This window comes from Mytilus trossulus, chromosome 1 (genome assembly GCF_036588685.1).
Source record: "Mytilus trossulus isolate FHL-02 chromosome 1, PNRI_Mtr1.1.1.hap1, whole genome shotgun sequence".
In the NCBI taxonomy this organism is placed as follows: Eukaryota; Metazoa; Mollusca; class Bivalvia; order Mytilida; family Mytilidae; genus Mytilus; species Mytilus trossulus.
Genome location: NC_086373.1, coordinates 73,334,775 through 73,396,609, shown reverse-complemented (window position 1 = coordinate 73,396,609; position 61,835 = coordinate 73,334,775). Strand labels below are relative to the sequence as shown.

The 61,835-nt window shown below is 32.1% G+C and overlaps 1 protein-coding gene across 1 annotated transcript; it reads right to left on the bottom strand.

The window, feature by feature from the left end:
* Nucleotides 1-13,637: 13,637 nt before the first annotated feature.
* Nucleotides 13,638-46,815, bottom strand: LOC134684438 (guanylate cyclase soluble subunit beta-2-like). The gene is made up of 12 exons (XM_063543725.1): nt 46,325-46,815; nt 40,969-41,042; nt 30,179-30,279; nt 29,495-29,678; nt 27,223-27,299; nt 19,356-19,811; nt 17,583-17,757; nt 16,873-17,018; nt 16,361-16,509; nt 15,372-15,518; nt 14,870-15,024; nt 13,638-14,055 (listed from the first exon to the last, which is right to left on the bottom strand). Exons 1-12 carry the CDS (start codon nt 46,325-46,327, stop codon nt 13,707-13,709), a joined length of 2,016 nt encoding a protein of 671 aa, XP_063399795.1. The 5' UTR covers nt 46,328-46,815; the 3' UTR covers nt 13,638-13,706.
* Between the last annotated feature and the right edge of the window lie 15,020 nt (nt 46,816-61,835).

The following is a 61,835-nucleotide window of genomic DNA, read 5'->3' as shown; positions in this document are numbered from 1 at the left end:
AATGTAACGAAAAATTCCCGCACCCGGAGGCGTCCTTCAGCTGGCCCCTAAACAAATATAATTTTTTATACTAGTTCAGTGATAATGAACGCCATACTAATTTCCAAATTGTACACAAAAAACTAAAATTAAAATAATACAAGACTAACAAAGATCAGAGGCTCCTGACTTGGGACGGGCGCAAACATGCGGCAGTGTTAAACATGTTTATGATATGTCAACTCTCCCCCTATACCTGTAGCCAATGTAGAAAAGTAAACGCATAACAATATGTACATTTAAAATTCAATTTAAGAGAAGTCCGAGTCTTATGTCAGAAGATGTAACCAAAGAAATTAAACAAAATTTACCGTCAGGTTATCGGAATTCCAATTGGGACTTACTGTGCACCACTTATTGCGGGCCTGTTTTTGTATTGCTATGAGTTACAATTTATGACAAAAATCAGCAAAGACCAATCGAAACAACATCTGATAAACAAATTTAATAATACTTTTAGATATTTGGATGACACGTTGGCTCTCAATAATGACGACTTCAGTATGTATACTAAAGAAATTTATCATGTTGAACTTACTTTAAATAAAGATAACACTAACAATGACCACTGCCCTGGTCTTTGCTGATTTTTGTCATAAATTGTAACTCATAGCAATACAAATATTTGTAAGGTTTTTTTTGGAGCTTCGGAAGCCAATACATAGTTGGGACTTTCATTGTATTTGGTTCTGCTTGTAAAGCGGAAGCTAAAATTTTATGTTTGTTACAGATGTCGTTTTCTGAAAATGGAGTCAGTTGGAATGTTGGTGAATTGTTAATTTCTTTTTTCAGAACCTCAATGTAAAATTTACGTCAAACCATAATAATATTATTAGCAGCTTTATCGGCCGGGATAAAAACAAATTACTTGGCTAGTTCTTTTAGTTTATGTTTGATACGAGAAATAGGTTTATTGTGGTTATGTTAATAATAAAATGCTCTTAAAAATGTTGAATACGTATAACAACTATGTTCATTACTGAATTGAAAAAAGAGTCCAAAGATTTTTTGTTAGCCTTTTCCCGTTTTATCCATTTCAAACAGTAAGTACGGAGTGCGTCGTGGATGATATTACGACACTCATTCCAATTAATAACTTAAGGGGAACGATATTTAGGTCCTTTACTGAGGAATGCTTTAAACTCTCGGTCTTGAACGATGTTAAGGTCTCCTGTTATAACATGGGAAATTGTTCCATAAATGTATGCGGAATTAATACAATTACATGAAGTAGGTGTATTTTCACTGATATTAACATCTTTACACAATTGGTTATAATTGAACACAATTTTTTTCGAGTAGATTTCTTGTAAATATAACAAATAAGAGGGACCTCAGTATTGTCAACATATCCAGGAATTTGTTCTTTAATAGAATGGTCGTTAAATATACCGGCAATATTTACAAAATCAAAACCTTTATTGACATACTTTATTTTAATAAAATGTTTTTTTATGATTTTCAGGTCGATCAATTTTTGGAAATAGTTTAGAATAACAATATGCCATAATAATTTGAACTATTTCATACTTAGGACTGTTATATGAAATTGTGCTGCAATCCTCTAAAATTTTATTTAACCTATTAACCGGTAATGAACAGAGCTTTGTTCACAGATAATGTCTACCGTTTAATTTTTAAATTAAATTCGAAATATTGGTATGATTGGTCCGAAAATGTTTTGATTGCGATTTTTTCTAAGACTGTGAGAACGGTTTGCATGCATTCATTCGATGTCTGGTTATTACAAGAAAAGTCGCAAAGTGAAATTGCCGTGAAATCATCGCCCAGGCTTTAGGATAAACGCAACTATGTACATTGTAAATCGAAAAGAATAATTGTGCAATCATTGCACGACAAAGTGGTAAATAATCATATTAACCTTATCATAAAACGGGATGAAGTATTTTTAAGTCTATGACATATTTTTTTCCGAGCGCCTGCGGATTATTTATAAAAAACATTAAATGACCAAAATCTATTGTATATGGATGAACTAAACTGAATTTGAACTAGATAAAATCCTATATTGATGTTTCTGTGTGCGTGTTTAGTTTCACACATCTTTCTATTTTCAAGGTAACAATTATACGTACGCTCATTAATCAGCTACCATTAACATTTTAGGAAACTGAAAGGTATAATTAACCAGGGAATTTATTGAAAACATTAAAAAACGAAATGTTTAATCACAGGGTTTTAACTGGATTTAAAACAAAACTCTTAAATAACTCGAATGCAAGCTGTAGATTTATGATTTACAACAAGTTAATGCATTTACGTTTACAAAACAATTTCTGATGTTTTATACACGAAATGATGGTTGTATAAAGTAAAATCACACAAACACTGAAATCCGAGTAAACACAAAATTGTTTTCTCGTTTTAATTGTTTTACATTGTTTTATCGGGGCCTTAGCTGACTATGCGGTATGGGCTCTGCTCATCGTTGAAGGCCGTACGGTGACCTATCGTTGTTAATGTCTGTGTCATTTTGGTCTCTTGTGGACAGTTGTCTTATTGGCAATCATACCACATCTTCTTTTTTTATATATACTAGAACACACCCGTGATATTGCGGGTCCGTGACTGAATCAAAGTATATAACTATGCGTATGCCTTATTTTAGTATTGGTATTGTCATCTGATCAAGTCATGCCGATTATAAGATGCACAGTTTTCTCTGTTTTCAAAATCTTTCTGTTTGAACATGTTGAACCCGTCGACCTGGAACCTATCAATTATTGGTAATATTATTAATTTGCAAAACAAAAGGGCCGTGGAGTACTTTTTAACAGTATACAGCAAAATTCTAAATAGACCGTTTGGTGGTGCGCCTGTCAAATGCGAAACATACAGATCATGTAGGAATAGGTAACAGTTGAATATACTATTGGTATCGGTGTCGGACTCGACTCGGAACTTCTTATTTATTGGCAGTATTAATTACGTGGAAAACAAATGGGCCTGGAGTGGTGTAATTTTTAATCAACACTATTGTACTATATTAGTTATATATAAGGTTGAATTCTTTGATCATCGTTTTTACGTGATGACGGCTGACAAATTGGACCTCGTAATTTAAGTATTATAGATAATATAACAAGAGCCATTTTCCTGACTTGGTACAGGACAGTGTGCCACATGTGCCATTGCATTTCTCTTGATCTAATGAGTTTTAAATATTGCCCTTGTATTATTACCCTCTTTTGATGAAGATGTGTTCACTGGTTTATCGTTGAAGACCAAGTAAAAAAGTACAAGACAAGGAACACCAATAAAAAGAACAACATGAACTATAACCAGTGTAACAAGTAGAAATGTAAGTGTAAGTAAGCTGTATAAAAAAACTCATCAAATATCACAGACTTATGATTTGTACGACAGACGCTCGATTTGTCTACAAAAAACTCACTAACGCCGATCGAATAAAAAAGTTAAAAGACCAATTGAAGCACGAAATTGACGAGCATGAAGTACCAACAGTTACAATCTGGTTTTTTTTCCAAATACAAATACAGATAGATGATTTATTTCTAAGATACACCATCCCTACAGCAATTCAGTTTTGTTAATTTATAAATATGACCATACCGAAGATATTTCAACTGACCAAACTGTTATGACTTTATAAGGGAAAGATATATTCATAATTATTGGTTCTAAAACAAAAACTAAATGTTTGACTTTAAGCCAGAGGATGGAAGTGAATTCAGTAAATCATTTCTAACGCATAAAACTTATAAAGTTTTTTTTGTTGCTTTTTTACACACTCAAAACTTTGATATGTCCGCTTGATTTTTTATAGTCAACGAAAATTTATGACTTTTATTAGGGATACAACATGGAAAAGAACATTTGAAATGGCGAGGCCAATCACTAAACTTGATTATCTTTAAAATTTAACTATTTCAAACATATTTGTTTATATGTTTTTTCTTCATTTCCCGTTATTATCTGTATTATCGTCCAATGAAATATCAGAATACCCTTTAATTTTTCACATATCATAACTTTCTGTTAAAAAATGTACAATGTATAGTACATACATATGCCATTTCTATAATCTTCCGTCGGTTACATTTAAATTCTGTTTGTTTTTTCTAGTTGCATTGGTTTGTTATCTTTGCATAACCGACATTTTACTCAAGATATCAAATTCCACCTAAAAACAAGATTGAGGAAAACAAACAAAAAATAAAAAGATAAATAACCATAACATCTGTAAATAAATACCCTGTTACGGTTATAATTCAGTTTCCATGTCTGTGAGTATTCTGCTCATAAAATTGAAAAAAATAGAATAACAAAAATATCAAACTCAAAGGAAAATTTAAAAAGGAAAGTCCCTAATCAAATGGCAATGTCCAAAACCCAAACACACCAAACGAATGGATACATACTGTCATATTCCTGACTTGTTACACATATTTTTTTTAGACATTGGTTGTTTTCGCGTCATCATTACACAGCTTAAGGGGGCTCGCGGGTATAAATCAAATGTTTTGTGTAATATAGGATTTGGTTGTATATGTATAAAGGAACTTTATCATATACTTAATAGAAAAATGAAATAAAAAAATGGGGTCACCGTTCATTTAAGCTCACAATCTGCCTCTGAAAAAAGCATACATTTTTTTTAATGTCCTTTTTTTTTGTTGAACTAATAGAACAAATAAAGGTAATATCAAAATGAAAATAAAAATAAATGACAGAAATCGCTTAAATTTTACAATCATTTTGTTTGTGTACAGCTTATTTGAAAACAATAATAAAAAATGTAGGTCACCGATGAGTTAAAAAAGAGATTTCAATTTTAATGTAAAAAAAAAATGGCATTTTGGCACCAAAAGGAGATAATTTGGAGCCTTTTCAATGATATAAACATTTGAAAGTCATCTGGGGCCAAACCGAATCGATTTTTTGGGTTGATTTTTGTACCATATCATAAAGTAATAACTAATACTACTAATAACTAATTTTGGTTGAAATTTTTGTACCCGCGAGCCTCCTTAAAGGGGAGTCAAAGTTATAATGAGAAGATGTTTTTTTCTAATCGAGGAGGACTTTTATTTCACTTTTGCTGTACTACAAGATAATCCAGACTACATCATTCATATGTGTATTTTGTTAGCAACACAAAGTTAAATGGAACAAAAATACCCAAGGAAAATTCAAATCGAATAGTTCCTTATCAAATAGCAAAATTATGCTTTTGGACCCCTTACATTAAAGAACTTTGTTTATACATTAAATATTAATGACTGAAAATGCTATTCACACGTACAAATTGATTATAGTCGGTAGCAAGAACATTATGCAATTTCTGTATTATTTATATAGATTATTGTCTTTCTAAGATTCTAATTTTACGAGTAATATGTGACTTAGATGTGTACGTAAAGGTATCTGATGTTAAATTGGAAAGTTATTTTTTTTTAAATTGTCAATAATAAACAAAAATGACAGTGCAAATTTAGATGTGGAAGTCACCGATTACCCATTGAAACGGGAAGTTGGAACATCATATCCAGAAATAAAAGGATGGTCCATCTTTTCAAATCAAGAGACATCGGTGAGGAATATCATTATGTCATGTCATGTTATTCTCTTCATCAAGACATAAAGAGGCTGTAAGCTAAGTTTGGTACTTAAATACATACTGAAATATCAATTTCAGCAATAAATGTGCTCGAGTAAGTGTGTTGTTCTTGAAACACTATAGAGAGTTATGAAAATGATAAATATGAGGCCCACTCGTTCTGGTTAGCCTGTAATTCAAAAATACATTGTCTGTATTGGTCACAAGTGCTTTAATATTTAATGTAATTGTTTACATATATATATAAATATAAATTCTCTGTAACTATGTAATTAGTAGCTAATGAGAAATAATATTCATCCATTCATTCATACGTTATAAATCACATTTGTATTATGTTTGATAGATGAAATCGATATTTGACATCACGTTTATCCTTTAAAATTTGTATCTACTAAGCATTATATCGTTGCTACAGACCTCCCTCATGAGTATGCTAACGTAATAATATAACTGAATTCAGTGTAATGATGATTGTTGATGTGTGATAAGTCAGAATCTCAATATCGATCGAACAAAGTATAATATATCAGGCAATACTAATGGGAAATATGTCTACTAATATTTGGAACTGAATATGAGCTTAAAAGTTATGATCACTTTAAACTGCAATCAGCCATAATTCTGACTTTAAATGAGTTAGATCCATCATATACTGAGAATTTATGTGAATTTGGTATATAATATACTGTTCGTTGTAGTCATATATTTCCCAATTAAGAGTTAATAGGAACTCCTGTTGCAAAGTGAACTTCATTTGAGAACAAATTAAGGAGAATTGAAATGGTATTGTGCTATTCCAGAAGCAAACTGTATATTGAATGGAAGGGTACATACAATGTACATAATGGAACCCCTTTTTATTCCAATGGTCTTAGATATGTGGCTATCGATATAACCAGAAGAGAAAAGAGAGTCGAAAGATGCCAAAGAGACATTCAAACACATGAGTCGAAATCAATTTGACAACATCATGGCTAAAAAAAAGAGAAAAACAAACAGACAAACAACAGTACACACAACACATCATAGAAAACTAGAGACTTAGCAACATGAATCCCACCATGAAAGCTCAATATGTGACTTGTCTTTTTCCTTCTGACGTTTGGTTGTGAGTGAATGATTGTCAATTGAGAAAAGTGAAAAAATAGAGAATGCAAGAATTGAATCAACAGAAAAAGGAATATATTTCCAGGGTTCCCCACAGTGCAAATAGTTTGATTGTTCCAAGGCAATAACTTAACAGAACTTTTCATAAGCATCTTAGAAAAATCAAGGCTTGAGAACAAACGAAATGCAATCTAAATAACTTGATATTCACCAGGAGCATGATTCTTTTAAAAAATATGATCGACACTCATTTTCGAACCTGTTCTAGACATTGCTGATATACTTTCAATAAAAACTTCTAGCAAAAGATGTACACGTGAGCGCTAATAATGCAATTTTTCACATAATTGATATTGATAAAGGTAATGACTCTATTGAAAATCGAGTTAATCGGCTCTCATTTTCGAACTTGTCCAAGACATTGTTATTAAAAATGTGATCTAATTTTTTTTTAAATGTCATGAATTGTACACGTATGGGCGCTTAAAACTTTAACAGATGTGCAGACGATAGACGGTATTTCTTTGTCCCCTAAAATGCGTCGCGCGTAGGACAAACACAAACATTGTTTTTACACTACTATTCAACTTTGACGGATCTCTAGAGGATGAAAAGAGTACTAGTAGTTAGAGTTATCTGGTTATATTCCTATTAAAATAGGGTTGATACACGCAAAAAATAAGAAAAGTTCTATCTATATGGTTTTATATTAATATCAAAAAATGTCGAAAAATAACTATTAAAGAAGAGGGACGAAAGATACCAAAGGGACAGTCAAACTCATAAATCTAAAATAGACTTACAACGCCATGGCTAAAAATGAAAAAGACAAACAGACAAACAATACATATGACACAACATAGAAAACTAAAGAATAAACAACACAAACCCCACCAAAAACTAGGGGTGATCTCAGGTGCTCCGGGAGGGTAAGCAGATCCTGCTTAAATAACTCATCGTAGATTCCAGGCGTAGAATTATGTTAGAAAAACGCCCGTTTTAAAGTTGAAAGGTCTAATTAAATACCATGTTAAAGATCATAACAATGTTAAATTTCGAAGATGTTTGCCAAAAACGGCTATGAGCATCAAAGTATGGAGCAGAAAAACGTAGTGATGGATAAACATTAAATTTACATAAAATGACCACATCAATGATATTTTATGTCAACACACAAGTGCGAACTTACGGATTGATGATACCCTTAAGGCAAATTTTCACCAGAAGTGGCATCAAGTCTGTGGTTATTAAAACTCATCAAAGATGAAAAAAGCTCTGGATCATAATGATCTCTAGTTTAGTTTAGTTAAAACATATTTATTTATAGTGGATTGGGAAACAAGTTTTGCAACTTATATTAATCCCTTTCCACTTTGCGGGTGCGAGTCTTTTTCGAAATCTACGAGGGTGTCTTTAACGTGCAAGAGATATGTCTCTTTCTTAACACGGATCAGCCACTTTTCGTCCCCTTCCGACGGATTATTATCGTTTCCTCAAGACCATACTAGCAAATGGTGTCAAGGGAGAACCGAAAATTCAGTTCCTGAAATTTTCATCCCAGACGGGAATCGAATCAGGAACTATATATACGTTCTGATGAAAAGTACATAGAATTTCTTTACTCAATGCTTACTCATCACTTGTTTTACCATGATAATGTCGATGTTGTTTATAACAGATTTTATGAATATGATGTGGTTTACATGTGTTTAATGTATAGTTGTTATAACAAACTTACCTTTTTGGTATAATTTGTTTTCACAAATATCCATTTCCTGTTCAAAATAAATTTTCGAAACACAGATTTTTCCATAAAAATGGTAGAATTCTATCATTGACATAAGAACATTCGTCTGATCTCAAAGGGGATTATTGTCCTTGAACGATCAAATGCATTAAAATCGATTAGGATGGGGATTATTTAATATAACTTAAACACAATGATTTTACAGATAGTGATGTTATCGTTTATATTTAAGTAAAAACAAAATGTGTCTCTAAGATTTTTGTTTTGTGATCTTTGGTAGGCATAATTGCTTGGTTTGTTAAATTTGATTTTAACAACAATAAGGATAATATAAAAAAAAATCAGGACCTTTTAGTAACATTTAAAATTTTAGAAGAATATTTATAAGTAATTTAATCTAAAGTATACATCATGGAACATTGGTTTCAACTTTGTAGTTTTTGATAAAATATTTCGATTTTACCTATTTAAATGAACACTAAAGTCATATTATTTATTATTAATTTTATTGTCTATTGAACACATTATATACTATCAATTTGGAATGTTATTACTGTCTTTATAGTTGTTAGTTAACTCAAATTAAAATAATGGACAGGCAAAATCAAAATTTTAAATTAGGTTTTGAAAACGCCTACAAAATTAACACAAAAAAAAATATTTTGAAAGAAGAAATCAGTGAATAAAAGTATCTTTAAATATTTCGGATATAAACTTATATCCTTCAGCAGTTTGATGTAAAATGAACCATATCAATGTATTTTGGTTTTACTAAAACAATCTGAAACGGAATGTCAGTTAAAAAAAAACACCCTTGTATTATTCTAGGTTTCAAAGTAATGAGACAGCGTATATAGGCATCCTAAACAATCTGCTATTTGAACTTGTTTAATTGTAAAATTTTGAAATTAACCAAGGTTAAATAATTAACACTGATTAACACAGAACCTGCATAGATGTGTTCCTTAAACAAATAACAATGCGGAATTTGAATTTGTTTAATTCTACAATGCCACAGTTGAAGCATGTTAAGTATTCAAAACGAAGAACTCATAAATATGCATAGCGCTGTATGATTTAAATAGGTATATTTCTAACATTATAAAGATGACGTAGATTGAATAATAATAACATAGACTGCGTGAATACGCATCCAAAAATGATTATATTCCAGATAAAAAGGCAGAAGGTCAACTTTCTAATGAATGATTTAATGAGACTTTGAAACAGCTCCTACATTCACAAAAAAAACCACCATCACACACTTTTTACTTTTGATTAAATTGCAATAACTTCACATGCTATTGTGAACAGTATCTTCCGATTAGTGAAACAGCAATGGATACAAAGATAGCCTCGTCATATGGATATATTTTGCGGCCAATTTAAACAGCAAATTCTCAATACCTCACTTTATCAACCTTCTTGCTTTCGATTCATCGACAATATTGACATAACATTAGATAAACTTAACAAGAACTTGTGTTCATTTAAATGCCAACAACTCTTATCCCTCAATTAAATCAACTTATGAAATATCTGCATCCAATATCGCATTTCTTTACACTACAACATAAGTGAAGTATAGAATTATATTGCCAGATCTTTATTTTCGACTAACAGACCAACATCAACGTCTTTCTCTCCTGAATTGACATCCAAACCACTGCACCAAGAGCAACAATTGATTCAAAAGGGATTACAAGGAACTGCGCGATCACTTTATACATTAGAGCGTAAAAAGAAATGTCAAAGATATATAAATTTGGTTGTGAAATATAAAAATACCGAACTGTGAGGAAAATTCAAAACGACAAAACACATCAAACAAATGGATAACAACTGTCATATTTCTGACTTGGTACAGGCAATTTCTAATTAAAAAAAAACGGCTGGTTTTATAGCTAACTAAAACTCTCACTTGTATGCCAGTCGCATTATATTGACAAAGATAGGGGTACAGCAATCTACATTATGTAAAAATTGTAATCACTATAAAAAACTAGAGGCTCTAAAGAGCCTGTGTCGCTCACCTTGGTCTATGTGCATATTAAACAAAGGACACAAATGGATTCATGACAAAATTGTATTTTGGTGATGGTGATGTGTTTGAAGTTCTTACTTTACTGAACGTTCTTGCTTCTTACAATTATATCTATAATGAACCTTGCCCATTAGTAACAGAGAAAAATATTTGGTAAAAATTTACATAAATTTACCGAATTAATGAAAATTGTTAAAAATTTACTATAAAGGGCAATAACTCCTTAAGGGGTCAATTGACCATTTAGGTCATGTTGACTTATTTGTAGATCTTACTTTGCTGAACATTATTGCTGTTTACAGTTTATCTCTATCTATAATAATATTCAAGATAATAACCAAAAACAGCAAAATTTCCTCAAAATTACCAATTCAGGGGCAGTAACCCAACAACAGGTTGACCGATTCATCTGAAAATTTGAGGGCAGATAGATCTTGACCTGATAAACATTTTTACCCCATGTCAGATTTCCTCTAAATGCTTTGGTTTTTGAGTTATAAGCCAAAAACTGCATTTTACCCCTATGTTTTATTTTTAGCCGTGGCGGCCATCTTGGTTGGATGACCGGGTCACGTCACACATTTTTTAAACTAGATACCCCAATGATGATTGTGGCCAAGTTTGGTTTGATTTGGCCCAGTAGTTTCAGAGGAGAAGATTTTTGTAAAAGCTAACGCCGGACGACGACGGACGACGGACGACTGACGCCGGACGCCAAGTGATGAGAAAAGCTCACTTGGCCCTTTGGGCCAGGTGAGCTAAAAATGTAACATAGAAAACAAAACAAAACAAGGCACATTAGCAAAATATGAAAATCAAAATACAAAAAATTATCATAGCATACTAACACAATGATAGGACGTTTGAGTACAGTGCCACGTAAAACTAATATCACAAAAAACCGAGCCTTAAGTAAAAGTTATATTTATAAAGACAAATAAAAGATAACGATAACACGTTATTAAGATGATAAACAACGTTAGTATCCATAATCTATACTTTAAGACCGTAGTGTATTATTTTTGAAGTTGCTATGGAACATCTATCAACAAGGTCATGATGTATTTTCTGATGATTTTAAGAAAGGACGAGATCTAGCTCAATCATTTTATTCAGACACTGGTGCCGTTTTATAAAGTCTGAGCAGAAGCTGCAAACCCTTGAATACCAAATATATATCCAATATGCAGCTGAAGTATGAATATTGCTACTATGATAAGGGAAATTGATAATTTCAGAATAAAAATCGTCTCGTTTGTCATAGATTCTGGTATTGAGATGACCGCTTAAATTGAATTTGAAGTATAATTCTAAAAACAAGGTGGAGGTAGCCGTGACTGTTGTTGTTTTAATTTCTATTTTTAAGGAATATATAAATGGAATTTAATCCGAAAAGTTTGGAATGTCAATGGAAAGAACATCATCAATACTTCTGAATTTGACATTTAAGATATGGTTTCTTTGATTGTCTATTTGTAAGTGTACAAAGGAACTCATATAACAATAAGAAGATGTTGGCAAGATGAGGCACACATGTTGTTCTTATAGGTATGCCGACAATTTTTTGTAACAGTCTACCTCCAAACTAACCACAGGTTGACATGTTCAACGCTGTAACTTGATCTTTAATTTTGAATATTGCTTTTATTGGTATTAATATTGCTTTTGTTTTCGGTTTATTAAAATCAAACTAAATATTATTTTTATTTACATACGCATCTTAATGGTTCTATCATCTGTCGATACTTGTATCTTGTAATTGCACAAGATCATGTTTTCCCCCCGACTGTTTATAACGTATTTACACTTAATTCATTTGATTTTGAATTCGTACTTATTGATAATTAAGACTTAAATGCATTATCACTCTTATTATTGATTATTATATTTGAACTAGTTGCCAATAACTGTAACCTTAGATCTGTACTTAGTGTCTTTTTTGTTGTGGGGATGTACAATAAATAACCTGTGCAAGTGTACTCTGCGTTTTTGTTGGATGCAATTCTATTTGTATCCATCTGATGAGCTAAGATTTCCATATTTTGTTCTTTTGTTGTACTGTTACACCACTGTCCCGCGTTATAGGAGGGTTGGGGCCTACAAACAAGTATAACCCCGCCACACTATGTATGTGTCTTTCTCAAGTCGGGAGCCTGTAATTCGGTGGTGGTCTCTTGCTGTGTTACATAATTGGTTTTTTTCTTAAATTAATTTGTATATAAATTAAGCCGTTAGTTTTATTTTCTAGAACTATACCATACATTTCTTTAAAAATGAAAAAAATAATAAAAAATATTGCGTATGTGTATGATAAAAAGATCGTAACACATCAGTCCTCATACCGATTTGACGTACCTATTGCCACATAAACTGATATTGAATATTAGGTGCAGTCATCTTTTTTTTAATTGTACTTTTGATATAGTACATAACTTTACGGATACTAGTGATCAAATGCAGTTTCCCACAAACTAATTTCACATAAAGGGGTTAAGTTTTGTGACATTCAATATCAAGTGTCGTAAAATTTAAACTTGAAGCTTTGAGGATTTCATTAAAAATGATACATGATTTGAATGTAAATATCTTCAAGATACAGGAAGAGAGTTTTAACAGGAAAATAATGGTATTCATAAACTGTGTTGTTCTCTAACACTTAAAATATATAATGAAAGTACTCTTACAAAGGTGAAGTTGTTTACACAATAAAAGTTGACCCCAACATCTTCAAGACAAAAAAATCAAATATTGAATTAAATGTAGAAGCAACATTTAATTGTGTATTTTAAATGTTATTTATTAATTGAGTAGAGATAGGGAAAAGCTCACACAGTTTAATCAAATCAGTATTATATTATTCTTTATTGAAGTTCTAGAAAGACATCTTCGACCTGTTAAATGGTCCAAAGATAACAACAACTCGTATAACAAAGAAAACAACAACTCGAGTAACAAAGATAACAACAACTCGTGTAACAATGATAAACAACAACTCGTGTAACATAGATAATACCGACCGTGTAAGGGCTGTATAGCCTGTCAAAGTAGATAAAAACTTCCATTTGTTTGTTCATAGATAACAACAACTCGTGTAACAAAGATAACAACACCATTTTATTCAAAAATTTTGATCACAGTCTCAGAATTATTCAATTTACAGCACATTATAGAACATTACACATGGTGCTGTACCGGGACTGCGTTTTTAAATTCTTATTCTCTCTATTAACACTGTTGATATTATTTCTATGCATCTGATTATTGTCTTGTAATACGACATTGATTTTTATGGGTGTTCTTTCATCGTTATAATTATCATAGCCTATAGTTTCAGTCACACTTCCGTTCACTGGAATGTCTTTTTTCAAAATTGTAAGATTATGGAATACATCTTCTGGTTCTGACAATAATCTACCATTTTCACCAACAAGGAAATACGTATGTAGCGAACCTTTTCCTTTTACTTCTATACATTGTCTGTCTCTGAATACATAGTCATCATCTTTGAGCAAACTAAGAAAAATATAGAAATAAGTTATTGCAATAATATAATTTCATTGTATTCACAAAATAAAAAAGTATACAGGTGAGCATCTGCCTGACATTTATTCATCCCTTCCATATCAGTATTCTTTATAATACACATAAGTGCTAGAGTGAAACATAATAATTTAAAAAAAAAACTTGAAAACAATTTTGAAGGGAAAGAGTGACAAAAGTTGGTACCATTTCCTTATTAACGTTAACGTGCACATAAATAGATCAAATATTTTTTCTTCAAAAACATACATTTAACTACATTTATATATTAATGTCGATTATACACATTTGAATGACGTCAGTAATTAATTATTAATAGTCGATTAAGTGTATAGTACGGAAGATTAGAAAATAACGCCTTAAAAATAATCAACTTTATTTTTTTGAATTCAAACAAAACAGATTGCAGAGTCGATTTAACAGTGTTTCGGTCTTCAATTGATTAAATGTCAGGAGGAATGGATGATGCAAAACATGTGTCAATCGACCAAATAATTATGTGTCTGTCCAAGTCTAAAATATCATCATTATCTATAGCTGTCCCTTAATCATTTGTCGATTTATGTTTGGTCTTGTTTTTTTTACCTTTGAATTGAACTAGTTTACAACCTTTTCAAAAGGGACGATTTGTATCTTCGTATAGTGTAGACATTTTCTTAATTGTCACCACCTCTTAATGCCAATTTGATTGCATTGTGTTGTTCAGTTACTATTCATTGACGTTTACCGGAAACATCTTTTTAAAAATAATTGTAGTAAACACATCGAAAAAAATTATTTACTATACCTGTATGATGTCGGGCTTATATGTATACGACCAGGTTCTCCATGACTTTCCATACGTGAGGCCGTATTTACAGTGTCACCAAAGAGACAATACCTTGGCATTTTAACACCTACAACTCCGGCTACTACAGGACCGCTGTGGATTCCAACACGTATCTAAAAAGCATTATAACAGTTGAATTATTTATACAACAAGTGGATACTTTTCAATATGAATATTTATAAGGGTCAATTAAAATAAACCAGGACCGTTTAATTCACAAATAAAAAAATGTTCCGAAAACTCTATAAAAGAACGAGAAAATAATAATTTAGGATGAAGCGTAGCAGAGAATGAAAATGATACGAGCAAGCGATAGGAAATTATATATATCTAAAGTCCCATGTAGGTCAATAATAGAGGGGTAGAAGTTAGTTACACATGTTACTGTCTGTGAAAAATAAACATGCAAAAAGTACATAAATTAATAATAAATCAATCATTATGGTTTAAAACGACTCACTTGTAGGGGTTTTCCTGTAGCTGGTGATTTCACATTGCTGGCTTCTTTTATCATATCTATAGCAAATTTGGCAACCGGCTGGGCATGCACTTTCTTGACTTCTGGTACTCCACTAACTACCATATATGCATCACCTATGGTTTCAACCTAAAGTCATATTTTTTTTAAATTATGGTTTGATCTGAGTTATTTATTGAAAACCTCCAAGAGAGAATAAGATAAAATCCTATTTTTAATGATTTTTTTAAACATGAACGAATTTATTAAATGTGAATGTTAATTTTAAAAGTGTCCTGTACCAAGTCAGGAAGATGGTCATTGTTATAATATTGTTCGTTTCTCTTTGTGTTGCATTTTAACGTTGAGTCGATTGTGTTTTCTCTTATTTTTGAGATATTGAGATAAGACGTGGCACGGTACTTGTCTATCCCAAATTCATGTATTTGGTTTTCATGTTACATTTGTTATTCTCATGGTGTTTTGTCTGATGATTGGTCTGTTTCTGTGTGTGTTGCGTTTCGGTGTTGTGTCGTTGTTCTCCTCTTATATTTAATGCGTTTCGCTCGGTTTTGGTTTGTTACGCCGATTTTGTTTTTTGTCCATGGATTTATGAGTTTTGAACAGCGGTATACTACTGTTGCCTTTATTTAACACTTAACCATCTTTCCAAACGATATTGTACTAAGTACTTTATGTTATATGAAATGTCAAATAAAATAAAAATATTTTGAGTTTTCTTTGATGAATATTAAGAAATACAGATGATATGCTAGGAAACATTTGACAATGCTATCATGAAAGGCTGTGGTTTTACTTTACATGTTCAGAAAACTTTCGCAGTTGAATCTGTGCCTCACTTATATTAGATGAACAACTTTTCATTCGCCTTAAACAGATTCATAGGCGATAAGGCTTTATATCTTGATTTCACGATAAATCATATTTAGCCTCAAAACTTCATAAGTTTAAAAAAAAAACGGATTTGGTACCTTATAGACGTCATGTTCACTTGTTCTGGCATCAAATCTTTGATACAGTTCATTAAGCATTCTGACAATATCCAATGGTGTACAAGCTACAGCTATATCAGTGAAGGTCACTATGTCGCTGAATAGTACAGTAACATCGGCAAACTTTTCTAAAAAAAGATGTATTCAATGACAGAGGATTAAGGGCTGACAAATGCTTTTAAATTTTTACTTATTTGCATGGAATCTATTATTACAATGATTTCTTTGTTAAAATCATCTTGCACAAAGATTACAACTGCATCAGATTAATTTACCCTTTGATGATTATCAATTTTGTAAGACATGATCTGTATAATAATTAGTTTCTACGTTTGTCTCTAGTTCGATGATTGAGGTTGACAAATGATAGCCATTAAAACGGTATGAATAAGGTATCAATATCAGCTATACTTATAAGAATATCTGTTGGTGATAACCTACAAGTATCGTACATGTATTCGATCAATAAGACGTTTATGTTATAAACTCACCAGCTTTAACAGTTCTGCCATTTTTAAGTTCGTCAGCTACTTTTTGTGGTAACATTTGAAATAACAAATTGTCAGTCTTTTGTTTTTCTTCTGCTAAAAGGCGAGAAGTTATCTTTAATTCTGCTGTCGTTTCATCCAGTTTTTTCCTACAAAGGTTTATTTTTAGTTAGTCTATATTGTGCAAGATGTAACTGAAAATGCAATATAAACAGTGTTATAAGTTTTGCAAAGACATGCTGACGCGGGTTGAGGTGATGACAACCTTGAATTTGGGTAAATTATTTTTGATGTTATACTTAATATTTGTTGGACAAAGCGGCATAAGTCAGACCAAAATGTGTATGGTATTTAAATGAAAAATAATGTATTTTATATGATATTGATATTACATTGAGCTTATTTTAACACTTTACAAGAATGTTACTAATTTTGATGTTTAGTTCAAACAATCACTCAATAACCAGATTTTGATTTTTTTTCACTTATTGTTACGGAGTTTATTAAAGAAAGAATAGGGCAAAGAACAAAGGCCCGATGTTGATATTCTGATAAATATTGTTTTTTCATGTCAAACTGCATAAGGTAGAAGTCATTTTCATAGAACCAATCATGGGCTCTTGTCAGGTAAGATACATTAAAATGATAGTACAAGTGATTTGACAGTTTGTGTTTCTATAGTTCTTTCTTAGTGACCATTCGATAATACTAACGCTATGTCAATCTCAGCAATTCTTTGTTGATTGAGAAGAATTAACTCCCTTGTTACATCATACAACGGTATATCTGACAAATAAATATTGAGTTGTTTTAGCTCCAGTAAACTTGAAAGTCGAGGTGAACAAACATACATCATCAAATGTAAATCATCTATCCAAATCATTTGACCTACAAAACAAACGTGCATAATAGAACATAACTAATCTCACCAATGCATTTGATCAACAAAAATAATTCAGACAAATAATATGTTGTGTAATCTGTATGCTGACTTTAAAATTGAGAATGAAAACACATTTGTACAATATTGGATTGAAATGACACTTATAACTTGTACAATAAATCATAGTGTGGACTTTGTTATAAAAAGAGTTTTGATACACATAATGGAATTGTTATTCATTGACCACACAAAAAACTTACTTTAAAAAAATATACCCAGTTGGATGCAGTCAGGAAATGTTATTGATACAAACCTATGACAGTTGTTATCATTTCGTTTGATGTGTTTAATGAGCTTTTGATGTTTCCATTTGATTACGGACTTTCCGTTTTAGACGTGCCTAGGAGTTCGCTATTTTTGTTATATTACTCTATACAAACATCATCAAACCTACATCATCTATCCAAAGCATTTGACATACAAAAAAACAAAAAAAACAAACCAAACGCATTTAAGCAATAAGTAATTAACGTCGTGTGACAAGAAGAAGTTAAAACCAAACTTATCAAGATGATTAATAATTGGTTCGTCTATCAAGACCATGATTATGGAGTATTTGTGTCATAGAGGACCAATGATGCGCTTGGTGTATCAAATCAAAGCAACATTCGATGCATCCGTTTCTATTGCTTTTTTTCCAAATGTCTCATCGCAACTTAATTAAAATAACGAGATGCAGTATGCATGTCAATGGAACAATTATTCACTATAGTCCACATGACGTTTATATAATGATATATAAGAGAGCCGTGGTGTAGTGGTTAGTGCATCGTACTACTAACACAAAGGTTCCTGGTTCGATTCCCGTTTGGGATGAAAATTTCAGGAACTCAATTTTCGGCTCTCCCTTGACACCATCTGCGAGTATGGTCTTCAGGAAACGATGATAGTCCGTCGGAAAGGGACGATAAATGGCTGACCCGTGTTAGGAGAGAGCTACATCTCTTGCACGTTAAAGACACCCATGTAGATTTCGAAAAAGAGTAGGCTAATGCCGCTACAAGGCAGCACTCGCACCCGCAAAGTGGAAAGGGAGTAATATAAGTTTTAAAACTTGTTTCCCAATCCACTATAAATAAATATGTTTAAACTAATGATATATAAGTTAGCGTACTGCCTTCAAAATGAACAGTACACATACCGTATAGTCGTCACCAAAAAGTCAAACAATTCAGACAAAAAAAACCTCACGTCATGACATGTATCAAAACTAATATGACAGACAGTAACACACATGTTAATATCATATCATTAGATAACATGTTAAGTCAATTTCTTACTGTTAAGGGTAATCCGTGTTCATTTCTTGCTATAAATTACAGATTTTCATAAGAAAACAACATAAGTCATATATCAGTTTATAAGTTGAATGTTTCAAGTTGTACTATTTCTTATTATTAACTATAAAATAAGTCACAATCTTAAATATTTTTTAATTATTAATGGGTTGTTTTTCACTGCTTCATAGAGCGTTTTCTGACTGTTTGGTGTGTCGAGCGTACGTAACGAAAAAAGTTCATGTGATTGTATACTAGTAACTTACCTCGGAGAAAAAGTCTAGTTTCTGCACTTTTGTTATTCTTCACTCCAAGATAGAATACACTGTTGATAAACGTCAATATATTTTCAAGCTTGAATTTCATGGGAGGATGGGTTATATCAAATAGTGTTGTCATTGAAGTATTTGCCTTCAAGCACATGTGCAATATTTTTGGAATCATGTCACCGCATTGTTTGATTTCAAGATTTTCATCAAAAACAATATGGTATGGAAATGCTTTACAAAAATGACTAGTATTTAAAGACGTTTGACTGCCATTTGATTGAAAAACATTCAAACTGTTATCTGGTATCGTCTTTTTATCGATGTCTTTAAGTTTAACTATGAATATCACGTGTTCTTGGTCAAGTCCACCTTCTATTTGTTGTTTTGATATGCTTATAACTTCCATTTCAGCTTCTTGATTGTAAATTTCTCTTGCTACAACTTTTACGACACCTGTAAAATATCGATAGAATATCAGAAAAAGATATCACTGAGATATATATGAGATGTTAGCACTCACTTAAGTTTGGGATTATTAGGAATATACCAAAATATCAATTTATCTGAAAGTGAAATTAAAGGACTTGCAATATGCTTTTTCTGTTTGTGTAGAAGATAGCTCTTTACGAGCTATTTTCCATATGAGGACACAAACAGTTCAACCACTAGGGTTCATAGTGAGAATATATATTGCAATACAATATGATCATTGAAATGCTATTAACAATCCACACCATTATAATGATACTTTAGTCATCCAAAATGTCCGACACTTTTATGATACGGTTAATTTCATTTTGTTTGCGGTTATTAAGTATTACATTTTGAGGGAATATAAAGTGAGTTCTAACTATTGTTATAGTCATACACCAAGTCGCATTTTTCGCATTAATAATACCTAGTTATATTTTCTGAACTTCCATTCTGTGTATTTTTTATTTTTTTTGGAGTAAGTGCAGTTCTTCACTTGTTAAACATTTTTGACAGGAACACTGGACTGCAACTTAAACAAACGCCAACATCCATATACAAGAACTATTTTATAACATATGCCATATTCCTGACTTAGTACAAGACATTTAAAGAAAAAAATGTGGGTTGAACCTGGTGTTATGGCTAGACAAACCTCCCGCTTATATGCCAGTGTTTAAAACATCGCTTTAGAAATTCATCCAAAAAACACGCACAACAGAGAACATGCACAACAAAATTAAGAGTCAACCCAATATGCAAACTGCAGAACAACAACGGGCATCTTCTATCAACGACAGAGAACATAAGACATCACATACAGTGACGCACTTTTATAACGAATATGTAATCTTGAAACTTATTCAATTATTTCACAATACCAGTTCAAACAATTATAATGAGAATGACGAAATTGAAAGGCTACTTTATACTTATTTTGAATACAAACTATAAGACATTCCACAATAGCTAAACAAATCCAAAACAGAAACATCAGAAATAAATACATGAATGTATAAAATATCGAGATACGTAGTAGAGGAAGGCAAATTCACACTCGGTAAACCGTTAATATTCTGGAATATGTTAACCCTAAAACCGATAATGACTTAAGCCCCGTACCACTAGAGCACGATCGCAACGCAACACCGTCTTCTAAAAAAAATCAGATCGTGGTGTGGTCGAGGTATGAGCGGCATGAAATGTAAATTTTCGTTGTTTTTACGATGCTTAAACAACGACCCCGCTACGATGTTACCACGTTCTCACCACAATGATCTGCGACCTCACCACGATTATCATGATCTTACAACACTCATCACCTTCTTACTCTGACCAAAACATGATTTATCTAATTGCATTACGATATTACCACGTTTCTATTGCGGTTTTAGCAAGTGCTTACGTAGATCAGACTACGATGATACAGCGATCTTACTACGCTCTCAGCAATAACGTCAACACTGTGTTCTCTTGTGTTGATTATTAAAACAAAACTAATTTTTTTCGTTTCAAGGAAATCGCATTAATCTTAGTCATGTTGAATTGAAACTATCTGAACAAAAGGGATGCTAGGTTTATTTTAATTTGATACGGACATAAGTACGAAGCTTAATTTTATGAATATCTTTGCTGATAATGACACTATGGCGTATTGTACTTATCAATTGCATTATGCATGCTGGAAAACAAAAAAGACATTTTTGTTACTTGATTGCAAATACTGTATGTAAAATATATCTTAAACAATTTAGCTGCCTTATGAACGGTATTGATTTTTTTATTTTTGTTGTTTTGTTGAAAAAAAGGAAAAAACATCCATCCTTTAACATACTAGATTTGTAATTCTTTATGTCATATTCACATTTCGTATGCAAAAGACTAATCGGTATCGCTTGGATAAAAACAAAGATACATGGCCAAATGAAATACGAAAGTGAACAGCGCTGAGAATTATGGTTATCCAGCTTTTGAATTAGCCGTTTGATTAGGGACTTTCCGTTTTGAATTTTTCTTGGAATTCAGTATTCTGTTATTTCAGTTTTTCAAGAATGAAAAACTTAATTAATCTTCTCTCAATGTTAGATCTTGAGTGCATGATTTAATATTTAATTATAGGTTGTATTCAAAAATCGTTGTCTGAGACAAGTTATATCAACATTACAAGATAAAAGCTCTGAGTAATTAGCAGATATAGTAAATTAAAGGAGGAACAGTTATGTAAAGTGAAATTTTGTTTTAAGCTTAATGTACTTTTGCAGATGTTAGATCAGGGATGCAAAAAGAGTTTTATAGGTTAAGGAAGTTGAGGTTTATAAAGGTCTAAAAGTGATGCAAAAGATAACAAAGGGACATTCAAACTCATTAGTCGAAAAAGCAGCATGACAAAAAAAAAAGACACAGATCAAAAGACAAACAAATCAGTATACAAAACAGAAACTAAAAAAATAAAATAAAGACAAAGCTTTATTAAGGTTCCACTAAAGTCAAAATATAGGACACTTCATAAACATCTAAACTTTGCCTGTATTTTTCAACCTATAATGAATAAAGTCATAAACTATGAAAACATATGTTCATTAAAACATACTTTACATATACACACTGTGTAAATTGTAAATAAACTTGAAATTGTTATGTTGTGGCCAAACCGGTTCTTGGGGTGCACACTAAATTTTCAAAAAAATCTGCAGGCCTGCAAGACGACTTAATTTGCTTAAAATTGGTATGGACGAATACTATTACATGTAATGCAGGGCAAGCCATTGTTGATTTTTTATAAAATGTATTGATTTTCGAGTTTCAGTTAATTTCATGTATCTAAGTGAACGAATATGGAAGGTACAATACAGAAATTGGACAAATATGCCATTAAAACATATGTATGTGACAAATCAGCATTAGCTTGCCCTGCATTACATGTTACAGTATTCATCCAAACCAATTTTAAGCAAATTAAGTCGTCTTGCAGGCCTGCAGATTTTTTTGAAAATTTAGAGTTTACCCCAAGAACCGGTTTGGCCACAACATAACAATTTCAAGTTTATTTACAATTTACACTGTGTGTATATGTAAAGTATGTTTAAATGAATATATGTTTTCATAGTTTATGACTTTATTCATTATAGGTTGAAAAATACAGGCAAAGTTTAGATGTTTATGAAGTGTCCTATATTTTGACTTTAGTGGAACCTTAAGTTAGAAATGAAACGAAATGAAAGCAACAAGAAATAAACGTGATAAAAATATACTTTTATATCAGTAGTAACAACTTTTAAGAAGATTTCAGACAGCGACATGCGGAAACAATGATTGGAATAAATTAACTAATCGTTTTAATATAAGAATAAAAGCCAAACATGAAGGTAAATCCCGCAAGCGCTTAAGACGCATGAGGTTTTGTTTTCTTTTTTTTACAAGTTTCTATACAATGATGCGTCATTTGATCTGATAAATACCTCTCTCATAAATACAGGACGCAATGACAGTCGTATGCATACGAGTTTTATCAATATAAGTATAGAAATCAAAATTCAGTAAAGACCCGTCCAAATTGCAAATAATTGATACATTATACAACACTTACCATTATCTTGATGATTGTTTTCACATGATCAAGCATGTTTTAAATATACTTTATATGTAACTAAATTTTCGTCCCCTTTGGTAAGCTTTCACTTTTTTTGACAGTGATGTTCCTATCTCACAGTGTTTATAAATCAAAACCCGTTCGCTATGCTTTTGTCTGTTGTTACGTTTTTTATTTCAATTAATGAAATCTAAATTTTACTGGTAAAATATTAAGACAGAGATTTCGCGTAGCTATTTTCTAATGGGTTCAGTCACAGCTATAAGATGGGTCGGGAAACAAAATGCAGACGAACTTACGAATACAAACGTATAATTCTATGGAAATAAGACAGGATGCAACAATCACACCCGCTAAAGAAATCGGAGAACACTTTAATATATTGAAGCGCTTTTAAACGGTTTGGCATTTGTGCATATTAAGAAATACTTTTATTATTTAATTATTATATATTCACGAAATAATTTTAAGATAGTAATGAACCCATTACCCTTCATTACATTAGTATTATACGGGTTGTTTTCGTTCAATAACTTCTTCACGGGTGTCATTCGGTTTATCGAGAGAAATGGGCGTGAAAGAATATCTAACGGCGGTCAAGTATTGAGGGACGATCGTGAAAGTTCTGGTAACGGATCGTGAAAGTCATTTAATGTACATTCTAGGTCAGAATCTTTGAAAAAATCGCTTAATTTTCAAAACGCGGAACAAATCCGAACAAAAAAATATGTCTGTCAAAATGGTTTAACTTCCTCAACATAACTGTGAAAGAAGATAAAGAAAATATGAAGTACTTTTTGAAAAAACATAAAAGGCGCAATGCGTCTCTATGAAATTAATTTAAAAAAAAACACGCTTTGTGTACCTATAAAGCATGATATTTCAGAATATCATGATATATTTGAAATTCAATCTTTGGTGTATCTGATAGTACAGTAAAATTAAAGAATGTTCTTCCATTAAAAGCGTTAATTTGTTTATGAAAACCTTGAATTTGTTGAATTTCCATCAAACTTGATCGTGAAAGATCAGGCAACGTATTTTTTCGATCGTGAAAGAAAATGCGTGACCAGATTTAATACTAGTAATCAGAAATCAGTATCTCTATTACCATTTGATAAATCTGCAAGTGGTTGAAGCCTGTAACTATTTTGATAAGGATGAACATTAACATGATTAAAGCTATTATCTTTTTTTTTTCTATTCAACACTTATTAATAACCTCAAAAGTTAAAAAAAACCCCAACTAATAACGTGTCTAAATAAGTGTGAAAGATTCAGCTCTGTGAATCAGTCTAGTGCACTTCAGGCACACCGACACTAGTTAGCCATTAATATGGATATGCAACGTGTAAACCAAAATGTTATCCATCAAACAAAAAATCATAGCAAAAACAGCACATTTCATGTGTAGTTTTGGATTAAACGATAACCAACATTGTGTGCAACAGAACTTTTTAAGTTCTTTATAAACAATGCAGATAAGGATTGATTTAACTATATAGTACATATTATAGAATACCGAAGCGCAAATGCTGCAATGTCTTGTTTGCTTTACTTATGAAAGTATATGTGTTGAACGTCTATAATATCAAGGGTTTTAATAGAAGTGTCAAATCTGGGTGTCAAATGCGCTTAAGATTATCAATGTTTCATAAAAAAATAAAAGGCCATGGTCAGATGAACCATGCCATACAGATCTCTACAAATATCCCGTACACCAAATAAATGTGTTCCGATCCTTACAGTGCCTTAGAAACTGACAAATGTAAAAGTTATGCTTGGCCAATTAATTCGAAACATAAGGTCAAAAGTATATGAACCCTGACCGACAGCCAAACATAGACATCTTTCTATCATTTATTAAATCAAACACAATTGAAGTCATCATGGTCATATAAGAAACATGCTGACAGACATGTACACCATACATGACACACCTTGTCGCTATTGCATACATGTATATATTCAAAAGGCCAAACAACATAAAACAAACATTGCAGATTGATGCATGATAATGAGTTCAATGTTAGTTGAAACCTTGCACAAGTCGAAAATATACACCTTACAATCATAACACCAGACAGTTATCATAAAGCTTAACGAATCCTCGATAAGGACTTGACCACTAAAATGAATCTTCATCCATGAAATGAGGAAAATTCAAAGTCAGGTGAATCCTGTTTGACGGACATTTAGTTTATAGGATCCAATATACAAAATATGGGTATCCTATAACTCATGATAAGTGAGTACTTCACATGACGATAAAAACTTCATCCTACAATCATCCAACTATTTTACAAACAACATGTTCACGAATGCCCAAATAATAATTTCAATGTATTTGCGCGTCTTGCGTACTGAATTATAATTCTAGTACCTTTACTAACAATTTACGCCACTGGGTCGATGCCATTGCTGGTGGACGTTTCGTCCCCGAGGGTATCACCAGCCCCGTATTCAACACTTCGGTGATGACATGAATATCAATAATGTGGTCATTTGATAAAAATTTCTTGATTACAAAACTTTGAATTTTCCGAAAAACGAAGGATTACCGTAGTCGTATTTGGTACAACTTTTAGGAATTTTGGATCCTCCATGCTCTTCACCTTTTTACTTGTTTGTCTTCATAAATATTTTGATATGAGCGTCACTGATGAGTCTTATGTAGATGAAACGTACGTCTGGCGTACTGAATTATAATCCTGGTACCTTTGATAACTATTTGTACTTGTACAAATAAAAATTTCCTGTTACCCCGCTTACATCCCGAGAAAGCGATGATATGGATTGTTTGTATGCGCAGCAGTTCATTTTAGCTCCTCTTTGAGATCTAAACAAAAGTTTCAAGTGCCGGGTGTAACAACTTGCAGTATACACTAACATACATTGATGGATAATATAAAATTTACTTTTTTGGCAACTGCACTACGTCCTACAGTGACATCGGAAGTTGCGTGGCACCAAATCAACATTATAGGTAAGATTTATTTTGATAACTATATCATTTCAAAATATAAAATTGAGCCAATTCTGATGGTCTTTAGATAAGAAAATAAACTATTGTATGGAATAATGCTAGCCATAAAAAAATATTAAACGTTTGATTTATATTTCGCGCTTCATTCTGAAACACGCACTGTCAGCAACATGAACGTCTTCGTAACATCAGATCTTTCACGATCCTTTTCACGATCTTCAAAAACGCGGTACGTGATCTTTCACGATCCAAAAAAATCAATTTTGTGTGAATAGTTCTTTATTTACAAAGTTTCAGATTATATTTATTCAAAATAACTATGAGAACCGTTTTATTAATTCAAATACAATGCCCTTATTTTGATAAACGTAGTTTATTTCGTCGAATTTGTGAAAAAATCGTGTTTGTTTACATTTTTATGTCATTGAAATGTCGAGAAGCAATCTGCCTTTTGTCCATTTGTAATAACTGTGTACTTTTGAAACTGGATATTCTGACATACTGATCATAATGTTGAACCATTTTGACAGACAGTTTTATTTTGTCGTAAATATGTCTGTGTAATTAATTAAATTAGAATATTTACTGATCTTGCATATGTCTTCTCGATTAAATGTCTTTCACGATCCGTTACCAGAACTTTCACGATCATCTCTCAATACTTGACCGCCGTTAGCTAGTCTTTCACGCCCATTTCTCTCGATAAACTGAATGACACCCGTGTTCTTAAATATTGATAAAATGAAATTGTTAACATAATTACATGTGAGCAGGCTCTATCTGTACAATATTGTAATTAAAATTATCAACATAATTACCTTTTACTATTGGGTGCAAGCCAGTTCTTTCTGTAAAATAATGCAAATAAACAGAATCTGCATCTTTTCGCTCACATCTGTAAATGAATATTTAATAAATAGAATAGAAAATGGAAACAAGGAATGTGTCAACGAGACAATAACCAGACCGAAGAGTAGAAATCATAGCTGACCAAGGCCACCAATGGGGTTTTAATACGTTGAGACTATACATAAACGACACATATTTTTACGAAATTATCGTTACATGATGCCCTGTTGATGACCAACATTTCATTCTTTGCATTTGGAAACAAACATTTAAATACACATCTGTTCAAAACTACAAAATTGTTGTTCGTTTAAACATTGGAAGGATGACATACAAAAATACATTCAACACTGTGCCGTTACATATTAAACAGTATCGAGTAAAACACACATACATTTTGTGCATGCTTCGTCTATTTTAGTTTTATTTGTCCATTTATCTTAACGACATTTTTTCAACTAACTCATAGTTTTGTATTCTTCTTTATTTTTTTAATCAAAGTATGTGGACTATTCGTGTACTATAATTTACTCGTTTTTTCTGTATGTTTCTTAATTCAAAGTTATTGTCGAGTATTCTCTACTAATAAAACAGTTATATTTACGATTGGTTTTTTTTGGTATATAAGAACACTTCCTAATTTTAAAACAATGAAAGGGATAAATGCATTATTTTTTTTCGATTTTTATTCATAGGTCAACAAGCTGAAGTTGTATGCAAAATTTTACCTCAATATGTGATCTAGTCCTATAACTGTAACTTGACCATACTTATTTATTCATTTTGATAAACGTTTGTTGAATGATCCTACACAGAGTTATGTGAGTCTTTCGGAGTAAGAGGGCGTTATTTTAGTTTGTGGTATACTCTTACCCATGAAAACACTTCATCATCTCTAACATTACATATACACGGTTTTTGTTTCATTCTGTACACATACTTGTCTAGAGCTAATGATGAATCTTAACATGCTATTTTTGATCGTCCCTTCATTAGTTGGTTGACCGTTATGGAATAACCGTTTCACAGATGATTTCGGATATGTTCCTTACGTCGTAACTAGAATCCCTCTCCCTTTCATGAATGTGACATACCAAATTAGACTATTTAACGGATTTTTTATAACATAAGCAACACGACCGGTGTCACATGTGGAGCAGTATCTGCTTACCCTTCCGGAGCACTTAAGATCATCTCTAGTTTTTGGTGGGGTTCGTGTTGCTTATTCTTCAGTTTTCTATGTTGTGTCATGTGTTCTATTGTTTGTCTGTTTGTCTTCTTTCATTTTTAGCCAGGCGTTGTCAGTTTATTTTCGATTTATGAGTTTGACTGTCCCTCTGGTATCTTTCATCCTTCTTTTATATTCCTTATATTGAGAATTTTCACACAATCAGCTATTTTGTTTCAAAGTGTCATGCAAGTGCACAAATGAACTGAGGCTCAAAATATAAATAAGAATATCGTCTTTATATCCTGCTTCTGTTTTATACCAACAGTGATTTTAACATTTTATATATTCATAACAATTATATGAAAGACCGTTTGGGAGATTCGGATGTAAAAATTACTATTCTCAGTGTCAGCTTTGAAATGTCAATTTGAAAGAGGGAAATTATAACAATAATAGTAGTCTACTGTTCGCAGATCTTTCCCGATTTCTAGAAATCTAAGATAACGAAATCAAAAACTGAATTTTAAACAGTGCTCAATTGTAAAATAAAACGAATGCATATTTTTTTTATACATTAAATTACTGAATATCAAAAGTATATGAAATTGTCACAAAATATGGAAAAGTTCGACAAGATTTAATCCACCCTACTTTTCTTCCTATATGTAAAGCTCGTACCATTGATATTTTTATGTTTTCCGACGATGTACATTTAATCTGTTAACCTATTTGTTATATACAACAACATTTTTCAATTTGTGCATACGAAATGGTTTGAATAGGTAGAGCTTATGCTGTAACTGTTATATATTGCTTTGACTTTATTCGTTACACCATTTAATAAAATAGATTTTTATTTGATTTTGATTTGATCATTTGATAGTGTGTATTAAGGTAGAAGTCCTTCTCTAATCCCTACATCTACAATGATAGACCTGACGTATATAATATGTAATCAACCATATGTAATCTTCTTTTCATACCTAATTGTCAATCAACAGATTCTCTCTATGTTAAATCTGTTCTGAATGTCAGAAGAATAATTATTGAACTAAAAGAAAAATGCTCACCTGAATGATGGAGGTCGTAGTTTAGAATAAGTGCGTTGTAAATTTGCATGCAAAGCATCTAAATTTTGTATAAATGATATGAAGTCTTTGCCAAGTGTTCTCAATAGTTGATCGTATCCATGTCGAAAACAGTACTGCACAAAATATTCACCAAAGACTTCTAATACTGTGTCTAACGGTATTCCTGAAACAAAAACAAAAAAGATCTTTTTTCTCACAATGATTTCAATTGTACCAAATCGGACGTTTTGTGTTTAAAAAAGAAATTGCACTTAATCTGCCCTGAAATAAAATATATTTACCTCTAAAATAATCAAAGACATACCGGGTGATAACCACGCAATCAAAGTGTATCATATATGTCTAGAGGTCAATTTCAGCATTAGAAAGTACTTCAAAGCATATTTATTTTATAAACTTTATACTTTGTTATGAATATGAATTTTTCCTTCTATCAAATTTCAAAGAGATTGTGGGTTAGCTGCCTTCAGGAAAAACTAGACAAATTATATGAAACGTTATCAGTAACATTATTCTAAAATAGTTCCGTCTTATTTTCTATAAAATCATTTTGATATACTAGACTTTCATCTGGCGTACAAAATAATTTGCCTCGTGTCTTTGATTATCTTTTTGTGTATTATTTTACAAGAACAATTAAACGATTTAAATCTAAAACAGTACCTGATACTGCACACACAGCTCCCACTAAAGCAAAAGTTTTATCGTCGTGGTATGATTGAAATACCAGGAAATCCGTACCTTCGTGTAATACTGACTTTTCCCTGAATCAAATAAAAAACAATGTATAAAAGAAATCCAGGAATTGTGTTTTATTTCTTAGTTTCAAACAAATTTTAACAGATTACAGCAATATTGCTATAAAAACAAGAATATGTGGTTTGATTGATAACGAGACAACTCTCCACAAAGACACACAATGATATAGACATTAACAATTATAGGTCACCGTACGGCCTTCAACAATCAGCAATACCCATACCGCATAGTAGCCTACAAAGAGCCCAAAATTACAAATGATATAAATTTCGCATACTCTTTGATTAGTACTGTAATATTGTTTTGACATTTTTTACGTTTTATGTCTGTTTTTGTTTTGTTCACACAATATTTCAAGATGACGAAACTGTATGCGAATGTCAAACATGTCAGAAGTTCAGCTTGCTATTAAACCAGATTTAGATCATTATTTTCTGCATAAAGGAAATGACTGTACCAAGTCCATAATATGCCAGTTGTCTTTCATTTATTTGGTGTGTTTAGGACTTTGATTTTGCCAGTTGCTTAGGGACTTTCCGTTTTGAATATTTTATTAATGTATATATTTTTGTTATTTAAATTTTTTAAACGAGAAAAAATAACGATTCGGTTCATGGACTAAATGATTAAATAAAACCCCAAAAAAAACAAAGGACAACCACTGAATTACAAGCTCACGAATTTGGACAATCACATAGACAATATGGCGGAATTAAAAGAGGGTCGAAAGATACCAGAGGGACAGCCAAACTCATAAATCGGAAATAAACTGATAACGCCAAGACAAACAGACAAACAGTTGTACGCATGTCACAACATATAAAACTACAGAATAAGCAACACGAATTCGAACACCACCAAAAACTGGGGGTGATCCCAGTTGCTCTGTAAGAATAAGTAGATTCTGCTCGACATGTGGCACCCGTCGTGTTGCTCATGTTAAAACAAATCCGGTAAATAGTCTAATTCGGTAGGTCACATACATAAAAAGGAAGAGGATTGAAGTTACGACGTAAGGAACATATCCGATATCATCTGTGAAACAGTACTTCCATAACCCATAACGGTCAACCAACTCGTTATGGCGTCTGTAAAATTTAATAAAAGGATGATTTTAACTTCACCTTTCGGAAATCTTGGTTTAATAGCGTCCTTGTGAGAAGTAACCCTCTATCAAGCAAATCATGGTAGGAAATACAAGCACGGAAATATCGTATCAATTAGGATTCCTATTTTAGGAGATATATACCCCGTATGCAGGTGCTGCTTGAATGTTTTACTTAGAAATGGAAAGTATACAATTGGAAAGCTGAAATTATCTCTTTTGTCGTAAAGTTTTGTTTTCAAGCGGTCTCATTGTAAATTTCTAGATGTAAGTCAAGATATGAGGCAGACCTAACTGTATCTGTTGTATCCTTTATTCCTAATTAAACTAGTTTCAAGGCGTGAAACCTCTCCTAACATTGAGTTTATATTTGTATTTGTAAACTTTATTTGACAGCTATCTGCACTTTGGTCGGGTTGTTGTCGCTTTGACACATTTCCCATTCCATTCACAATTTGATTAAAGCAAGGAAAATGAAAAAATCTTGCATTATATAAGAAAAAAAACCTGACAAATGGATTAATACATAACTAGTTGACGTTTTAAAAATGAAACTTTCTAGAATGCATTTGAGGTTCATGCCGTCAGCAAGTGACAAATAGAATGATATGCTTGAATGATTTGGGGATAAACGATTACCCTAACTTCTATTTATATCAAATAAATTTCTCGATATTTTTTTTTAGATATTATACTATGTTTAGTCATATTCACGAGCGTTTTTAAATAGTCAATCATTTTCTACCACTAGGACGATGCCTCTGCTGGTGGGCTGTTAGTCCCCGAGGGTTTTACTAGCCCAGTAGCCAGTACTCCGGTAATGGCATAAAAAATACGGATTTTTTGTGTTATTAATTTGCTTTTACCAAATGTTAGAAATTATTATAAATTAAGGAATGCATCTCCCTCATTCAACGCTCTGATCCCTTTTACGGATTTTGCTATACTTTTTGGACCTTTTGGGTTATAGCTTTTCATCTTTTATATAAATTTTGGATTTCAATTATTTTGGCCTCGAGCATCAGTGAAGAGAAATGTATTGTCGAAATGCGCATCTGGTACAGGAAAAGTGGTACCGTTTATGTTATTATATTGTTGACTATAACTAGTTTAAAAAGTCCATGGTTACATAATTTACTAGTATATTTAGTCCGATGTTAGTAATCTATTTCCGAAGACTAATTTTCATGAGAAATCAAGTCCTATAATAAATTAGATGACATATAAACCATGGAACCTGAAATGTTATATAATAATATCTTTTAACTGTTTAACAGTTGCGTATTTATATTTTTGTTAAAATGAATGACTTCAGACTAATTTTCCAATGAATTCATGTCCATGTCAATAATATTCCTAGGTAAAAATATCCATGCCCTTAGTTTTAAAAGCTAAATATAAATGTTACGTTTTAATATAATACATATTGTTAAAGAAAAAAAATGTATGTTTCAGACTAGTTTTCCTTGGAAATCATGTTCTATAATAAATTGGATGACATATAAACAATGGAAATTGAAATGTTAAATTATGATATCTTTTAACTGTTTAAGAGTTGCGTATTATTATTTTTGTTAAAATGAATGTCTTCAGACTAATTTTCCAATAAAATCATGTCCATGTTAATAATATTCCGAGGTAAAAACAACCATGCCCCTAGCATTATAAGGTAAATATAAATGTTATGTTTTAATATCAGAAATATTTTTAAAGAGTTGTGTAAAACAAATTAATAAAATGTATGTCCTAGACTAATTTTCCTCGGAAATCATGTCCATGTCATTAATATTCCTCGGTAAAAATGTCCATGCCCTTTATTTAAAAAAGTTAATTAAACTGTAATATTTAATATTGGTTTACAGTTGCGTATCAATATTTTAGTTAAATTTATGTCCCTGATTAATTTTCAAAGGAAATCATGTTCATGTCATTAACATGTCTAGGTTATAAATACATGTCCCTTATTATGCTTAGTTTTAAAGGTACCAGGATTATAATTTAGTATGCCAGACATGCGTTTCGTCTACATAAGTCTCATCAGTGACGCTCATATTAAAATATTTTTAAAGCCAAACAAGTACAAAGTTGAAGAGCATTGAGGGTTCAAAATTCCAAAAAGGTTGTGCCAAATACGAGTAAGGTAATCTATGCCTGGGATAAGAAAATCCTTAGTTTTTGAGAAAAAAATCAAACTTTTGTAAACAGGAAATTTCTAAGAATGACCACATTATTGATGTTCATGTGAAAACTTTGACTACTGGGCTAGATATACCCAACGAAGTTGCGGAGGGTATAATGTTTTTAACCAGTATGTCCGTCCATCAGTTGTTTCCTGTCCTCGCAACTCCTCTCAAACCACACAACAGAATTTCATGAAACCTTTTTAGATAATAAGTACATATTACGCAGATGGCATATCGACAGGAAATTACGATTCACTTTTCTAGGAGTTACGCGCCTTTGAACTTATTTGCCATCAATATACTAATGCAACCGTTTGTCATCGCATCTCTTCTGAAACCACACAACAGAATTGCATGAAACTTTGTAGATAACAAGGACATACTACGTAGATGTGCATATCGACAGCAAATTGTGAATCATTTTTTTTTCTTATTCAATATTTTTTTCTTACAGTCATTTTATTTCTCAAAAGACAATGTGGGGACGTAGGGTTTGTGAGGGACACGAAACAGTAAAAATGGCCGTAAATGCTAAGTGATAACGTACTAAAATAACAATCTATGCGTCATTGAGTTCGGTGGCCGTTTCATGATTACCTTTATCCAGGACACTCAAGACAAATCAAAATAAATACCGGGGGTGTATAAATATTTAAAGGAATCTATGACGTATTGTCCCTCAACAGAATACTAAAATCCATGCACGTTCAACTCTTCTCGATTGATTTGAAACCATACTTTCTTATTAACTTTGGAATTATCAACTGAAAATTCAGGACATTTATGTTTTAAATCATGTTAACGGTTAACGTAATATCTGAAATAAAAGCAATTTTATTACATACCCTCCAAACTTATATCCTTTTGTTTAAAAAAAAAAGAAGCAAAATAGTTCGAATTATGAATAAAATCTTTAAAAAAAACTTTAAAAAGAAGTATCATTATCAACTTTACCATTTGTTCAAGTGCGCACTGCTTTTGAGTTTTGTTAATTATAAAGGCAATTACAGTTTATAATGTTTTCTCAGCCTACTGGGCTTTGATAAAGAGAAATATCTAAACAGAATTAAATGCTAGTAGAGGAATTAATAATCAGATAGATATGAAAAACAAGTAATATTAAACTGTAGCATGTTGTATAACAAACTGATTAATGGCATCTGCTTAGGCATAGAGTATGTTTCAATAACAAAATTCATATCCACATATAATAGTTAAATAAATTAATGACCATTGATATTCATTTTAGAAAATATTTTTCCCACTTTGAATTTTAACTATATTGTATGTGGTTCAATGTATTATCATGTTCCTAAACTTCATGCTTATAATGAAAATAAAATTCATCACTAGGGAAAATCCTTTACAAAGACTTACGTTGAAATAAAAACAAATTTCAATTGTTTTACATTAAAATTGGTGTAATGGAAAAGATTTATGGGGTCCATAGTCAGTTTTATAGATTCTGGTTTTTTACTCTGTTCTCTAAGTAGCTTATGTTAAAATGAATTGACTGGGTACAGTTGACTTTAAGACAACTGTCTACCAAAGATGAGTGGATTTAAACACCTATAAAAATCAGCAAAACTAGTACAACATAGTACGCTTTAAGACCTTACAAAATGTAAAACAATTCAACGAGAAAATCAACACCCTGAATTGTAATCATATAGCACCAGACGAAAAAAATAATGTGCAGGCTTCTGACTTAATACAGACATATACAGAGCATTGTGTTTTAACAGCCAGCACAATTTGAGAATTCACGATGAAGACCAGCTGGTAAGGGTTTTACTTATGAGATCGGCACGTCAAACAAAACCAATTATCAAAAGGAAAACAACACAAACTGATCCTTAAGGATGTTCGCTGCTCAGTTTCAATATAAATAACTTTTCATAAAACTAGCATGCATTGAAAGAGAATAAATTGAGGAATCAAAATAGCAAAAAAAATATGGGGGTTCATGTGCTTGTTTTCGAGATATTATTGGAATTTTGGCGGGAAAATGTTCTCTCTTGATTTTTCATAGCTTTATCATTGACCAGTTAAGGTTCCCAAGTACTATTAAAAAATAAATAAAATTTTATAAGACTTTTACAACTGACTTATAATTATACATGTAAAAGATTTTTAAAAAGAAAAATGGGTTTTTTTTTTAAGGCATTGAAATGGATAAAACCAAAGGATTTCGAAAATCTGACAAATATTCCAAAACATGACAAGCAGACATCCTTAAGTACGTAGGTTAGAATGGGGAAGTTAAATCCGATATCTCATGCAGAGATAGCAACACGCCAAATGTGAACTTTTAATATCTTTGTAGCAACATTCTAGCAGCGCCTGCATACGGAGTACATTTCTCCCAATTGATACGATATTCCGGGCGTGTATTACCTATGATGATTTCCTTGATAGAGGGTTGCTGCTCACCAGGACGCAATCAAACCAAGATTTCCAAATGGTGCCGTTGAAATCATCCCTTCGTTAATTTTACGGACGCCATCATGAGTTGATTGACCGTTATGGAATAACCGTTTCGCAGATGATAACAGATATGTTCCTTATGTTGTAACTATAATCCACTTCCCTTTTTACCACGAATGTGACTTACCGGATTAGACTTTGTCTTTTTATTTGTTAGCCATGACGTTGTCAGTTTATTTTCGACCTATGAGTTTGACTGTGACAGGGTCGCTCTGGTATCTTTCGCTCCTCTTTTGAAGTGAAATATCTTACAGTACCATTTTTTTTTTTATATTTTCCAAGTATTCACATTTGTACAATGTCCTTGATAATTATAAGTTCATTAAATGCTTGTCATAGAATATGGTTACAACATGTAATAAAGTTTCCCATTTACAATGTAAAAGAACATTACAGGAAAATTCCTTCGGATGGACTTCGTTTCAAATCAAAATGCAAGTTCAATACACCTTTTAAATATTTGAATTTAGCTTGTTTTTTTCAATAGAAATAGCAACATATGTAGGAATATGAACAATGATAGCCATGAACGTAAAAAGGACACGAAATGATGGTGCAATGGTGACATACATAAGAAGCTGGGTTGTGTGTCCTTGAGTATACATGAAATTTATTGCGTTTGTTGAAAAAGTTACCAGAGTCTATTTTGGTTTATACTGGTACTTTAAGTGGGTGGGGGTGGGGGATCTGTCTAGTTTGAGTAAGGGGAAAACTAAATAAACGCAAAAGGTTTTGCACATTTCATTGAAAATTTTCTAGAAACAATATATATTCAAAATCATTGTAATAATACTCGTCTAATGATAAGAGATAATACTTTCATTATTTTACAGAAAAGATTTAAGATAAAATATATCTTTAATCTGTGTCATTGACGTTTTATAATGAAACTTTTAGTCTAAATATGTGTAACAATTATTAATTTTTCGTGCAGCAGAACGAGTAAATCATATAGTTTTTGCTTTATAAATTGTAAAGTGAGATATTAATTGGCAGTTTACAACGGAAGCTTCCTTTCTGACATAAAAGGAGGCTGGAATAATGTATTTTATTTCCTTTGACCAGTATTGTTTTTCACTGTACTGACGTTGATATTATCATGCAAAATGTATAAGTATTAAATTATTCATATTCAATGATATCATCAGAAAGTGATGCTTTATCAGTATCGCAGAATACAATAGATAAGAAAAAGATTGATGTATATCTTTTGTATATGTAAACATACAAAACAGTAGATCGTTCGTAATTTTTCAAATGAAATTATTTCTTTAAAAACCAATCAAGTCATTCTTTTTGTACAAAGCGATGTTTTCGTACATCATACTTTTTAATTGAAGAATGACTTAATGAAATGAATTCATTTGATAAATTACTAACAATTTTACTTTATTTAACGTTTTACTCTTAGTAAATCACCCGTCGAAAGACAATATTTTAAGATATTTAAACAGTTAGAATTTCTAGTTTATCATTGTTGTTTGTGATCTATCGTTTTGGAGACGAACTGTCTTTGAATTTTCAAATATATTTCATTTCCTGGATGTCTTCATAACCATAACACGAACGAATAAGTCGTAGCTTACACTATGTACTAAGTGATAGTACACTTTTTGTTTCTGTCTCATATTTGCAAAACATCGTAGCTACTCACATACGACCTACTGTTGACTACTCCCGTCCGGTTATATTTGTTGGTGTTAATCTAAGATGCTTTGTACTAGACACGATGCAAACAATATGATAAAATGTTGACCTGATTGTGATACCTATTAATGGCGATGAAAATGAACTATTCCATTTCTAAATCTTCCTTGATATATGTACAATAAATAAATGTTTGTCATAGTTAGAGTCTTTAAATCTATGTTATGTAAAGTTCTACCAGTATCACTGTGTAGGTGAACTATCAAGACCTTTATTCGTGGAATTGAAAACAAATTGTGTAATTGAAATATTTACATGGTAGGTATACAAGGCTATGCAGTTGATCGTAATATATATATTCTCAAATCACTGTAAAGTATCTTAATTGGAAAAAAAGTAATAGGTCTTTTACCTTTTGCATACTACAAATATTAAAACATATCATACTAAAAGAGGGACGAAAGATACCAAAGGGACAGTCAAACTCATAAATCTAAAACAAACTGACAACGCCATGGCTAGTTTTGCTACTGGGCGGAAGATGTCCTCCGGGACAAAATGTCCACCAGCAGAGAAATCGACCGAGTGGTAATAAAAGAGGGACGCAAGATACCAAAGGGACAGTCAAACTCATAAATCTAAAACAAACTGACAACGCCATGGCTAGTTTTGCTACTGGGCGGAAGATGTCCTCGGGGACAAAATGTCCACCAGCAGAGACATCGACCCAGTGGTAATAAAAGAGGGACAAAAGATACCAAAGGGGCAGTCAAACTCATAAATCTAAAACAAAGTTTTCTGCACCAGATATAACTGTTTATATAAAATTGTTTACAAAATTGTATTTACAATAAACATACTACAATTATACATGAAGAGAAGAGTGTTATTATGATCAAATGAAAAAAAGTTTAGCTTTTAGAGCCAGTCTTTGTAAGAATCAGGCAAGTTGGAAGAATTTTAAAGAAGTATTTTGAACCACGATCGAAGAAACCCCGACGAACTGACCATCTTATTTTGAAGTGACCCGCGACCTGGGTAAAAAATGGTAGGTTTATTGTTTCTGTGTGTCTGATACTTAGAGAAATGTCTAAATAAATTTTGGTTAGAATAAAAGAAATAATTAGAGCTTTTGTTAATTTCTAATGCATTTCAATCAAATGATAAATTGACAAACTAGAACAGGAAGAGGAAACATTTGTTATATTCATGCACCATTATACATATTGAGCTTAAAATTGATGTAACCTTGAAAAGGTTTTTGTTCGTCGTGTTTGTCATGTTTGTCATGTTTTCCTCACTTCCTGGTTCTTATGTAACTTGACACTTCATAGATTTGGTGTTATAAAAAGCGGTTTACTCTGTGAAGTTTCATTACGCTTATTTCTTTTATTTGATGACAATAGATGACAATAAAACAAGAAGCTTATTATAATTTTTATTTTCGAATATTTGCATTTCGTATTTGATCATCTTGCAGGGATGTATCAATGATAAATCCCCATGGATACGGCAATTCAAATCATTGTAGATCTACTATTAATTGCTGTCTGGCGTATAAGTGTTTGAATCAGTGACTGATTTAGTTTAAACACTGTTGGAAAAATATGTGAACGTAATTAACTACTTTAAAGTTAATATTTTTACTCAATGTATTTAAAATCTCAATCTATGAACTTCTTCAAGCCTATAATTATATTGAATTTTTCAGACAGTAACGATTTTACTGCGATAGTTTACTCGTATAGATTAGCTAAACATTGAAACTATTACATTATATCTCGACTGATCTGCTAGAAAATTAACGCTAATGTCTAGTGTCTAAGAAAAAGCAGTATAAAGTTTAAATTAAAATAATGTAAACGGTAAGACCCATCTAATTAGATAGTCTTTTGAAATTGTCTCATTATAGATTAATGTTTAATATGTTGTCATATCTAAAACTATCGATAAAGTGTTGTATGTTCATATTCTGCACTAAAATTAATAAATCAGGTTAGTATGGCCTAGTTTATGACTTAATATTTATTCCAAAACAGTAGTACATTTAGAACATACAAACATAAGCAAATATACTGTGATTGATAATGAGACAATTCTCTATAAGAGACCAAATGACACAGAAATTAACAAATATAGGTACAGTAAGGCCTTAACCATGAGCGAAACACATATACCACATAGTCAGCTATAAAAGGCCCAGACAATTGTAAAACCATTCAAACGAGAAAATTAACGGCCTGATTTATGTACAAAATAATAAACGAAAAAAGAATATGATATATAGCAACAAACAACAACCACTGAATTACAGGCTCCTGACTTGAAGTAGGCATATATAGCATGTGGTGGGGTTAAAACATGTTTGTATGGCTATCTTTGTCATTACAAGAACGATCTGTACAAAATGATAAACGAATAATTTATACAGAATGCAGAAACGAAAAACAAAAAACCAACACTGAATTCCACGTTTATTAGGTCATCAGGGTTCTTCGTCTTTGTTTAGATTTCTTTACTATTTTGACCTGAGCGTCACTGGTGCGTCTTATGTAGACGAAACACGTGTATGGCGTATAAAATTATAAGTCTGGTTCCTTTAATAACTATTAGCATGTCGTAATGTTCTACTGTATTGTTAGTTTGTGTATTTCTCTGTCTTGAATGTTCTTCCATTTTTTGTATTGTAGTCCTATCATGTATTGTTTTCATATACGTGTTATATTTAATATTGCCGTAAAAGCGGGAGGTTTGTTTAGCCACAAAACTACGTTCAACCCATCATTTTTTCTTTAAATGTTCGTACCAAGTAAGGAAAATGGCAATTGTTATCTTCTAGTTCGTTTCTGTGTGTGTTGCATTGTCGTTTGTTTTTTTGTTGCACTTTAGTGTTTTTGTGAGTGTTTTCCTCTTCTATTTGATGTGTTTCCCTCAGTTTTAGTTTGTAACCTGAATTTGTTTTCCATCAATATATTCAAGAATTTCGAACAGCGATATAGTACTGTTTCCTATATTCATGACTTGCGAATACCACATACAGAATGCTAAACATGTTAGTCGGTACCCTTCCCCAAAAATAATATGGGACAGTGGTGTAATAGATAAACAACTGTATCGTATGCCCTTATCTTTGGCTGAGGGAGTTATTAGGCTTATCATTTCGTCATTGTAAAAACTGGTGAACGACATAGAATACCAGATTTTTTTTTTTAATAAATACCATTCGAATTTACATTCACAAAAAACTAAAGCAAATCGTTTCTAATACTTACAAAATATTGTCCCATACTTCTTGTCCAAACTTATCTAGTACTAATTCCTTTATACACAAGTGTATATGTCCATACTGAAAAAGATTAGTATTCGTTTTGTATTTTCTTTTGAACATAAACAAAAAACAACAACATAAAGAATGAATGAAAAAAACTGTTCAAATAATGGTAAATAATAGCCAAAAAATACTACTTTTCGCGAGTTTAACCAGTTATACATTCCATGGATATCGATATTTCGGATTTGATCCATTTTAAAGCGGTAAAAACTCGGAGGTGAAAGCTCGTTGGACAGAACAAATTTTGTTTATGCGTAAATTTCAATTTTTAGGAATATTCTGTTTTCTCGTTAATCGTTAAATGAAGTAAATGAATGAACGAAAGAAAAATCAAATAATACATGCCTCAAATAATGTACAGTAAGGATGAAAATTATATTAGGAAAAGAGTGCTTTGATTAACGTCATTTCAAAACTTTGAAATTTTGTGTACATAGCTGTTTTAAGAAAAAAGCAGCTTAGTATTCTTCTTTTGCTACAGAAAATCATCAACGTACTGAATATAATGTTTAATAGTCAGGTAAAGAGGTACAAAGAAAAAAGAAAAGGACGAAAATTGAAATCAACTCGTAACGCCTTTTCAAAATAAAAAGTCAACATCTAGTTTGATTACGAATATCGACGAGAAGTGATTTAACACTAAAACGTTTTTATGGAGTAAATATGAAGGTTGTGTACAGATGCCTGTTAAAAAAGCTTATAAAATATCCGACTTATATTTTGCTACGCCAAACGCGGGTGGTGCTTGCATCATAACTGTATAAAGATTTACGATGATTTTGTAGAACTGAGCATAGAACCCAGTTTTACAATTGCTATATTGAATTTGAATACGTTGTTTTACAATGTGCATACGATCTGTGCACCATGCACGATTCCTGTATAAATTGTAAAAGTAAACACTACGATTTTTCTACCCTATATACCACATTGCCTCACATTCATATTAAGAAAAAAATCACACACCTAATTAAAGGGCATTTAAAAAGTCAGAATGTGAATATATATGTTCAAACTCTTTTAGGTCATTTTAAGTAGCAATAAACAAAAGAATTATATGTCAATTGGACATACTTTGATATATATATGCTCTTGAATTTTTACTAGATAACTTTTTTGTTCGCTTTGGAGATTCCGTATATCGTCAGGTTATCGGAATTCCAATGGGGACTAACTGTGCACCACTTATTGTGGACCTGTTTTTGTATTGCTATAATTTACAATTTATGACAAAAATCAGCAAAGACCCATCGAAACAACATCTGATACAAAAAATTAATAATACTTTTAGATATTTGGATGATATATTGGCTCTCAATAAGACGACTTCAGTATGTATACTAAAGAAATTTATCATGTTGAACTTACTTTACATAAAGCTAATACTAACAATGACCACTGCCCTTTCCTCAATCTTGATATCTATATCATTAACGGGAAGCTTAATACTGAAATGTATGATAAAAGAGATGATTTTTCATTTCCTATCGTAAATTATCCATTTTCTTATGGTGACGTTCCCTTGTCACCATCTTACGGTGTTTATATATCTTAACTTGTACGATTCGCTCCTGTATGTAACAACGTTTTAGATTTTAACGAGAGAAATTTCTGTATTACTGAAAAATTTTTACACCAGGGATTTCGATATTACAAACTATTCAAAACATTTACTAAATTTTATCATCGGTACAAGGACATCATTCGTAAATATAACTCTACATGCAGACTTCTTATACGTTCAGGTATTTCACATCCAATCTTTTATGGTAATATTCTTTATAAAGCACAAACATGTCAGTAATCACCTCAGAAGCTAACAAAACCTTTAAATAGACTTATTAAGAAGGGATAAAGTTACGATACTGTTGTCAGGTCATTAAAGATGGCATATTTTGGCTTTAATATTGATTCACTTATAGGGTCTTTGCATCCGAACTAAACACATTTATTTAAAACCCAGTTGGTGGCATGACACGGGTAGTGTTCTTCTCATATATAATGTGATGATATGATACTATATCCCTAACTGGAGTGGTTGTGCCTGATATTCATATGATGAATACATAACCTTTCAAACAGTGTAATTGAAGTCTGGAGCTGGCATGTCAGTTAACTGCTAGTAGTCTGTTGTTATTTTTGTATTATTGTCATTTTGTTTAGTTTCTTTTGTTACATCTTCTGACATCAGACTCGGACTTCTCTAGAACTAAATTTTAATATGCGTATTGTTATCCGTTTACTTTTCTATATTGGCTAGAGGTATAGGGGGAGGGTTGAGATCCCATAAACATGTTGAACCCCGCCGTAGTTTTGCGCCTGTCCCAAGTCAGGAGCCTCTGTCCTTTGTTAGTCTTGTATTATTTTTAACTTTAGTTTCTTGTGTATAATTTGGAGTTTAGTACATGTGTTCTTTATCACTGAACTAGTATACATATTTATTTAGGGGCCAGCTGAAGGATACCTCCAGGTAAGGGAATTTCTCGCTGCATTGAGGACCTATTGGTGACCATCTGCTGTTATGTCTGTTATGTGGTCGGGCTGTTGTCTCCTTGACACATTCCCCATTTCCATTCTTAATCTTACTACATTTATACATGTGAATGTATGCAGCTGTGCAATTAAATGAAATCATTGCAAAATCATACAAAAAATATTCAAAACTGTGCACTTGAATTTAATCATTAAACATCTATAAGACTGGCATAATTATGCATGCCTAATTAGTCCTATATATGTCCTTTTGAGCATACCCAGTTCTTGAACTATTTGCACTCATTTTACATGGAGAAAGCGCTTAAAAAATAAAAATAATATTAAAAAATTCTGCAATTTACGACGGAGTCAGTGTATCCCAATAAATTCTAAATACTTTTGCACTTTCAATTCTCTTGCAAGCTGACGTCACACAATGTCCTGATATCGATATCGATAACCTTATTTTTAATTTGAATCCGTAAACATCTAGTTTAATGCCTGCTTATTTTAATAACAATAGCATTGTTCTCATTTTTTACTGCGGGACAATGAATAATAATTCTTTGAAAGAGTATATAATACATTATAATCTTGAAAACATTTCTCAACAATATTTTACATAATTTCATTTCATCCAAATTATATTCAGAGCTATAAGTTGCGTTTGAAGCCATCCATTTTGATAAAAAAAAAATATGCTTTTACACGTTTTAAAACAATCTTACATTGAAGGACGTTAACCAAAATAAATCTAATTTTATCCTATAGACGGTCGCAATTCCAAACGGCCGTAAATCATGAACATAGCCAAAATACCAGTACTATTAAGTATCTGTGCAGAGTACTACACTATTTCAACTTAGTTTGTAGGTAAGTACAATGCGGTATACGAAAGGGATTGTGATAGCGATTTGGCTTTTATAAACATGTGTTTTGAAAAATAAATAAAAGCGAGTCCCGTCAAAAGACAAAACCGGGTTCTGATGATGAACCGGCGTGCACCAGACGAACAGAGAAAATTTATAAAGTCGACTTCGTTAGTTGCACCCCAGAGGAACGCTAAGCAATCGTTAAACGCGCGTTGCATAAGTTTAAAGTACGTCCAAATGCAAAGATATACGCTTGGTGAACGCTTTAACTCCATGAAATTTTTATGCAGCTTAAAAATTTTCATCCAGCTCAAGCGTTTGTCTAGCTTATACCTGTACGCTACACGAACGCAATACATACGCTACAAGCTCGTTGAAAACGCTACAGATAAGTTTGAGACACGTTTAGGGCACGTTGTATACGCTTCAAGATCGTTCGACTTTAACTAAAACGTATGCGGGTATGTTCGTAACAAACATTCCATAATAAAACGTCGCAGACACGCCGAAAGCACGGATTATCGTCCCAGATACGACCAGGACGCGTTTCAAATACGTTCAAGAGACTTTTGTTTTTCTTCGTAGCGTGCATTCCATCTACGTTAGACAAACGCCAGCCATACGCCCACACACGTTACTTGAACGCCCGATTAACGCTAAGGTACGCTTCTCGTACGCTTAAATACACGCTTAAAGCGCGTTGTGCACACGATACAGATATGATTGACATGTTGAAAGTATCCAAAATTTCTAGTATTGGTAAGACATTTCTTCCGCCTAAATCTTTTTGTGTAGAAGTTCCATTCAAAGCAAGCTTCAACATGACAAAATTGAACTAAGCACCCAGGAGTTCATAGTGCCAGCATAACGCTGTTGTATTCTAATGTGTTCTGAGTGCCATGTTGTTGACTTGGTTTCATTTTCATTGAAAGCGATATATCGGAATAGAACGAGTTTTTTTCTCACTTTTTGACCCTTCATGTATTTTATATTATGCTTCTAATTGTATTCCAGCTTTAGTTTTTAGTGCTTTCCGTTGTTTCCATGTGTGTATGTTTGTCGGTATTTTTTTGTTTGGAAGAATGTCTGTTCTGTTTAAGCTTCAGTTCTTTTGACATTATCAAAATATCGTGATTTCTGATAATATTTTAAAATTCTCGAATTTCTCTTTGGAAATTTAAATTTGTAGAAAATCCGGTTATGAAGCATATTTGATTATAATATTTGTTGAGACTTATATCATGGAAGTAATATATTTAAAATTTAAATGAGAGTAATATTTAAAATATAATGCTTATATTTCTGGAATTTTGTAATGAAAACAAAATTTTAAGGTTCAGCATAACCTTTTTGCAAATATGGACGTATTTACACGACACATTTCAATCTGACTACAGACAGACCAGTGCATCTTCAAAAGTTTTAGGTCGGTTGGACCTAGATAAGTAAAATTAAAATGCATTTAAAGTTCAAAAACATTGAAAACTTAACTAGATTTTGCTTTTCATTTTTTTCGTTCCTGCAGAAGGTGCCAAAATAAACTAAGTTTGAAATGAAGAACTAGAAGCCACCCTCATATAGTACATGTATTGATTTAAATGAAGAAGTTCTTGATAGACAATAGACATCTGCCAAAAATATGTGATTTTTTCAACTGTGTAACTGAGTGGACCGTATCGAATGAAACTCGAGTGTTTGTTTATTTTGCTATCTCCTGCGGAAGAAAAAAATGCAAATCAAAACATAGGTAAGTTTTTAATTTTCTGAAACATACACTATATATATTAACTTTTATATATTTAGGTCCTGTCATGCCTTAACATTTTCCTAGATGCATCAATTTATCTGTACTCATAGTAGATTTTGTAGTGTAAAAACGGCCATATTTTTCAAACTTTATTAAATGATATACAAAAAAAACTGATATAAAAAATAAATTCACTGACTTACCATCTCGAGTTCGATCCTTTCAATTCTTCTGCTCTTCTAATCCTATAATGATTTTCTAATCCGTAAGATTTCCAATATTGATACCACTACATGTAGTTACGCCTTAACGCAGAGTTGTTTATGTCTCATTAAAGGAGAACTGCTTATTAACATTCATCAAACACTAAAATTAATATCAAGTTTTCCTACTAATGATACAACCTAATAAATCGATGGCATGAACTCCTTTAAATTGCAAGAATCATGGTTCAAGCTGACGATATTGGTCGATTGACCATTTGATTATAATATACTGCAAGTCATTGACACGGATGTTTAAATTCTGTTAAAGGATGCAGCACTTATTAATATATTTATTATATCTATGTGTATATATAATGCACAGATCGCATTAAAAACTAACAATGCAAATGCGACTTTCTTTAGAACATTGTAAAACTAAATAATGATAATACCACATCTATAATTAGTATACATGTATTAACTGCATTCACATCATATTGAGATACCAGACGTAAAATAAATAAAATTAATATCACAGTTTGTCAACAAACATTTTGTGTTGTATGTGTCGTAAAAAGAATATTGCATGTCAGATGCGTTTAATTACTGTAAAAGCTGTGAAAAATATTGTCACTCGTGTGAAATAAAATATAATAAGTGTTTGACTTGTCAACCTGTTTCACCACATGCAGTTATCCAATCAAGGAAAACTTTATTACACTTCTACTAATTGACTAAGAATTAATATCCTGCAATAGAAAAAATAGTAAATACCAGGAATAAAAAAGATGCGCTGAATAACGTCAATGAGTCACAACAAAATAAACACAAATTCAGAAAGATATTGTAATGGCACCTACCCCATTTTTTTATAAGTCTATATGATATAAGAATGAGAAGATGTGGTTGAATCCTACCACGAGAGACTAAATGACGTAGGCAACTATATAGTTCACCATACGACCTTCAACAATGTGCAGAACTCATACCGTACAGCAGACTATAAAAGACTCCAAATTGATAAATGTAAAACCATTCAAACGAGAAAACTATTCGGCAACCCGACTTATGTACAAAACAATAAACCGAAAAACAAATACGATATAAAACACCAAACGACAACCCCTTTACAAATGAATGATATTTTTCATGAGACTAGGGGTTCACTAAAAGTATCAGGAATATGTACGTACGTTAACTGAGTTTGGTCAAAAGGCCCGAGAACACAGTTATTTCGTAGTGCATTTCTTTTAGACAATAAATTCAAATTAAAAAAATCGCACATGCTCTTTCTCAAAAATATTTTTACAGTGTAGTGTCCTACCAGTGAGACAAATAATATCAAAATTATAGAAACTTCTCCCAGCTCTAACTCAAATTATTGACAATTCTGTGTTAAGGGGATGTAAAATTCAGTTTGACAGCTTCAGAACTGGACCAAATCACTACTTAACATAAAGTTTCAGCACCCAAATTTTTTTGACATGTAATTACATCCCCCTACTTAATATTTCATGCATTTAATATAAAGAAATAAATTGGGAAAGTGTATTAAATAAAACATGCAAGTTATACACTGTTTTCACTAGGGACTATATTCGTACCAAAGGACGATAACTGTGTCCTTGGACCTAAAAAGATATATAGTAGTATGAAATTGTTGTTTTATTTTTTGGTTGATAATGCTGAAATTAAAAGTTTTTAGAATTATGCACACCTCCCCATATATATATTCTCTTAGCATTATTTAAGGTTCTCCAAAAAGTAATTTTCTTGAGAAAAAACACATTGCAAAATACAACATCAGTCACTTTGTTATCTGGTTTGCAACATATATATTATAAAAAATAATCAGGAAATGTTTGTTGAAATGTAAGTATCACAAATTTTAAATCATTGAACATTATTTTAATAAATAATGAAAATTTAAGGTAGACAATTATACGCATGTCACAACTATTCAGCAGATACAAAATGACGTGGATGTAAGCATTTATAGTTTACTGTTTGGTTTTTAACCACTATAATTATTAAAAGGAAATCCCAAACCGTAGAAAGTATCAAAGGTGTCGAGTTGATAAAAATGGGAAACAATTTACTCGAGAATGCAAACGACACGCCTGGTTTCATTTCACAGCAACGACGACGGAAGATTTTAACGACATTGACTGGCTATACAGCCCTTCCACGGTCAGGTTTTAAAGTACAGCCTTATAAAATTATGCCTATTACGGCACGTAATAGTCAAAGTTGTGACTGAGTGCGGAAATATGAAGATAGATAGCCTCATATTTAAAGGTAGATCGGGTATCTTTCGCTGTGCATCCCTTGTGGGCATGTTTTAAAATATCTTTTTTTGGTTGAAATAATATTTATACACCGTGGCAAGTATCACTTAACATAAAGCAAAAACGCTAAAATTAAAAGATCAAACTATCAAAAAATCAAAAGTCGTGAGGTGTATTTAAAATTTCAGCAAATATTTTTTTAAAACCATGGGCAGATAATCATATTGAATTTGATATCACAATATTTGTGTATTTTCAGAAATATTAATGAAAAGCTATTCTCTAATTGAATTTCACCCAGTCTGTCGTTTTATGTTTCATAGATAAAGAAAAAACTAAGTTTCTCCTATATTTATAGATTATCGTTGATCATCTCAACGAAATTGATTTTCTCGCTTGAGCGGGTAACGGCGAAAGCGAGAAAGGCAATCGAGTTGAGATGACCAATGATAATCTGTTTATGATCGCTATTTTACCTATGACGACGTTGTCAATTTCATGTCAATTTCATTAGCACGCCACTTGCATCCTTAGTTTCTAGCGAGTAGCATGATATAAAAATTATCACAAAAAAAGATCATAGGAAAAATGCACGAAATAGCGATAATATGTTATAGTTATTGACCAAGCAAGTCGGTATATGGAATTTAATCTGCACAGCACGAGATGACCCAATAACCCGAACGACGTAGGAGTTCGAGTTATTGGGTCATCTCGCGCTGTGCAGATTAAATTCCATATACCGATTTGATTGGCCAATAACTGTTTTAACACATGACGCCATCAATTTACGTGAACGTTTTAGAAATGTTGACGTCAGTCCGCAATCCACGGATCATAGGAAAGTTTCTTGCAGGGTAAAGCAAGGCGAAAATACGACTTTTGGTAAGTTTAAAATTGATAAAAAAATATATATTTAGACTCATTCTAAAATTGCGATTTAATGGGGTTTTTTTTTTTTTTTAATTGTTTCTGTTAAATTTATTCCCATTTTTTTATTTAATTGGTGACGATTAAGACTTTCACAAACTGTGTACTTTCAAATCGGTGTATGAATATAAAAAAAAACATAACTGCAAGGGTTATTGAGTTTAAATCAGAATAATTGCTTTTGAATTTCTTTCCCTCAATGATATGCTTACAGAGAAAAAGAACCGAGGAAGATATTATATTACCTAAATTTCAATCTTATTAAAATAAGTTCTCATCCCTTGCTCCTCGATTTCTTATATGTCGTCGTGTGACATATAAAAAATCGAGGAGCAAGTGATGAGAACTTATTTAAATAAGATTGCCTAAATTTAAAATGTTAAATAAACAGAAAATACGTTTCTCTTTCAAAACCTTTTACTCCCCGCAACCCCCCCCCCCCTTTCCCCAATTTCTTTTTCTCTTCTGTATTACTTTTTAAGACACATCCATCTAAATGAAGTCTGATTGATCTCAAGCTAATCCCCCTGTTTTAAAACAATCTTAAATATTACCAGTCCTCATTAAATTCGATCCTAAAATAGTTCCTTTATATTCGGATATTCAAAAAGTCGTTATAAATTCCATTGAGTCTGAAACTAATCTAGATCAGATTGATTTCTTTATATTCGGATATTCTTAGATACAATTCTTTTTGGGCAGAAATTAACAAAAATTGGTTTTAACTTTCTTTTTAACTTTAAAACACTGATTTAGATTTACGTTGTACACAAAATATAATAAAATAGTTTATGTCCCAGCTTAGATAAAAAAAAATATGAAGGAATGAGAAACCTTTCTTTTTCCTATTTGGAAACTACGATGTTTGTACGAAGTTTAACTTTGTTGTAATTTCAAGGGAGATGGTGGATTCGGGCGAAAAGGTCGTTAACCCTTGGATTTGACAAAGTATCGTGTTTTAGCTTCAAATCGTCAATATTGTCTTTAGTCTCGCTTCACTCGGGGATTTTTTTTAATTTGATAGAACAACGCCCCTTTCAAAATCCTAGAACCGCCCCTAAAGGTAAAAATAGATTTGAACTGTGCAGTTTATCTGAGGTAGTTAATGCACACCTTAGCTGTGCATTATCCAGATTATACCACAGTAAGAACAAAGAGATTTTACTCTTGCCATGTGTTAAATAAATTTATCGGTCGTCCCACTGTCTATATCACTCTGTTCAGCTATTAATATTATTCCATATAATGTCTTTCTGACGTCAAATACGTTGACCCGGCCTTAATAACTTTGACCCGATCTTATCAAGTCATCTTTTGTGTGCTTGTGAAACAAAGAGAACACTGTTGAAACACGCAAATATAGCCCAATAAATCGATTATCAGATTATCTGCATATTGATATTTTAAGGTATGTAGTAATTTATTTTTCAGGGACAAGTGCCTGTTTGATGAGTACTCAAATTGCACCTGTTCGAGAATTCCGTATTCGCAAAAATGAAATACTGATTTTTTGTTTTATTTCTTCAAATATACAGAGCAATTGACAATAGTCCATGCTTATCATTATTTTTTTTATTAAGAAATGGATGTCTGTAATATATTTTTTTTGCATATTTTTAAGAGCATAAGACATGACTTTTTCTGAATGTCACGTAAAGCACTGCAACATTTCCGTAGTACTTATACATTTTTTGTAGGAGTAGTAAGGGGTGTTTACTGTTAATGTTTTGTACATATTTAAATAATTAAGCTGTTTTGAAAGACGTGCATTATGTCAAATCATGAAAATACAATTAGTTTGTTCTCTTAGAAAACTTGTAAGATATACGCTGTTATTTTTCCCAAATGTAAATATGGATTTTCGGTGCAATTGTGGCCCTTTTACGTTAGAAGCAAGCAGTGCTCGCTTTTATCGCATCCTGTAGTCGATAGATGTTTAATAATTTAGAAAAGGGAAAGCCTTTTATTTTTAGAATTTTATTGTTCAAACATGTTTTCAAGGAAAGACACGTGTAATCCATGTGATCCGTGATTTGTTTCGTATTATTTTAATAAAAGAGTTGTCGCAGTACTCATGAAAAGACCGAATCTGGCTAGATGACAGGGAGTCATGACACTATTATTCTACGTAACGAATCTGGCTAGATGACAGGGAGTCATGACACTATTATTCTACGCAACACCATATGCTACAATATTTTCCTGTTATACCACGGCGATGTTTTTAAATGGTTGTCTCTTATTTACCAGAGCAGCCGACTCATTACTAGTACCAGTTTTTAATAATTCATCCTCCGAATACCGGGGAAGCTTTATTCATGTTATAGTTTTTGGGGTCGTGCTACTTATCCATTAAATGGACTTTAGTGTCTTCTGTTACTAGAAGAGCACCTTCTAGTCAAAATTAAAAATGCCAGCGGTTTGAACAGTCTTGTATCGTCATGCCAGACTTCGTTTACTGTTCTTCCCTGGATTGTAACACAGAGTGTTTCTTGATTTATTTAAACCTTTAATTAACCCATATAAAATAATGGTGTTTAATTATTTTTAGATCTTATCAATGTTATTAGAAGTCATAAGTCTAAGCTTTGTCTTTCATCAGCAGAGGTAAAATGGTTTTGCAAATCGGATAAAGATTATTCTGGAATTAAAAATTTAAGTTTAATAAGAACAAATGTACAAAATGAAACAGCACATCCACAGCGTTTTGATCTTGATTATTAGTAAAAAAAAAATAGTTTTCCAAGTAAAGCAAATTTGTTTGCGTTGCCATCAGTCCTTTTCAAAATAATACAACTTTGAATTGTAAATGCATTGCTTTCTAACATGACTATATTTCAGTTGACGAAAGAGGAATGACACATTTACAATCAATCAAATGGTCAAAGTTGTCAAACGCTATACTAGAAAACATTAGAGTCTTTATCATATACATGTACCTGAATGGTTTTACACGTCTAGTAATTTTTGGGGCCCTTTATAGCTTGCTGTTCGGTGTGAGCCAAGGCCTAGTGTTGAAGACCTTACTTTGACCTATAACGGTTTACTTTTATAAACTGTGACTTGGATGGAGAGTTGTCTCTTTGGCACTCATACCACATCTTTCCATATCTACTAAAATATTTGTTTTCATTAATGACAGACAATATCCAAAATGAAAAGAGGCAGACCATATACAAATTACCAACATTTCTTAAAAAGTTCATGATTTTTTTTATTAATATACACGGCCGACACTCGGCTAACCGAGAGATAGGTCGGTTAATCTATATTGAGTATGCGGCTATATCGGCGTTGGGTCTGTTAATCGGGTTGGTTAAACGTCTGTTAAGAGCAAAACTCACAATTTAATGTTAAACTCTGTTAACATCTATGAATCTGTCATGTGTTGCAATTCAGCTGGTTAAATTCCATGCGTTTTCTTTGGAATACTAAGGCTTTTCTACCCCAGGAATAGATTACCTTATGCCGGCGTCACACATTGGCGGATAGACCAGCGTGCACCAAACGTACAGAGAAAACTGACAAAGTCGGTAAAAATATACGTTAGTTGCAAGCCATAGGAACGCTTAATGCAATCGTTCAAAGCGCGTTGCAAAAGTTTGAAGTACGTCGAAATACAAAGGTAAAATTGAGAAAGGAAATGGGGAATGTGTCAAAGCGACAACAACCCGACCATAGAACAGGCAACAGACAAAGGCCACCAATGGGTCTTCAATGCAGAGAGAAACTCCCGCACCCGTAGGCGTCCTTCAGCTGGCCCCTTAACAAATATGCATACTAGTACAGTGATAATGGACGTCATAATAAACTCCGAATTATACACAAGAAACTAAGATTAAAATTCATATGAGATTAACAAAGGCCAGAGGCTCCTGACTTGTGACAGGCGCAAAATTGCGAAGGAGGTAAACATGTTTATGAGATATCAACCCTCCCCTATACCTCCAGCCACTGAAGGAAAGTAAATACGCTTGACGAACGCTACAACCCAAGGAAATTTTTATGCAGCATAAAAAACATACAACATACGCCAACATACGTTTCTTGAACGCCGGATAAACGCTTAGCCTCAGGGACTCTTCTAGTAGGCCCAATACACGCTTAAAGCATATTGGCAGCGTAAATGATTTTTAACACGCTAGAGCTATACGCTGATGTGTGACGCCGGTATTAGTTGTGTTTCAACTTTGTTTTTGGCCTTTTAAACATTTTTTTCGAGCGTCACTGATGAGTTTTTCGTAGACGAAACGCGTGTCTGGCGTAATTATAAGGCGCAAATATCAAACTTCAATCCTGGTACCTATGAAGAGTTTATTTCCGGTATGTATTTTCCTTTGTACCGAGTCATCATTCTCATTCTCTGCCGCCTAAGGAAATGTCTGTACCAAGTTCTAAACCGTGATTCTAAAGAAGAAATAGACATTAGTAATTTTTTTTTATATTAGTGTTGGGTGCTGATTTAATGAGTTACAACAAGACAATTTTATATTCCTGTAAATAACAATAAATGCATAATATTAATTTTATCTTTCGAGTAATGATGTATTCCTATGATATCGTAAGTCATTTAGCGGACTCGCAGTCCGCAAACGTGCTTGTTTTTCTATCGAGTGACCTTCAAGTTGGTGTAGAGAAAGGTTGATGTTGAAAGGTTTGTCTATATGTGTTTGCATTATAAACATATTTCAGTTCATTTGATAAAAAAAATCAAAACATTAGGAAGTTTATTTCTGATTTAAATACTTGTTAACTATGTAAATGACAAATTGGTACAATTCATATCAATTAAACAGAATCCACATGATATATGCGACCATTCTTTGATGAAATTAATATTACTTTGATTTTACATTTTTTTGAATCATTTCTATCAATTTTCAGATTCCATTGTTTAAACTTATGATTCATTGTTCATGTGTTGTTTCCATTTATTCTAGCCACTAATCTTTGGCCTATATCTTTATTCAGATAACACCCCGTATAGCAATTAAATTATACTTGTAATGTCATTCATAACTCTTAACACACCAATTAAAAGACCGAGTTTTATACATCCAACCCATTAACAGACCATATTTTTATCAAAAATTGATTTATGTCACCAAAATACAGTTTTTCGTGTAGAACAAACATAATGCCAGTCCTTTTTCGATGTTCAAAAGATTGCATGCAAGTAAACTCAACCAACTTGTAATTTATGTGTCATTTTGTGTGTGCAAAATGTGATAAATTTACTGATGAGTAACTCGCCTTTTCATTTTATAGATCGTTTATTGAAGCTAGAAAAAAAATAATTACACCACTGGATTCAGTACTCCAAATCATTTTGTCAGACATGAATAGTTTTTATGATATAAATATAATTAAAAAGTTATACAATGAAACATGCTGACCTTGCACTGATGTTCACGAGAACACCTGATTAACAGACTTTAGTCAACCCGATAAACAGACCCACCTCCGATATAGCCGCATACTCAATATAGATTAACCGACCTATCTTTCGGTTAGCCGAGTGTCGGCCGTGATATAATGACGATGAACAGTTAACAATCAAATACCTAGTGGATCGAATGAAAAATGTTTGTGGTGATGAAACATATAGCCAACCAGACAGAAGCTGTAAAGGGCGGATTATGGCTTGCTCATGGCTGATCAAGGTTTTTAAACTCATTAATGCGCCTAATGCTGTAACACATATGCTATACGGAAAAGCCGTATCTTGCACTGTCCCGGGGTGTCATTTCCTTTGATAAAGAAATGACATTTTCTTAAATGATGTTTCAAAAGAACATGAGAACGAAAATACATAGCATCTGTATTCAACATCCATTTTTAATTTAAGTTTGTGAAATGTACGTCCGCTTTCATGAAAAGAAAATAGTTGTAGAAGATGCACTTTAAAATCAACTTTATAAGTTATACAAGAACTAATACAAAAAAAAGGAATTAGCTTAAAAAATCCAGGACATCAAATCTCTGGCTTTGCTTTCTTGGTATGTTGGCGTTTAAAAAAGTTTCCTAAATACAGTAATTACAGGGAGTGAACGCTTTTGGGCTAGCCAGTCATCTGATTTGGGGATGTAACATGTGCTTATGAGAAGTGTACAGATAACTGGAGGATTTACAAGAGGCTGGTATGGGAGAATCTTATAAATAAACTCATCATTTATGCCTGATTACATTTTGTATTTACGCCAGACGCGCGTTTCGTCTACAGAAGACTAATTAGTGACGCTCGAATCCAAAAAAGTTTTAAAAAATGAATAAAAATAAATTACGAAGTTGAAGAGCATTGAGGACCAAAATTCCTAGAAGTTTTGCATAATACAGCTAAAGTACTATCTATTTCTGAGGTAGAAATGTTATGTGAAAACGAGTTCCATGTAAAGGCACTACAAATGCGTTATGCATATAGCAAATATGTGATTCACACAAGTAAGAGTTCCCATGTACGGTTTACCGATTTTCTACCCAATCAATATTCTAAAAAGGCAACTTTTATTATTAGTCATTTAGTAAATTATTTTTGACGAAGAATTCAAGTAAACAATAAATATTTTCGTGAATTTACATGTTTCAATATTTATTTAAAGCCTTACAAATGTGATTTACCATGACAAAATATGAAATACTAAGCGAAATTGTTTGACCAGACCATGTAAATTTTCACTATAATGCATATAAGCATCTGTTTTCAACAACCTCTTATCTTTTTGTACACATATTTGAAGAGAACAAACAGTGTATATAAAGTGCGAATCCAGCTAGTTCATTTTTACTGTTATATGCGGGTATGTCTATTGTAGAATAAAGGATCATGGGAAAACTGTATTTGTTTACGTTTTGAAAATATCAAGTTAAAGGATTTTAAGTTAAGTTTTAACATATTTTCATTGTGATATGTCTTTATAATATACAAACATAGCATTAAAGTTCAAATAAGTGTTATAAAAGCATCATAATATAGCATATCGATTATTGAAAGCGATCCATTTTAACTATAGATGCGATGAATTATCACTGTTAGTGCAGTCATTATTAATGTAGAATTTTCAAAGATGCGAGGAATTTTTATTGTAGAATTATGTGATAAATGCACTTGCAACAAATAAAAAAAAATATTAGTTAATGACTTTAGGATTTATGATACATGTATTTTCAAATTGAAATACAAACTCCTCATTCATTCTTCATCAAATAAATAGCTTTTCAAACTTGACGTACCAAAAGCGATTCTCAAAATGTCATATTGTATTCTTCAGATTACGTTTCTCCTTGATTTTAACTTATAATAGGGAATCACTGGAAGGTGACAGCAGCGGGCCCTCTTAGGCAGTCAGTGGGCCCCTACTTATGAAAAAGTCTAGATCCGCGAATGGATACTACCGCAGAGGTAAAACCATGCACATTTGGGTTATTGTACACGAAATGCATGCTACAATTCATTTTTGTTGATTCTAGACCCTTTGGAACTCTATGTGGGCTATTTCAGCAACTAGGCAAAAAATCCCCAAACTAGATACACGGTTAGATTCAGCATGTCAACGAATGCCAAATATCTGTATTAAGGTGGTACCCAACACTTTCACTAAAATCAATTTGTCTCGTTTAATTTTCATAAAATTTTGACAAAGTGTTTACTTTGACCATTTGACAAAAACATAAAAATTTCAAAAAATTTGAACCAACCATTTTATCAGAAAAAATACACTGGTTATATAGCAGTTTGACAAACACCAATTTTGATCGTTGAGAAGCTTAATATTCTCTTAACAAAGCAACGTAATCAAAACGTTCAGCTGATTTTTACAGAGTTATCTCCCTGTAGTGTTAGGTACCACCTTAAAGGACTTTTGTCTATAAATTTGGACCCCACAAAATTGAAAAAGGGACCAAAAATATAAAAAAAAAAATGCATGCATCGGATACATTTGTTTTTGAAGGCATGACTGCAACAATAGGATGAATATACAAAAATATCTTATTCTTGGGTCTCATTTGGGGGTTCTGTTCCCGGATCCCGCTTACTGTTTTGTCAGATTCCCGTATTCAGCTTATTGTTTTGTCAGATTCCCGTATCCCGCTTATACTATGCAGTTCTAATTTTTCTCCGTGTCCCGCTAGACTTCATTCCCGTTTTTCACTACACAATCATTTGACTTTCACCTGTCACGCTTGCAAAAAATCGGCAATCCGGCGTGACGCTTATACCCAAATGCGACCCACGATTTTACTCTATTTTGACTCATATTAAGTCCATTATAAATATATTAAAAAAGTAGCGTAGATTTTTTTATCCCTTTTTATCCCGTCTCGTTTCGTTTTTGAGCCATATATAGATGTCGTATGTGACAATGAGACAACTCTCCATCCGAGTCACAATTTATAAAAGTAGACCATTATACGTCAAAATACGGTCTTCAACATGGAGTCATGGCTCACACCGAACAGCAAGTTATAAAGGGCTCTAGTGTAAAACCTTTTAAACGGGAAAACAAAGGTGCAATCTATATCAAGATGTACGTAATTAGTGGTGAAGTGTCATGGAAATGGATAAAAAAAAAAATAAGGATAAAGATCCCTATACGCCTTATTAGAAACTAAATGGAATACATTTGAAATAAATGTTATTTCTATTGAATTTATTAGAGTGTTTTAAAACCAAACTTTCCTCCGTAAGTTAAATTTTATCAAATCTTTTTCTTACTTTATCTATTGTTTGAGCAAGTCGGCTAACTTAAGGCTTTACAGCTAATTTCCTAATGCATGTAAAGCAAAACTTTGGTTGGCTTGCTTGCTTTGTTTGTATAATTGTTTATACAAACTTTGTAAATAAGATTGACATTTTTAAACAATATGAATAGGCATAGTTTAACCTGCATTTTTAATATTTGAATTAAATCGGGTGTTATCATAATGATTCACGGTGGGTATGGTTGTCCTGCGAGAGAACGTACTGTGCTGGTGATTCGGTCCTGACGGGTGCTGGTGATCAATGAAAAAATGTAAACAAAGACGAAAATGATGATTTTTGACGTTTTCACTGATAAAAAATGGAAGAAAACAGTTGAGATTTTTCAATTTCGTTTCTTATAGGTTCATATATAAACCATTAAAAAAATGACCCTCTTAACTGTTTCAGTAAGCGTAACACAAAAATGCTTATTTTCAGAAAATCTCGAACTAAAAAAATAAAACAAAAATGCTCATAGAGTCCGCTTTCTATACCGCAATCCACACGACAAAACAATTTTGTGAAAAAACATTGCTATTTATTAAATTTTAGCATTTTCTCAATTTATTCATGTCCTGATACTGTGCTGGTGGGTCCTGTCATGGTGCTGGTGGGTCCTGATACGGTGCTGGTGATTTGGTTGGTCATATTTGAAACAAATGTTACAAAATCAATAAAATTGGGCAGATAATTGTTGTCAACAGGATCTATGACTCCTATTTTAGCTCTTGTGCATCCATTTGGCTGTTTAATATGTGTTTTCAAATGATCTGAACTTGTATTACATAATAACATAAAAGGGCAACATCTTTCGTCCAATATCAGATAACAATATATAGTATCTAAAATAAGTTAAAAATTCCACAATACTATATAATTCATTTTATGTGTCAATTTGTTCGAAAAAAGTCGAAAAGAAGAGACTTTTTTTAATGTCATGATTATATGTCACTTTCTAGATCTATGCTTAGCATTTATTTCAGATGACATGGACTCCTCACCCTGATGACACTGCTGCCTTTCATAACTTTATCCGTATACATATATTAATAGATAAACAAAAGGCTGCATGAAACACGTATTTTTGTATTTAAAATGATTTGTTGTAACGAGAATATTTGTGGTGAATGGAAACTGTGAGGGTCACAATCTTAAATTGCTTATAAATGTTGCTGGAACCAGTTTCGTTATCTGATCTGAATTTTCTGAAATGTGCAAGGTAGATAGACATTTTGATTTGTTTTACTCGGTAATGAACCATTGTGTTGATCCCATGCTAAACATAACAAAAATCTCTGTACAAAGGTCTGTGAATTTTCTACAAAAAATAGTGATTTTATTTTCACTAAATTCTCTTTTTCTACTAAATACAATAATGAACTATAAATAATAATGCTTTGCAAGAGGTTTCCCCTTGATATATGTACAAAATTATATCTCTATTATTCATTGTCTGTGCTGTTTTGATACTATTGCAGTTTGCACATTTCGGAATTGACAGGCCACAGGAGGGGTCATAAACCGTACACGAAAAGATAAAATATTGATATAAGTACTTAATTTGCATCTTTGAACCCCCACCCCGGCTTGTTTTTTTAGGAGCCTGAAGTGTCTAAAAATGGTCGATTACAGACAGCCGAGTACGCATTTTAATTTCCAGGCGTGTTATTGTTGATTGTTAAAGTCCTGAAAACGGATAGATGGAAACAAAAATGTTTGATATAAATGGCTTTAGATTCATTTTTTTTAAAATATAAATTAAGGCTACATTTTAATATCATAATTCTATGAATTCACAATATACATGTACAAAAATACAGGAAAAAAAATAATGAGGTGAAATATCTTAGTAAGGAGTCATTACTACACATGTACAGAGATGGTGTGTTTGACACACAAAACTTAAAAGCTTAGTGATATTATCAATACTAAATTAAAAGTGTATTTTAGTTGGGTATTTTTTCCATTTACTCATTTTCAATTATAATCAAGGCACATTTTATTTTTATTCATGTATAAAAAAGAAGGACTACTTCCTCCTTCGTAATTCTGTATCAAAAATGTTTATTTTGAAATGAAAAAAGCTAAGAAATCTTAATTTTATTAGTGTTCTCTAGGTTATCTCGTCTTCATTTTCTGACATATTCTAGCCTGCCCTTTCATAAAAAAGTGATTTTTTTCTATCCAACTTTCGAAAAAAAAAAATACCTGATAACCTTTTAGACAAAAAATTTTTTTTTTACAATACAACTTTTAAATCTTACGGGAAACTATTCCCAGCTTTCACTGTAACCTCGCTCTAACTTATCACCATCCCTCCCCCCCCCCCCACCCAAAAAAAACCAACCCAAACAAACAAACCCGCAATACTATTGTCATTCTTATAGTCAGCACTCAATTGTTCACAAACAAATGTGTTTTAAGCTGTAAAAGACATGATTCAAACGCTCAGAAAGTCCTTTGTTCTATATTTTTGCTCTCCATTTTATGCAAAACCTTTTATATTTTTATTTTATGGGTTATTGTTGAAGGTCGTACGATGAGGTATGGTTGTTAACACATACTTCCTTTTGTTTTTTATGGAAATTTGTCCATTGACAACAAACATACCACATCATCTACTTTATATAAGTATTGTATAAATTACAACGTATTTTGGTGATCTTGCAAAATGAGCGTAATCCCGAAAATCGTGAACATATTTTCTTATCTTAAAAGGGGGCAAGAAGGGTTCCTTTAACAGGCCAATAAATAAGATTACAGTTAGTTTAAAAAAAAATTTAAAAAATAGGGGTATTTTTTCTCTCATAATAACAGTAAACAGATTCACAACAATGTCAATTTCAAGAAAGCAGACAACAGCTAATAAGTCAATAACAGTACAGCATCAATGATCTTGAATATATGCCACTTTTAACTAAAATATAAAAGCACAGAACCAGGACATAGGAGCACAGAACCAGGACCGTTTTTCTTATCACCAGCACAGCGTCAGGACAATTCCGTTTAACGAACTTGCACGACTTTTGCCATATAATATTGTTGTAATATACTTTGCATGGTACTTATGACACATCAGAGAAAAATTAAGCAACAAAACAGTCGTTTTATTGCCGTTCTGATACAATGTAAACAAACCCACCAGCACAGAATCAGGACCCACCAGCACCCGTCAGGACCAAATCACCAGCACAGTACGTTCTCTCGCAGGACAACCATACCCACCGTGGATTATCCAATAAAAAAAAGCAAGCAAGCAAATCAACTAAAGTCTAGCTCTACATGCTCAAAGAAATGAGCTGTAATAGATAAAAAAAAAAAATAAAAAAAATATACAGTGAAATGCACCGCATATACAATAATAATGATTCGCTCCACAGTGAAAATGAAAGAATAGTATCATTATTCAACAGTAAACATGACTAGCATTACGAAATCATCATAGTGGAATTTAGTTAAATATGAAGAAACTGAATGACAAAACATATTCTACGTCATACAACTTTAATAATTGTATTAAAATGAATATTTTTTACTGCAACAACATCTA

Excerpts from the sequence above, each read along its gene's own strand:
- LOC134684438 (XM_063543725.1), bottom strand. Across the intron at positions 16,510-16,872 it reads TGGCAGAACTGTTAAAGCTG|AAAAGTTTGCCGATGTTACT; the intron begins GTGAGTTTATAA and ends ATCTTTTTTTAG. Across the intron at positions 15,025-15,371 it reads CTACAGGAAAACCCCTACAA|ATACGTGTTGGAATCCACAG; the intron begins GTGAGTCGTTTT and ends AATGCTTTTTAG.